This window comes from Mesoplodon bidens (genome assembly GCF_964165515.1).
Source record: "Mesoplodon bidens genome assembly, contig: HAP1_SCAFFOLD_342, whole genome shotgun sequence".
NCBI classification, from domain to species: domain Eukaryota; kingdom Metazoa; phylum Chordata; class Mammalia; order Artiodactyla; family Ziphiidae; genus Mesoplodon; species Mesoplodon bidens.
Window position 1 is genome coordinate 375,541 of NW_027672367.1, and position 72,089 is coordinate 447,629.

Below are 72,089 nucleotides of genomic sequence, written 5' to 3' on the forward strand. Positions count from 1 at the left end.
ATAGAAATATTGCTTTATTTCTCTTTGAATAGAATTAAGTTATGAATATTTGAGGGTATTCCTTCCAGATCCATACAATTCCCTTGGTTGGGAGAATGTGGAGTGAGAGTCTATTACCAACTCATGGAGCCTGATTCCACAGGACATTACAATTGACAGCATCCATTACAGACTGTAGAGTACGGAGCTCTCTCTCCTGCAGCGATTTTTCCTCCAGGCAAAGAATTCTGTAATTTCCAACCTAAATAGACTCGGAAGTTCCATCCTCCCAGCAATGTTCTTGCCTTTCAGTCTGAGTAGCTTTGCTCTGATAACCCTTGCTGGGTTCCCTGGACCACTGTTTCTTATGAGGTTTTCTACTGTCAGCAAATGAACAAAAGGCTTGAGCATCACTGTGATCTTATCCTCATAGTGTTTTCTCTTCTGTAATTGCAGGTGGCCTTCCCAGAACGTGAAAACGGTATGTATTGTGGAATCAGTCACTTGGGGAGGAAGAACTTTGAAGATAAGAAAGTGGGACATTCTTGCTGGTTTTAGTGTAGAGGGCAGACTGATTCCAAATTTGTGCTGGGAATGAGAGTAGGTGTCCTGGTGATAGAAAGTGATTTACAAGTAATGTGACCAATTACTATAGTCCCAGGAAGAAGCTGTATTACGGTTAGGTGGTGTAGGTTTGTGTGCATGAGACTGGGGGTGTCTGTATGTGAAATGAGTGGGATGATTCTGTGTGTGTAAGTGAACTTTTTGTGTTGTGTTTGCCTTGATTTATGTTCCCCTAAACATCACTGTTACTGGTGGCAACTTTCTAAAAATTATTCCCATCACCACTGCATCATGAATGGGTATGGATATAAAAGTAAATAAACTGTATACTTTCAGTGTGTGCATTGATTTTATACCAAGTGAGCCTCATTTAACCTGGAAAACAAATCCTATCACCACCCAGGCAAATGTTTACTGGATTATCATTATTATTATTCTTTTGGCTGTGTTGTGTCTTCGTTGCAGTGTGCGGGCTTCTCATTTCAGTGGCTTCTGTTGTTCCAGAGCACGGGCTCTAGGTGCATGGGCTTCAATAGTTGTGGCACGTGGGCTCAGTAGTTGTGACTTGCAGGCTCTACGGCACAGGCTTAGTAGTTGTGGTGCACGGACTTAGTTGCTCCATGTCTGGATTCCTAATGAACAAAGCTGGGTTTCAGCATCCCTACTACTGGGTCAATTACAACTTCATTTAATAAGAAATCTCATCTCTTAGTAGGTCTCATAGCATTCTGAATGGTTATGATACATCTCTCTGCCACTTCCCTCATTCTAACTGTTTCCTATTAGAGCCTTGGGATGAGTCCTCCCCCCTTACCTGAAGCACCTAGTGCTAGGCAGGCCTCCTTCCTTTTGCAGGGAGCCCATGCTTGTACCCACATGCCACACCCAGTTCTGGAGGAGTCCGAGAAAGAAGGAGCCTCCAGGAGTAGATGGAGGAAATTCACTCCACCTTTCTCCTTTGAGGCTAATATTCACTATCGGATTCTGTGCTAAGGAAACGAAATGTCCTTCTCCTGTGGAAAGTCTGTCTTCCATCACTTGTGCCGGCCCTGTTTCTGTGTGCTGGGCAAGACACACTGCATACAATGAAGACAGAACCAAGAAATCTACCCCAGGGATTGAGCTCAGGGTGGGCACTGGCTCCCATCCCAGGAGGGCAGATAGGAGGTTGTGCTTTGCAAGGTAGGACAGAGAAACCAAGCAGTGTGACAAGAGCATCTCCACTCATTTTTCTGTGCAAACTGCCAGATGAAGTAGGTTCTTGGTATTTTCTGAAGGCTTTTGCAAGCAAACAAGTCTGGGAGTAAAGTTAATTAAAACATGGAAAGTTATAGTTAAAAATTTATTTTCGATAGTGAGTCCTTTGAGAAATACATACTTTAATAGAATATGATTGCCTTATATGTGTCAATATTTTCCCCACCAAAGAAAACACTGAAAATGCTTGACTGTAAAATGTCACTTGTTTACACAAGAGACTGTGTATGAGTAAAGTTGTTCTAGAAATCCTCAATCCCTAGGTGGTAGTTTGCTGATGGTGCTGAGGGGAACCCTGGTGTGCGATTCAGTGCCTGCTACTCACAGGGAGGCTCTTAAGAACTCAGAGACCCGCCCAGTGGACAACACGTGTGAGGACAGGATTGGCGCCTCGGGCTGCACTTGAAGAGGGAAATGCTTTAGTGAAGTGGAAGGAGATACAGGAAGGGCACCTGAGCCATGGGGAGTCAGGGGTGTTTGGTTTAGAGATCAAGGAAAAGTGTACACCTGAGCACAGCCTGGGCCACACTTAGGATGCTATTGGCACTTCTGCTTGAATGGGGAAGAGAAAGGACATCCCCCTCTTGCTGGAGTGAACTCTGGAGAGATGTCTTCTTTAAAGCCTGGGGAGAGGAGCTTCTCTCCCATTATCTCCTGATACCTGTGTACATTCGAGACCCTTCCTGCTTTCTTCTATCCCTCTGTTGACTCCCGTTCCTTATTTTTCTTCTTTTTTCCCCTTTTTCCACTTTGTATTTATTTTACATATGTGTATTTTATTGTTGTAAAAGTACACATACGATGAAATCCAACATCTTAACAAGTTTTGAAATGTCCAGGCAGTCCTGTTGACTACATGCACCTTGTTGTACAGCATGTGTCTAGAACTTTTCCATTTTGCAAATAACAAATGCTAACCATTGAACACAGACTTCCCATGTCAACCTCTTGCTAGCTCTTGGAAGCACCCTACTACTCTCTGCTTCTCGGAGTTTTCTTTCAGTTTTTCACCTTCTGTGACTGGCTTCTGTCACTCTTACAAATGTCCTCCAAGTTCTTTCGTGTTGCTGCAAATGGCAGGATTTCCTTCTTTTTCAACGACTGAATGCCATTCCACTGTATGTTTACAGCACATTTTCTTTATTAATTCATCTTCCCATGGACACTAGGCAGTTTTCCTATGTTGTGTATTGTGTATAATGCTGCAATGGACATGAGATTGTAGATATCTCTTGGACATTCTTGTTTTATCTCCTTTATATATAAACCTAAATGAGTGATTGTGGATTTTATGATAGTTCTCTTAATAATTTTTGGGGGACCTCCATTCTGTTTTCCATAATGCCTACACCATCTTACATTACAACAGGGTACAAAACAGGGTACAGGAGTTCGTATTCTTCACATCTTTGCCAGCATCCATTAATTTTCTTTCTTTTTCCTTTTTTCGTTTTTTTTTTTTTTCAGTACACGGGCCTCTCATTGTTGTGGGCTCTCCCGTTGCAGAGCACAGGCTCCAAACGCACAGGCTCAGCGGCCATGGCTCATGGGCCCAACCGCTCAGTGGCATGTGGGATCCTCCCAGACCAGTGCACGAACACTTGTTCCCTGCAATGGCAGGCAGACTCTCAACCACTGTGCCACCAGGGAAGCCCTAATTGTCTTTTTATAATACACATCCTAACAGGTGTGAGTGATATCTCCTTGTGGCTTGATTTCCATTTCCCTGATGCTTAGCGATGTTGAGCAAATTTTCATATGTAGATTGACCACTTGTATGTCTTTATGGAGAAATGTCTAATGAAGCTTTTTACCCATTTTTAAACTCAGTTATTTGCCCGCTCTTTTTCTGAAATTGACTTGTAGTAGTTTCTTATATATTCTGGATATTGGTTCCTTATTCAGATACAAGGTTTACACATATTTCCTCTCATCCTATAGGTTGCCTTTTCATGCTGTTGATTGTTGAACAGACTATCCTTTCTTCAGTTGGTAATCTTAGAACCTTGGCCAAGATCAGTTGGCCATATATATGTGCATTTATTTGGGGTCTCTCTATTATATTTCATTGGTCTATCTCACTGTCTTGATGCCACTAGCAGACTGTTTAGACTACTGTGGCATTGTTATGAGTTTTGAGTTCAGGAAGTGTTAATCTCCATCATTGCTCTTTGCTCTCAAGATTGTTTTATCTGCTTGTGGGGGGTTCCATAAGTATTTTAGAATTCAGTCCACTTCTATAATAATGACATGGAATTTTGTGGGTTGTTGCGATATATGTGTACATCACTTTATGTAGTATAGAAAATGCCAACAGTATTTAATAATCCAGTCTGTGAACATCTTATATCATTCCAATTATTTGTCTCTTCTTTAATTTCTTTCCGCAATGTCCTGTAGTTTTCAGTATACAAATTTTTCACCTCCTACGGGGCCTTTTCCACTGCCTTCCTCATGTCTTCTAGAGTCAGGGGTGAGAAGGATGGACTCATGGAGAGAGTGAAATCCCTCCCTCCCCTCTGCACCTACTCTCTGATTATGTCTAATACAGGTGTACTGGGCCATGCCCTTCACCTCTGTCTACAAGTGGGCCCCTTGCTGGGAATTCCTTTTGAATCTGAGTGTTGACTGTACTACTTCAGTGTCCACAAGGACTCTCCCAATGTGTGGCGTGGGTCCAAGAGCCCAAGATATACCTACATACGAATGATCAGATCAGGCCATCAAATTTTCTGCAGTAAAGAACAACCAGGGGAGGGGTGGCTGGTTGCCTCTTTCTCATCTTTGGATTTCTTACAGCTGAGCTTTCCAGTGTGGTAGCCACGAACCAAATGTGTCTATTTATAATTAATTTAGTTCAAACAATAATTAACTCATTCTATTAAAAAATGCAAAAACCACACAAGTGCTTGGTCACACTAGCCATGTTTCAAGTGTGTCTGTACCATCTGGAATTTCAGGTTGGTAAGGTTGACGGTGAAAGCTATAAATGGGTCTATAGAAGTGAGGGGTCGAAAGGTGATTTTCTCAGCATCTCTCCCTCATTTGCAATTTTCAACTGTGATCAAGATCTTATTGAAGGACTCTGTCTGCACAGAGCACAGGGGAGGTCTGAGAACCTGGAGGGAAGACCAGGGTGATGCTGTGTGAGCCAGCAAGTCGAGTAGGAGAAATGGGTGCGTCAACTTGTATAATAACTTTATGCTCATGGTTGTGTTTGTACAGAATGGATCTTGGAGAGCATACATAGCAGTGATGCTGAGGACGATTCACATAGGGAACAACTCTCAGGTAGGATCTAAAGCGAGACAATTCCTAGAACACTTGGGTTCCACCCGGTTCTTTAGAAACTAAGGAAGGTGAATATGAAATCAGGAAGAAGAAGGAAATATGTGTAGAATTCTGATTTGTTCTTTCCAAACTTTAATGACATAATAGAGTTATTGTGTCCATGTCCTTTGACTGTACTGTGCTTCTTTTCATGCTTTGCCATTCAGAAATTTTCTTTCTCACAAGACTACTCTTTCATTGCTTTGTCACTGCCAAAAATGAAAGGTTCGTTTCTGTTCGGTACCTGGAGGGTATTTTGCACCAAGGATTTTGGTTTCCTTTTTACATTCACGTATGATGGCCATGTCCTAGTGGGAACAAAACTCTCATAGTCACTTGACACTGGAGAACAAGTTCTTATACTTTGTGTCAGGTGGTGGATGAGAGTTGAACTCTCTCCCTCTACACTTTCAGGACTTGTAGCTTCATCTTACTTTTGTCCTCACTGTTTATTCCTCATGGAAAGCACGCTCCCAGGCGTGGAAGAGTCACAGAACACTTGATTTGGGATCACTGCACGTGCTCAGTCTCCTCATTTCAGCCTCAGCACCTCCCAAGGCTGATGTGCTGACATGCTTCCATTTGAGAGGGGTCCACGTCCAGCTGATCCTAAAGACCCTTCATGGCCGGCAGGAATTCTAGAGGACTGTGTGAAGGGGCTGCTGGGCTTCTTCACACACTGGCTCTCACAGCCCTGCTAACCTGGTCTCCTGGAATTGAAGAGGCCCAGGACAGAGACTCAGGGCAGCAGGACCCAGGGTCACTGCTCTTCTTACAACCCACTGCTCCGTCCAGACAACCCCGCCCCTGCTCCCCACTCCCCAGTCCTGCCTAACCTCTGACCTTTCCTCAGGCCTGCCTTGGTCTTATCCTTCCCAGTTCTTCCAAGGCTGGGGTAAACCATGGCAGGTGCTGTGTGTTTATGAGGCTTCCTCTGCTGTAGCTTTTTGTTTCAGTATTCCAGAATAAGGGAATTGGAACAAGTTTCTTTTAACTCTAATATTACTTTCATCGGCTCTAAGGGGCTAAGACACTTACGGAGTAGTTTTGAAGTACCTAAGGTTAGCTCAGGCACAGGACCCTAACTTGTTTTGTGAAGCTGTTTGCATGTTCTTCCCTCAACACAGCTGTTGCCCAGATTTGTTTAATATTCCTTTTCCTCAGAAGGAGATGCTGCAGAGATAAATGTTCTAAGCTCTTGACCTCCTAAGTGGAAAAGCCATACTGAGAACCCAGGGTTGGGTCCCAGTATGGATGCTCTGGATCCCTGAGCTGCACTTACCACTCAGCCAAGGGATCCGCAGTCATGGAGCAAGGGAGTGCCTGCATCCGTATCCTGGCTGGAAGTCCTAGCATCTCTAAAATTCCAGACCTTGCCCATCAGGTGGCCTTAGTGGTCACAGAATCCAGGGCAGCTATGGGTGGACTTATCAGTTGACTTTGGCACAGTCATTAATGTGAAATTCACCTCAGGACCTGCGTTCTCCTGGTCAGCTCCCAGATTCAGAGAGGTGTGAGACCCCATGTATACAGTACAGGTCATATCTGTCAGTGCTGGTGTCATTGCTTAAACAAGGCCAAAAGAAGATAAGAATCAGGGAGCTATTTTATTGTATTGGATAATGTTACCATAAGCCTTAGCATTGGTCAATTCCTGTAGCCCACACCCAAGGACTCAAAGTGGAACCTGACTGTTAGCCTGTACACTTCTCCTGCACAGCTGGGTTAGAGACAGGCTGTGCTCAGTCTGGGCTCCCTCTTCATAACGAAGTGTCCCACTTATGGAACAGCTCCCTAGAGTATGGACAACCCCTGACTCAGTGGGCATACATACATTGTATGGAAAACCAAGATTGGGAGAAAAATATGACACGATTGAGAGTGGCTGTATCTAAATGGTAGGATTTCAGTTTTGTCAAATCTTGTGTATTTGATTTTCCTTAAGACAAGTGATTAGTGAATAAATATAGCATATTTTGTCTAGGATTGAATTCAGTCCTTTAATAGAGGTTGTTGTGAATCAAGTATAAAATATTATACATTAGAAGACATGATAAATGCAGTAGCTGGCATTGTGGATGCTGGGGAAAGAGTGATCTGGGAAAAATCAAGAGACAGTGGCAATTTAGCAGAAGCTCAAAAGAGGCAGGGTGGGTCATGGGTCTGTGTCATTGAAACAGAGCATGCATTTTAGTGTTTACCATTTTTTAGATCGACCCTTCCCTTCTGATGAGGCTCCCCTTAGCTAGAAAGCCAAAGCTCTGTTTTCATTTCCTTCCTCTTGTCCTTTGCCTTCCTTCATCCCCCAAAGAGGATGGCCCAACACCAGCTCAGCCCACACTTACTAACCTCCCACATCCATACACACCACCCCATGTCCTCATCGAGAAGAAAGCCCCTGAGTGATTCCTGAGTCGCAGCACCAGTGTCCTGACAGTTACTCTGTGTCCCTCCAGCTCTCCCTGAGGATGTGGCGGATGACCTGCACCATGATAGGACAGGAGAAAAGCCTCCATGGATCCCCAAGGTAAGCTGGATTGTTTCTGGTCTGAGATAGAAATATTGCTTTATTTCTCTTTGAATAGAATTAAGTTATGAATATTTGAGGGTATTCCTTCCAGATCCATACAATTCCCTTGGTTGGGAGAATGTGGAGTGAGAGTCTATTACCAACTCATGGAGCCTGATTCCACAGGACATTACAATTGACAGCATCCATTACAGACTGTAGAGTACGGAGCTCTCTCTCCTGCAGCGATTTTTCCTCCAGGCAAAGAATTCTGTAATTTCCAACCTAAATAGACTCGGAAGTTCCATCCTCCCAGCAATGTTCTTGCCTTTCAGTCTGAGTAGCTTTGCTCTGATAACCCTTGCTGGGTTCCCTGGACCACTGTTTCTTATGAGGTTTTCTACTGTCAGCAAATGAACAAAAGGCTTGAGCATCACTGTGATCTTATCCTCATAGTGTTTTCTCTTCTGTAATTGCAGGTGGCCTTCCCAGAACGTGAAAACGGTATGTATTGTGGAATCAGTCACTTGGGGAGGAAGAACTTTGAAGATAAGAAAGTGGGACATTCTTGCTGGTTTTAGTGTAGAGGGCAGACTGATTCCAAATTTGTGCTGGGAATGAGAGTAGGTGTCCTGGTGATAGAAAGTGATTTACAAGTAATGTGACCAATTACTATAGTCCCAGGAAGAAGCTGTATTACGGTTAGGTGGTGTAGGTTTGTGTGCATGAGACTGGGGGTGTCTGTATGTGAAATGAGTGGGATGATTCTGTGTGTGTAAGTGAACTTTTTGTGTTGTGTTTGCCTTGATTTATGTTCCCCTAAACATCACTGTTACTGGTGGCAACTTTCTAAAAATTATTCCCATCACCACTGCATCATGAATGGGTATGGATATAAAAGTAAATAAACTGTATACTTTCAGTGTGTGCATTGATTTTATACCAAGTGAGCCTCATTTAACCTGGAAAACAAATCCTATCACCACCCAGGCAAATGTTTACTGGATTATCATTATTATTATTCTTTTGGCTGTGTTGTGTCTTCGTTGCAGTGTGCGGGCTTCTCATTTCAGTGGCTTCTGTTGTTCCAGAGCACGGGCTCTAGGTGCATGGGCTTCAATAGTTGTGGCACGTGGGCTCAGTAGTTGTGACTTGCAGGCTCTACGGCACAGGCTTAGTAGTTGTGGTGCACGGACTTAGTTGCTCCATGTCTGGATTCCTAATGAACAAAGCTGGGTTTCAGCATCCCTACTACTGGGTCAATTACAACTTCATTTAATAAGAAATCTCATCTCTTAGTAGGTCTCATAGCATTCTGAATGGTTATGATACATCTCTCTGCCACTTCCCTCATTCTAACTGTTTCCTATTAGAGCCTTGGGATGAGTCCTCCCCCCTTACCTGAAGCACCTAGTGCTAGGCAGGCCTCCTTCCTTTTGCAGGGAGCCCATGCTTGTACCCACATGCCACACCCAGTTCTGGAGGAGTCCGAGAAAGAAGGAGCCTCCAGGAGTAGATGGAGGAAATTCACTCCACCTTTCTCCTTTGAGGCTAATATTCACTATCGGATTCTGTGCTAAGGAAACGAAATGTCCTTCTCCTGTGGAAAGTCTGTCTTCCATCACTTGTGCCGGCCCTGTTTCTGTGTGCTGGGCAAGACACACTGCATACAATGAAGACAGAACCAAGAAATCTACCCCAGGGATTGAGCTCAGGGTGGGCACTGGCTCCCATCCCAGGAGGGCAGATAGGAGGTTGTGCTTTGCAAGGTAGGACAGAGAAACCAAGCAGTGTGACAAGAGCATCTCCACTCATTTTTCTGTGCAAACTGCCAGATGAAGTAGGTTCTTGGTATTTTCTGAAGGCTTTTGCAAGCAAACAAGTCTGGGAGTAAAGTTAATTAAAACATGGAAAGTTATAGTTAAAAATTTATTTTCGATAGTGAGTCCTTTGAGAAATACATACTTTAATAGAATATGATTGCCTTATATGTGTCAATATTTTCCCCACCAAAGAAAACACTGAAAATGCTTGACTGTAAAATGTCACTTGTTTACACAAGAGACTGTGTATGAGTAAAGTTGTTCTAGAAATCCTCAATCCCTAGGTGGTAGTTTGCTGATGGTGCTGAGGGGAACCCTGGTGTGCGATTCAGTGCCTGCTACTCACAGGGAGGCTCTTAAGAACTCAGAGACCCGCCCAGTGGACAACACGTGTGAGGACAGGATTGGCGCCTCGGGCTGCACTTGAAGAGGGAAATGCTTTAGTGAAGTGGAAGGAGATACAGGAAGGGCACCTGAGCCATGGGGAGTCAGGGGTGTTTGGTTTAGAGATCAAGGAAAAGTGTACACCTGAGCACAGCCTGGGCCACACTTAGGATGCTATTGGCACTTCTGCTTGAATGGGGAAGAGAAAGGACATCCCCCTCTTGCTGGAGTGAACTCTGGAGAGATGTCTTCTTTAAAGCCTGGGGAGAGGAGCTTCTCTCCCATTATCTCCTGATACCTGTGTACATTCGAGACCCTTCCTGCTTTCTTCTATCCCTCTGTTGACTCCCGTTCCTTATTTTTCTTCTTTTTTCCCCTTTTTCCACTTTGTATTTATTTTACATATGTGTATTTTATTGTTGTAAAAGTACACATACGATGAAATCCAACATCTTAACAAGTTTTGAAATGTCCAGGCAGTCCTGTTGACTACATGCACCTTGTTGTACAGCATGTGTCTAGAACTTTTCCATTTTGCAAATAACAAATGCTAACCATTGAACACAGACTTCCCATGTCAACCTCTTGCTAGCTCTTGGAAGCACCCTACTACTCTCTGCTTCTCGGAGTTTTCTTTCAGTTTTTCACCTTCTGTGACTGGCTTCTGTCACTCTTACAAATGTCCTCCAAGTTCTTTCGTGTTGCTGCAAATGGCAGGATTTCCTTCTTTTTCAACGACTGAATGCCATTCCACTGTATGTTTACAGCACATTTTCTTTATTAATTCATCTTCCCATGGACACTAGGCAGTTTTCCTATGTTGTGTATTGTGTATAATGCTGCAATGGACATGAGATTGTAGATATCTCTTGGACATTCTTGTTTTATCTCCTTTATATATAAACCTAAATGAGTGATTGTGGATTTTATGATAGTTCTCTTAATAATTTTTGGGGGACCTCCATTCTGTTTTCCATAATGCCTACACCATCTTACATTACAACAGGGTACAAAACAGGGTACAGGAGTTCGTATTCTTCACATCTTTGCCAGCATCCATTAATTTTCTTTCTTTTTCCTTTTTTCGTTTTTTTTTTTTTTCAGTACACGGGCCTCTCATTGTTGTGGGCTCTCCCGTTGCAGAGCACAGGCTCCAAACGCACAGGCTCAGCGGCCATGGCTCATGGGCCCAACCGCTCAGTGGCATGTGGGATCCTCCCAGACCAGTGCACGAACACTTGTTCCCTGCAATGGCAGGCAGACTCTCAACCACTGTGCCACCAGGGAAGCCCTAATTGTCTTTTTATAATACACATCCTAACAGGTGTGAGTGATATCTCCTTGTGGCTTGATTTCCATTTCCCTGATGCTTAGCGATGTTGAGCAAATTTTCATATGTAGATTGACCACTTGTATGTCTTTATGGAGAAATGTCTAATGAAGCTTTTTACCCATTTTTAAACTCAGTTATTTGCCCGCTCTTTTTCTGAAATTGACTTGTAGTAGTTTCTTATATATTCTGGATATTGGTCCCTTATTCAGATACAAGGTTTACACATATTTCCTCTCATCCTATAGGTTGCCTTTTCATGCTGTTGATTGTTGAACAGACTATCCTTTCTTCAGTTGGTAATCTTAGAACCTTGGCCAAGATCAGTTGGCCATATATATGTGCATTTATTTGGGGTCTCTCTATTATATTTCATTGGTCTATCTCACTGTCTTGATGCCACTAGCAGACTGTTTAGACTACTGTGGCATTGTTATGAGTTTTGAGTTCAGGAAGTGTTAATCTCCATCATTGCTCTTTGCTCTCAAGATTGTTTTATCTGCTTGTGGGGGGTTCCATAAGTATTTTAGAATTCTGTCCACTTCTATAATAATGACATGGAATTTTGTGGGTTGTTGCGATATATGTGTACATCACTTTATGTAGTATAGAAAATGCCAACAGTATTTAATAATCCAGTCTGTGAACATCTTATATCATTCCAATTATTTGTCTCTTCTTTAATTTCTTTCCGCAATGTCCTGTAGTTTTCAGTATACAAATTTTTCACCTCCTACGGGGCCTTTTCCACTGCCTTCCTCATGTCTTCTAGAGTCAGGGGTGAGAAGGATGGACTCATGGAGAGAGTGAAATCCCTCCCTCCCCTCTGCACCTACTCTCTGATTATGTCTAATACAGGTGTACTGGGCCATGCCCTTCACCTCTGTCTACAAGTGGGCCCCTTGCTGGGAATTCCTTTTGAATCTGAGTGTTGACTGTACTACTTCAGTGTCCACAAGGACTCTCCCAATGTGTGGCGTGGGTCCAAGAGCCCAAGATATACCTACATACGAATGATCAGATCAGGCCATCAAATTTTCTGCAGTAAAGAACAACCAGGGGAGGGGTGGCTGGTTGCCTCTTTCTCATCTTTGGATTTCTTACAGCTGAGCTTTCCAGTGTGGTAGCCACGAACCAAATGTGTCTATTTATAATTAATTTAGTTCAAACAATAATTAACTCATTCTATTAAAAAATGCAAAAACCACACAAGTGCTTGGTCACACTAGCCATGTTTCAAGTGTGTCTGTACCATCTGGAATTTCAGGTTGGTAAGGTTGACGGTGAAAGCTATAAATGGGTCTATAGAAGTGAGGGGTCGAAAGGTGATTTTCTCAGCATCTCTCCCTCATTTGCAATTTTCAACTGTGATCAAGATCTTATTGAAGGACTCTGTCTGCACAGAGCACAGGGGAGGTCTGAGAACCTGGAGGGAAGACCAGGGTGATGCTGTGTGAGCCAGCAAGTCGAGTAGGAGAAATGGGTGCGTCAACTTGTATAATAACTTTATGCTCATGGTTGTGTTTGTACAGAATGGATCTTGGAGAGCATACATAGCAGTGATGCTGAGGACGATTCACATAGGGAACAACTCTCAGGTAGGATCTAAAGCGAGACAATTCCTAGAACACTTGGGTTCCACCCGGTTCTTTAGAAACTAAGGAAGGTGAATATGAAATCAGGAAGAAGAAGGAAATATGTGTAGAATTCTGATTTGTTCTTTCCAAACTTTAATGACATAATAGAGTTATTGTGTCCATGTCCTTTGACTGTACTGTGCTTCTTTTCATGCTTTGCCATTCAGAAATTTTCTTTCTCACAAGACTACTCTTTCATTGCTTTGTCACTGCCAAAAATGAAAGGTTCGTTTCTGTTCGGTACCTGGAGGGTATTTTGCACCAAGGATTTTGGTTTCCTTTTTACATTCACGTATGATGGCCATGTCCTAGTGGGAACAAAACTCTCATAGTCACTTGACACTGGAGAACAAGTTCTTATACTTTGTGTCAGGTGGTGGATGAGAGTTGAACTCTCTCCCTCTACACTTTCAGGACTTGTAGCTTCATCTTACTTTTGTCCTCACTGTTTATTCCTCATGGAAAGCACGCTCCCAGGCGTGGAAGAGTCACAGAACACTTGATTTGGGATCACTGCACGTGCTCAGTCTCCTCATTTCAGCCTCAGCACCTCCCAAGGCTGATGTGCTGACATGCTTCCATTTGAGAGGGGTCCACGTCCAGCTGATCCTAAAGACCCTTCATGGCCGGCAGGAATTCTAGAGGACTGTGTGAAGGGGCTGCTGGGCTTCTTCACACACTGGCTCTCACAGCCCTGCTAACCTGGTCTCCTGGAATTGAAGAGGCCCAGGACAGAGACTCAGGGCAGCAGGACCCAGGGTCACTGCTCTTCTTACAACCCACTGCTCCGTCCAGACAACCCCGCCCCTGCTCCCCACTCCCCAGTCCTGCCTAACCTCTGACCTTTCCTCAGGCCTGCCTTGGTCTTATCCTTCCCAGTTCTTCCAAGGCTGGGGTAAACCATGGCAGGTGCTGTGTGTTTATGAGGCTTCCTCTGCTGTAGCTTTTTGTTTCAGTATTCCAGAATAAGGGAATTGGAACAAGTTTCTTTTAACTCTAATATTACTTTCATCGGCTCTAAGGGGCTAAGACACTTACGGAGTAGTTTTGAAGTACCTAAGGTTAGCTCAGGCACAGGACCCTAACTTGTTTTGTGAAGCTGTTTGCATGTTCTTCCCTCAACACAGCTGTTGCCCAGATTTGTTTAATATTCCTTTTCCTCAGAAGGAGATGCTGCAGAGATAAATGTTCTAAGCTCTTGACCTCCTAAGTGGAAAAGCCATACTGAGAACCCAGGGTTGGGTCCCAGTATGGATGCTCTGGATCCCTGACCTGCACTTACCACTCAGCCAAGGGATCCTCAGTCATGGAGCAATGGAGTCCCTGCATCCGTATAATTGGCTGGAAATACTAGCATCTCTAAAGGTCCAGACCTTGCCCATCAGGTGGCCTTAGTGGTCACAGAATCCAGGGCAGCTATGGGTGGACTTATCAGTTGACTTTGGCACAGTCATTCATGTGAAATTCACCTCAGGACCTGCATTCTCCTGGTCAGCTCCCAGATTCTGAGAGGTGTGAGACCCCATGTATACAGTACAGGTCATATCTGTCAGTGCTGGTGTCATTGCATAAACAAGGCGAAAAGCAGATAAGAATCAGGGAGCTATTTTATTGTATTGGATAATGTTACCATAAGCCTTAGCATTGGTCAATTCCTGTAGCCCACACCCAAGGACTCAAAGTGGAACCTGACTGTTAGCCTGTACACTTCTCCTGCACAGCTGGGTTAGAGACAGGCTGTGCTCAGTCTGGGCTCCCTCTTCATAACGAAGTGTCCCACTTATGGAACAGCTCCCTAGAGTATGGACAACCCCTGACTCAGTGGGCATACATACATTGTATGGAAAACCAAGATTGGGAGAAAAATATGACACGATTGAGAGTGGCTGTATCTAAAGGGTAGGATTTCAGTTTTGTCAAATCTTGTGTATTTGAATTTCCTTAAGACAAGTGATTAGTGAATAAATATAGCATATTTTGTCTAGGATTGAATTCAGTCCTTTAATAGAAGTTGTTGTTAATCAATTATAAAATATTATACATTAGAAGACATGATAAATGCAGTAGCTGGCATTGTGGATGCTGGGGAAAGAGTGATCTGGGAAAAATCAAGAGACAGTGGCAATTTAGCAGAAGCTCAAAAGAGGCAGGGTGGGTCATGGGTCTGTGTCATTGAAACAGAGCATGCATTTTAGTGTTTACCATTTTTTAGATCGACCCTTCCCTTCTGATGAGGCTCCCCTTAGCTAGAAAGCCAAAGCTCTGTTTTCAATTCCTTCCTCTTGTCCTTTGCCTTCCTTCATCCCCCAAAGAGGATAGCCCAACACCAGCTCAGCCCACACTAACTAACCTCCCACATCCATACACACCACCCCATGTCCTCATCGAGAAGAAAGCCCCTGAGTAATTCCTGAGTCGCAGCACCAGTGTCCTGACAGTTACTCTGTGTCCCTCCAGCTCTCCCTCACTATGTGGCGGATGACCTGAACCGTGATAGGAGAGAAGAAAAGCCTCCGTGGAAAATCAAGGTTAGCTGGATTTTTTCTGGTCTGAGATAGAAATATTGCTTTATTTCTCTTTCAATAGAATTCAGTTATGAATATTTGAGGGTACTCCTTCCAGATACATACAGTTTGCTTGGTTGGGAGAATGTGGAGTGAGAGTCTTTTACCAACTCATGGTGCCTGATTCCACAGGACATTAAAATTGACAGCATCCATTATAGCCTGTAGAGTACGGAGCTCTCTCTCCTGCAGCGATTTTTCCTCTAGACAAAGAATTCTGTAATTTCAAACCTAAATGGACTTGGAAGTTCCATCCTCCCAGCAAAGTTCTTGCCTTTCAGCCTGAGTAGGTTTTGCTCGGATAACCCTTGCTGGGTTCCCTGGACCACTGTTTCTTATGAGGTTTTCTACTGTCAGCAAATGAACAAAAGACCTGAGCATCACTGTGATCTTATCCTCATAGTGTTTTCTCTTCTGTAATTGCAGGTGGCCTTCCCAGAACGTGAAAACGGTATGTATTGTGGAATCAGTCACTTGGGGAGGAAGAACTTTGAAGATAAGAAAGTGGGACATTCTTGCTGGTTTTAGTGTAGAGGGCAGACTGATTCCAAATTTGTGCTGGGAATGAGAGTAGGTGTCCTGGTGATAGAAAGTGATCTACAAGTAATGTGACCAATTACTATAGTCCCAGGAAGAAGCTGTATTACGGTTAGGTGGTGTAGGTTTGTGTGCATGAGACTGGGTGTGTCTGTATGTGAAATGAGTGGGATGGTTCTGTGTGTGTAAGTGAACTTTTTGTGTTGTGTTTCCCTTGATTTATGTTCCCCTAAATATCACTGTTACTGGTGGCAACTTTCTAAAAAATATTCTCATCACCACTGCATCATGAATGGGTATGGATATAAAAGTAAATAAACCGTACACTTTCAGGGTGTGCATTGGATTTATACCAATTGAGCCTCATTTAACCTGGAAAACAAATCCTATCACCACCCAGGCAAATGTTTACTGGATTCTTTTTTTTTTTCTTTTGGCTGTGTTGGGTCTTCGTTGCAGTACGAGGGCTTCTCAGTTCGGTTGCTACTGTTGTTCCAGACCACGGGCTCTAGGTGCATGGGCTTCAGTAGTTGTGGCACGTGGGCTCAGCAGTTGTGACTTGCGGGCTCTAGAGCACAGGCTTAGTAGTTGTGGTGCACGGGCTTAGTTGCTCCATGGCTGGATTCTTAGTGAACAAAACTGGGTTTCAGCATCCCTACTACTGGGTCAATTACAACTTCATTTAATAAGAAATCTCATCTCTTAGTACGTGTCATAGCATTCTGAATGGTTATGATACATCTATCTGGACTTCCCTCATTCTAAATGTTTCCTATTAGAGCCTCGGGATGAGTCCTGCCCCTTACCTGAAGCACCTTGTGCTAGGCAGACCTCCTTCTTTTTGCAGGGAGCCCATGCTTGTACCCACATGCCACACCCAGTTCTGGAGGAGCCCGAGAAAGAAGGGGCCTCCAGGAGTAGATGGAGGAAATTCATTCCACCTTTCTCCTTTGAGGCTAATATTCACTATCGGATTCTGTGCTAAGGAAACGAAATGTCCTTCTCCTGTGGAAAGTCTGTCTTCCATCACTTGTGCCGGCCCTGTTTCTGTGTGCTGCGCAAGAAACACTGCATACAGTGAAGACGGAACCAAGAGATCTACCCCAGGGACTGAGCTCAGGGTGGGCACTGGCTCCCTTCCCAGGAGGTTGGAGAGGAGGTTGTGCTTTGCCAGGTGGGATAGAGAAACCAAGCATTGTGACAAGAGCATCTCCACTCATGTTGCTGTGCAAACTGCCAGGTGAAGTAGGTTCTTGGTATTTTCTGAAGGCTTTTGCAAGCAAATAAGACTGGGAGTAAAGTCAATTAAAACATGGAAAGTTATATATAAAAATTTTTTTCGATAGTGAGTCCTTTGAGAAATACATACTTTAATAGAATATGATTGCCATATATGTGTCAATATTTTCCCCACCAAAGAAAACACTGAAAATGCTTGATTGTAAAATGTCACTTGTTTACCCAAGAGACTGTGTATGAGTAAAGTTGTTCTAGAAATCCTCAATCCCTAGGTGGTAGTTTGCTGATGGTGCTGAGGGGAACCCTGGTGTGCGATTCAGTGCCTGCTACTCACAGGGAGGCTCTTAAGAACTCAGAGACCCACCCTGTGGACCCCACGTGTGAGGAAAGGATTGGAGCCTCGGGCTGGACTTGAAGAGGGAAATGCTTTAGTGAAGTGGAAGGAGATACAGGAAGGGCACCTGAGCCATGGGGTGTCAGGGGTGGTTGGTTTAGAGATCAAGGAAAAGTGTACATCTGAGCACAGCCTGGGCCACACTTAGGATGCTATTGGCCCTTCTGGTTGAATGGGGAAGGGAAAAGACATCCCCCTCCTGCTGGAGTGAACTCTGGAGAGATGTCTTCTTTAAAGCCTGGGGAGAGGAGCTTCTCTCCCATTATCTCCTGATACCTGTGTACATTCTAGACCCTTCCTGCTTTCTTCTTTCCCTCTGTTGACTCCCTTTCCTTATTTTTCTTCTTTTTTCCCCTTTTTCCACTTTGTATTTATTTTACATATGTATATTTTATTGTTGTAAAAGTACGCATACAATGAAATCCAACGTCTTAACAAGTTTTGAAATGTCCAGTCAGTCCTGTTGACTACATGCACCTTGTTGTACAGCATGTGTCTAGAACTGTTCCATTTTGCAAATAACACATGGTATCAATTGAACAGAGACTTCCCATGTCAACCTCCTGCCAGCTCTTGGAACCACCCTTCTACTCTCTGCTTCTCGGAGTTTTCTTTCAGTTTTTGACCTTCTGTGACTGGCTTATGTCACTCTTACAAATGTCCTCCAAGTTCTTTCGTGTTGCTGCAAATGGCAGGATTTCCTTCTTTTTCAAAGACTGAATGACATTCCATTCTATGTATACACCACATTTTCTTTATTAATTCATCTTCCCATGGACACTAGGCAGTTTTCCTATGTTGTGTATTGTGTATAATGCTGCAATGGACATGAGATTGTAGATATCTCTTGGACATTCTTGTTTTATCTCCTTTGTATATAAACCTAAATGAGTGATTGCTGGATCTTATGATACTTCTCTTAATAATTTTTGGGGGACCTCCATTCTGTTTTCCATAATGGCTACACTATTTTCCATTACTACAGGGTACAAAACAGGGTACAGAAGTTCCACTTCTTCACATCGTTGCCAGCATCCATTAATTTTCTTTCTTTTCTCTCTTTTTTTTTTTTTTTTTTAAATTACACGGGCCTCTCATTGTTGTGGGCTCTCCCGTTGCAGAGCACAGGCTCCAAACACAGAGGCTCAGCAGCCATGGCTCATGGGCCCAGCCGCACAGTGTCATGTGGGATCCTCCCAGACTGGGGCACGAACACATGTCCCCTGCATCAGCAGGCGGACTCTCAACCACTGTGCCACCAGGGAAGCCCTAATTGTCTTTTTATAATACACATCCTAACAGGTGTGAGTGATATCTCCTTGTGGCTTGATTTCCATTTCCCTGATGCTTAGCGATGTTGTGCAAATATTCATATGTAGATTGACCACTTGTATGTCTTTATGGAGGAATGTCTAGTGAAGCTTTTTACCCATTTTTAAACTCAGTTATTTGCCTGCTGTTTTTCTGAAATTCACTTCTGGTAGTTTCTTATATATTCTGGATATTGGTCCCTTATTCAGATACAAGGTTTACACATATTTCCTCTCATCCTATAGGTTGCCTTTTCATGCTGTTGATTGTTGAACAGACTATCCTTTCTTCACTTGGTAGTCTTAGAACCTTGGCCAAGATCAGTTGGCCATATATATGTGCGTTTACTTGAGGTCTCTCTATTATATTTCATTGGTCTATCTCACTGTCTTGATGCCACTAGCAGACTGTGTTGACTACTGTGGCATTGTTATGTGTTTTGAGTTCAGGAAGTGTTAATCTCCTTCACTGCTCTTTGCTCTCAAGATTGTTTTGTCTACTTGTGGGGGTTCCATATGTATTTTAGGATTCTGTCCACTTCTATAATAATGACATGGAATTTTGTGGGTTGTTGCGATATATGTGTACATCACTTTATGTAGTATAGAAATGCCAACAGTATTTAATAATCCAGTCTATGAACATCGTATGTCATTCTCTTTACTTGTCTCTTCTTTAATTTCTTTTCGCAATGTCCAGTAGTTTTCAGTATACAAATTTTTCACCTCCTACGGGGCCTTTTCCACTGCCTTCCTCAGGTCTTCTAGATTCAGGGGGGTGACGGATGGAGTCACGGAGAGAGTGAAATCCCTCCCTCCCCTCTGCACCTACTCTCTGATTATGTCTAATACAGGTGTACTTGGCCATGCCCTTCACCGCTGTCTACAAGTCTGCCCCTTGCTGGGAATACCTCTTGGAGCTGAGTGTTGGCTGTACTATTTCAGTGTCCACAAGGACTCTCCCAATGTGTGTCGTGGGTCCAAGAGCCCAAGATATACCTACATATGAATGATCAGATCAGGCCATGAAATTTTCTGCAGTAAAGAACAACTAGGGGAAGGGTGGCTGGTTGCCTCTTTCTCATCCTTGGATTTCTTACAGCTGAGCTTTCCAGTCTCGTAGTCACGAACCAAATGTGTCTATTTATAATTAATTTGGTTCAAACAATAATTAACTCATTCTATTAAAAAATGCACAAAACACACAATTGCTTGGTCATACTATCCATGTTTCAAGTGTGTCTGTAACATCTGGAATTTCAGGTTGGTAAGGTTGACGGTGAAAGCTATAAATGGGTCTATAGAAGTGAGGGGTCGAAAGGTGATTTTCTCAGCATCTCTCCCTCATTTGCAATTTTCAACTGTGATCAAGATCTTATTGAAGGACTCTGTCTGCACAGAGCACAGGGGAGGTCTGAGAACCTGGAGGGAAGACCAGGGTGATGCTGTGTGAGCCAGCAAGTCGAGTAGGAGAAATGGGTGCGTCAACTTGTATAATAACTTTATGCTCATGGTTGTGTTTGTACAGAATGGATCGTGGAGAGCATACATAGCAGTGATGCTGATGACGATTCACGTAGGGAACAACTCTCAGGTAGGATCTAAAGGGAGACAATTCCTAGAACACTTGGGTTCCACCCGGTTCTTTAGAAACTAAGGGAGGTGAATATGAAATCAGGAAGAAGAAGGAAATATGTGTAGAATTCTGATTTGTTCTTTCCAAATTAATGATATAGTTGAGTTATTGTGTCCATGTCCTTTGACTGTACTGTGCTTATAGTCATCTTTTCTTGCTTTGCCATTCAGAAATTTTCTTTCTCACAAGACTACTCTTTCATTGCTTTTTCACTGCCAAAGATGAATGGTTCGTTTCTGTTTGGTACCTGGAGGGTATTTTGCACCAGGGATTTTGGTTTCCTTTTTACATTCACGTATGATGGCCATATCCTAGTGGGAACAAAAGTCTCATAGTCAGTTGACACTGGAGAACAAGTCCTTATAGTTAGTGTCAGGTGGTGGATGAGAGTTGAACTCTCTCCCTCTACACTTTCAGGACTTGTAGCTTCATCTTACTTTTGTCCTCACTGTTTATTCCTCATGGAAAATGCGCTCCCTGAGGTGGATGAGTCACAGAACACATGCTTTGGGATCACTGCATGTGCTCAGTCTCCTCATTTCAGCCTCAGCACCTCCCAAGGCTGCTGTGCTGACATGCTTCCGTTTGAGAGGGCTCCACGTCCAGCTGCCCCTAAAGACCCTTCATGCCTGGCAGGAATTCTTAGAGGACTGTGTGAAGGGGCTGCTGGGCTTCTTCACACACTGGCTCTCACAGCCCTGCTAACCTGGTCTCCTGGAATTGAAGAGGCCCAGGACAGAGACTCAGGGCAGCAGGACCCAGGGTCACTGCTCTTCTTACAACCCACTGCTCCATCCGGCCAGCCCTGCCCCTGCTCCCCACACTCCAGTCCTGCCTACCCTCTGACTTTCCCTCAGGCCTGCCTTGGTCTTATCCTTCCCAGTTCTTCCAAGGCTGGGGTAAACCCTGTCAGGTGCTGTGTTTTTATAAGGCTTCCTCTGATGTAGAATTTTGTTTCAGTATTCCAGACTAAGGGAATTGGAACAAGTTACTTTTAACTCTAATATTGCTTTCATCCTCTCTAAGGGCCTAAGAGACTTACGGACTTGTTTTGAAGTACCTAAGGTTAGCTCAGGCACAGGACACTTACTGGTTTCGTGAAGTTGGTTGCATATCTAGGCCATTTTGGAGAATGCTGCAATGAACCTAAGTTCATCTCATTGTGATATTGATTTAATTTCCTTTGGATATATACCCAGAACTGTGATTGCTGAATCATATGATATTTCTGTTTATAATTTTATAAGGAACCCCCATACTCTTTTTCATAATAGCTGATCCATTTTACATTCCCACCAGCAGTGTACAATGTTTCCAATTTCCGACATCTTGGCCTTGACCTGCGGGGTCTAGAGCACAGGCTTAGTAGTTGTTGTGCACGGGCTTAGTTGCTCCATGGGTGGATTCTTAGTGAACAAAACTGGGTTTCAGTATGCCTACTACTGGGCCAATTACAACTTCATTTAATAAGAAATCTCATCTCTTAGTACGTCTCATAGCATTCTGAATGGTTATGATACATCTCTCTGCCACTTCACTCATTCTAACTATTTCCTATTAGAGCCTCGGGATGAGTCCTACCCTCTTACCTGAAGCAACTAGTGCTAGGCAGGCCTCCTTCATTTTTCAGGGAGCCCATGCTTGTACCCATATGCCACACCCAGTTCTGGAGGAGTCCGAGAAAGAAGGAGCCTCCAGGAGTAGATGGAGGAAATTCACTCCACCTTTCTCCTTTGAGGCTAATATTCACTATCGGATTCTGTGCTAAGGAAACGAAATGTCCTTCTCCTGTGGAAAGTTTGTTTTCCATCAGTTGTGCTGGCCCTGTTTCTGTGTGCTGTGCAAGAAACACTGCATACAGGGAAGACAGAACCAAGAGATCTACCCCAGGGATTGAGCTCAGGGTGGGCACTGGCTCCCTTCCCAGCAGAGCGGACAGGAGGTTGTGCTATACAAGCTGGGACCGAGAGACCAAGCAGTGTGACAAGAGCATCTCCACTCATGTTGCTGTGAAAACTGCTAGGTGAAGTAGGTTCTTGGTATTTTCTGAAGGCTTTTGCAAGCAAACAAGTCTGGGAGTAAAGTCAATTAAAACAAGGAAAGTTATACTTAAAATTTTTTTTTCGATAGGAGTCCTTTGAGAAATACATACTTTAATAGAATATGATTGCCTTATATGTGTCAATATCTTCCGCACCAAAGAAAAAACAGAAAATGCTTGATTGTAAAATGTCACTTGTTTACCCAAGAGACTGTGTATGAGTAAAGTTGTTCTAGAAATCCTCAATCCCTAGGTCATAGATTCCTGATGGTGCTGAGTGAAACCCTGGTGTGTGATTCAGTGCCTGCTACTCACAGGGAGGCTCTTAAGAACTTAGAGACGCGCCCAGTGGACCCCACATGTGAGGACAGGATTAGAGCCTCGGGCTGGACTTGAAGAGGGAAATGCTTTAGAGAAGTGGAAGGAGATACAGCAAGGGCACCTGAGCCATAGGGAGTCAGGGGTGTTTGGTTTAGAGATCAAGGAAAAGTGTACACCTGAGCACAGCCTGGGCCACACTTAGGATGCTATTGGCGCTTCTGGTTGAATGGGGAAGAGAAAGGACATCCCCCTCTTGCTGGAGTGAACTCTGGAGAGATGTCTTCTTTAAAGCCTGGGGAGAGGAGCTTCTCTCCCATTATCTCCTGATACCTGTGTACATTCGAGACCCTTCCTGCTTTCTTCTTTCCCTCTGTTGACTCCCTTTCCTTATTTTTCTTCTTTTTTCCCCATTTTCCACTTTGTATTTATTTTACATATGTATATTTTATTGTTGTAAAAGTACACATACAGTGAAATCCAACGTCTTAACAAGTTTTGAAATGTCCAGGCAGTCCTGTTGACTACATGCACCTTGTTGTACAACATGTGTCTAGAACTTTTCCATTTTGCAAATAACACAAGCTAACCATTGAACACAGACTTCCCATATCAACCTCTTGCCAGCTCTTGAAACCACCCTTCTACTCTCTGCTTCTCGGAGTTTTCTTTCAGTTTTTGACCTTCTGTGACTGGCTTATGTCACTCTTACAAATGTCCTCCAAGTTCTTTCGTGTTGCTGCAAAAGGCAGGATTTCCTTCTTTTTCAAAGACTGAATGACATTCCACTGTATGTATACACCACATTTTCTTTATTAATTCATCTTCCCATGGACACTAGGCAGTTTTCCTATGTTTTGTATTGTGTATATTGCTGCCATAGGCATGAAATTGTAGATATCTCTTGGACATTCTTGTTTCATCTCCTTTGTATATAAACCTAAATGAGTGATTCCTGGATTTTATAATAGTTCTCTTAATAATTTTGGGGGTCCAACATTGTGTTTTCCATAGTGGCTATACCATTTTACATTACTAAAGTGTACAAAACAGGGTACAGAAGTTTCACTTCTTCACATCTTTGCGAACATCCATGAATTTTATTTCTTTTTTTTTTTTTTGCAGTACATAGGCCTCTCATGGTTGTGGGCTCTACCGTTGTGGATCACAGGATCCAAATGCACAAGCTCAGCGGCCATGGCTCATGGGCCCAGCCGCTCAGCGGCCTGTGGGATCCTCCCAGACTGGGGCACAAACACGTATCCCCTGCCTCGGCAGGCAGAGTCTCAACCACTGTGCCACCACGGAAGCCCTAATAGTCTTTTTATACAGCACATCCTAACAGTTGTGAGTGATATCTCCTTGTGGCTTGACTTCCATTACCCTGATGCTTAGCAATGTTGAGCAAATTTTCATATGTAGATTGACCACTTGTATGTCTTTATGGAGAAATGTCTAGTGAAGCTTTTTACCCATTTTGAAACTCAGTTATTTGCCCGCTGTTTTTCTATAATTGACTTCTTGTAGTTTCTTATATATTCCGGATATTGGACCCTTAGTCAGATTCAAGGTTTACACATATTTCCTCTCATCCTATAGGTTGCCTTTTCATTCTGTTGATTGTTGAACAAACCATCCTTTCTTCACTTGGTAATCTTAGAACCTTGGCAAAGATCAGTTGGCCATATATATGTGCGTTTATTTGAGGTCTCTCTATTATATTTCGTTGGTCTATCTCACTGTCTTGATGCCAGTAGCAGACTGTTTTGACTACTGTGGCATTGTTATGTGTTTTGAGTTCAGGAAGTGTTAATCTCAAGATTGCTTTATCTACCTGTGGCGGTTCCATATGTATTTTAGGATTCTGTCCACTTCTATAATAATGTCATGGAATTATACGGGTTGTTGCGATATATGTGTACATCCCTTTATGTAGTATAGAAATGCCAACAGTATTTAATAATCCAGTCTATGAATATGGTATGTCATTCCAATACTTGTCTCTTCTTTAAATTCTTTCCACAATGTCCTGTACTTTTCAGTATACAAATTTTTCACCTCCGATGGGGCCTTTTCCACGGCCTTCCTCAGGTCTTCTAGAGTCAGGGATGTGAAGGTTGGACTCATGAAGAGAGTGAAATCCCTCCCTCCCCTCTGCACCTACTCTCTGATTATGTCTAATACAGGTGTACTGGGCCATGCCCTTCACCTCTGTCTACAAGTGGGCCCCTTGCTGGGAATTTCTCTTGCATCTGAGTGTTGACTATACTATTTCAGTGTCCACAAGGACTCTCCCAATGTCTGGCATGGGTTCAAGAGCCAAAGGTATACCTACATACGAATGATCAGATCAGGCCATCAAATTTTCTGCAGTAAAGAACAACCAGGGGAGGGTTGGCTGATTGCCTCTTTCTCATCTTTGGATTTCTTAGAGCCGAGCTTTCCAGTGTGGCAGCCACTAACCAAATGTGTCTATTTATAATTAATTTAGTTCAAACAATTAACTCATTCTATTAAAAAATGCGAAAAACACACAATTGCTCGGTCACACTAGCCATGTTTCAAGTGTGTGTGTAACATCTGGAATTTCAGGTTGGTAAGGTTGACGGTGAAAGCTATAAATGGGTCTACAGAAGTGAGGGGTCGAAAGGTGATTTTCTCAGCATCTCTCCCTCATTTGAAATTTTCAACTGTGATCAATATCTTATTGAAGGACTCTGTCTGCACAGAGCACAGGGGAGGTCTGAGAACCTGGAGGGAAGACCTGGGTGATGTTGTGTGAGCCAGCAAGTCGAGTAGGAGAAATCGGTGGGTCAACTTGTATAATAACCTTATGCTCATGGTTGTGTTTGTACAGAATGCATGGTGGAGAGCATACATAACAGTGATGCTGATGACGATTCACGTAGCGAACAACTCTCAGGTAGGATCTAAAGGGAGACAATTACTAGAACACTTGGGTTCCACCCGGTTCTTTAGAAACTAAGGAAGGTGAATATGAAATCAGGACGAAGAAGGAAATATGTGTAGAATTCTGATTTGTTCTTTCCAAATTTTAATGATACAATAGAGTTATTGTGTCCATGTCCTTTGACTGTACTGTGCTTATAGTCATCTTTTCTTGCTTTGCCATTCAGAAATTTTCTTTCTCACAAGACTACTGTTTCATTGCTTTTTCACTGCCAAAGATGAATAGTTCATTTCTACTTGGTACCTGGAGGGTATTTTGCACCAGGGATTTTGGTTTCCTTTTTACATTCACGTATGATGACCATATCCTAGTGGGAACAAAGCTCTCATAGTCACTTGACATTGGAGAACAAGTTCTTATAGTGAGTGTCAGGTGGTGGATGAGACTTGAACTATCTCCCTCTACACTTTCAGGACGTGTAGCTTCACCTTACTTTTGTCCTCACTGTTTATTCCTCAAGGAAACTGCACTCCCAGAGGTGGATGAGTCACAGAACACATGCTTTGGGATCACTGCATGTGCTCAGCCTCCTCATTTCAGCCTCAGCACCTCCCAAGGCTGATGTGCTGACATGCTTCCATTTGAGAGGGCTCCACGTCCAGCTGCCCCTACAGACGCTTCATGGCCAGCAGGAATTCTAGAGGACTGTGTGAAGGGGCTGCTGGGCTCGCTTCACACACTGGCTCTCATAGCCCTGCTAACCTGGTCTCCTGGAATTCACCAGGCACAGGACAGAGACTCAGGGCAGCAGGACCCAGGGTCACTGCACTTATTACAACGCACGGCTCTATCCGGACAGCCCTGTTCCTGCTCCCCACACTCCAGTCCTGCCTACCCTCTGACCTTTCCTCAGGCCTGCCTTGGTCTTATCCTTCCCAGTTCTTCCAAGGCTGGGGTAAACCCTGGCAGGTGCTGTGAGTTTATGAGGCTTACCCTGCTGTAGAACTTTTGTTTCAGTATTCCAGACTAAGGGAATTGGTACAAGTTAGTTTTAACTCTAATATTGCTCTCATCCTCTCTAAGGGGCTAAGAGACTTACGGAGTTGTTTTGAAGTACCTAAGGTTAGCTCAGGCACAGGACACTTACTTCTTTTGTGAAGTTGGTTGCATATCTAGGCTATTTTGGAGAATGCTGCAATGAACCTAAGTTCATCTCATTGTGATACTGATTTAATTTCCTTTGGCTATATACCCAGAACTGTGATTGCTGAATCATATGATATTTCTGTTTATAATTTTATAAGGAACCCCCATACTCTTTTTCATAATAGCGGCACCATTTTACATTCCCACCAGCAGTGTACAAAGTTTCCAATTCCCCACATCTTGGCCTTAAACTGTTAATTATTTTCTTTATAATACACAGCCTAACAGGTATGAGGTGTTGATTTGCATTGCCCTGATGATTAGTGAGGTTGAGAACCTTTTCCTATATTTGTTAGCCATTTGTATGTCTTTTTCAGGAAATGTCTTATTTAAGACTTTGCACATTTCTGAACCCAGTTATTTGCCCTTTTTAATTTTTTAACTTAGTTTACATTTGAGTTGAAGTGTTTTTCTTTGATGTTTTGTATATTAGCTCCTTTTCTGATATATGTTTGTAATCTTTCTGTAAGTTATATTTTCATCCTATTGACTGTTGAAAAAACTATACTTTCCCTATTTGTTGTCTTAGAAGCTTGGTGAATTTCATTTGGCAATGTATCTATGAGTTTTCTTGGGGGTTATTTATTCTCATCTTTAGGCCTATGTATCTGTTTCTATGTCAGTACCGTACAGTTTTGATTCCTGTGGCTTTGTAATGTGTTTTGAAGTCAGGAAGTGAGAAGCCTCCATCTATGTTCTTTGTTCTCAGGATTGTGTTGTCTGTTTGGAGTCCTTAGTGGTTCCATATGTATTTTAGGATCCTTTTTTTTTTCTATTTCTTTGAAAATGACATTGGGATTTTGATAGGTATTACAATGAATTTATATTTACCTTTGGGTAGTGTAGAAATGTCAACAATAATAAGTCTCCAGTCTATGAATATGATATGTCGTTTCAATGATTTGTTCCTTGTTTAATTCTTTCAGCAGTGGTTTGTAGTTTTCAGTGTACAGGCCATTTACCTTCTAAGGGCATTTTGTCCCTTCCTTCCCTGGATTTTTCAGAGGCAGTGGTGAGAAGGATGGCCTCATAAAGTGAGTGAATGTCCCTCCCTCCCTTCTGCACCTGCTCGCCGATTATGTCTAGCACAGGTGCACTGGGCCATGCTCATTACCTCTCCCCTCAAGTGGAACACCTGTCGGGAATTCCTCTAGGATCTGGGTGTTGACATTACTGTTTCAGTGTCCCCAACGTCTCATGAGTGCCTGGCAAGTGTGCATGAGCCTAGGAAACACCTACAAATGAATCATCAAATCTGGCCAGCAAACTGCCCTGCAGAAGGTGTTGGGCCGCACCTCTCACGCCTGCAAGCCCTGTACTTGCTCAGCCTCAGGGCTAAGGAAAGAGCCCGAAGTCAGGGACAGAGACATTCATGGTTTAATAGATGGGAGATCTTTCATGTCAGAAGCAAAGTGGTCCTGTAGAGACATCCCACTGTAGATAGCCGATGGCAGGCAGAACGCAGCAGCAGCAGTAGCAGCATGCTTCTCTCTGGGCGGAATAGGCAGGCGACCAGTTAAAGGGGGAATTGACAGCAGATGGGCTCATCGGTTACCAGGGAGACCAGCAGAGGGACGCATCCCTCTTACCCCTTGGGCTACGTACTTCACGGGGCAGAGGTTTTCCTTTGGTAAACCATCAGCAAACAGCCATCTTGAATGGGTAGACCATACAGAGGGGAATAACCAGGGGAGCGGTGGTAACATCCTCCATATACTTTATATATATATATACACATATATATGGAGAGAGAGAGAGAGAGGGTTGTTTATTACACTATGGTAGCCACTAGCTAGATGTGCCTGTTATAATTTATTTAATTCAATCAATGATTCACTAAGTGTATTGAAATAAAAGAAAATAAAATATCCCATTACTCAGTCACATTAGTCACATTTTAAATGTATCCATAAGACTGGTAAATTCATGTTCGTGTTTCTACAGAATTGACTTTGAATAGCATTTGTGGCCGTGATAAAGAAAAGGATACAGGTAGGAACAACACTTAGGTAGGATCTAATGGCAGAAGGTTCCTGGAACTTTAGGGTTATATCTCCTGCTTTGCAGACTGAGGAAGGTGGATATGAAATCAGAAAGACGAATGAAATATGTGTAGAGTTCTGACTTGTTTTTTTCACATTTTAATGATACAATAGAGAGAAATTGTGTCCTTAGACGTGACTGTGCTCTATAATCACCTTTTCTTGATTTGCTCATCTAAACTGATCTTTTGCACATGAGCTGCTCTTTCTTGTGCTTGTCACTGCCTAATATGGAAGTTTGTGCTCTGGTTAGCACATCTAGGGTATGGTGCACAGTAGAGTTTTTTTCTTTTGCATATTGACCTATGATGGACAGAACCTGTGGGTCAAAACTCTCATGGTCCATTGAAACTTGAGACCAAGTTCTTCTAGAAAGGGTGAGGTGGTGGATGAGAAGTGAACTGTCTCCCTCTGCACTTTCAGGACTTGTGGCTTCACCTCATATTTTGTGCTCACTGTTAGTTCCTCTTGTAAAGGACAGTCCCAGAGATGGATGAGTCACAGAACACGTGCTCTGGGATCACTGCATGTGGTCAGTCTCCTTGAGCTCATCCCAGCCTCTACACTTCCCCAAGGCTGAGGTGCTGACATGCTTCCATTTCAGAGGGGTCCACGTCCAGCTACCCTAGAGACCCTCCATGGGCGGCAGAAATTCTAGAGGGCTGTGTGAAGGGGCTGCTGGGCTTCTTTACACCCTTGCTTTCACAGCCCTGCTGACCTGGTCTCCTGGGGTTGACTAGCCCCAGGACAGAGACTCAGGGCAGCAGGACCCAGGTTCAGTGCTCTTCTTACAACCCACTGCTCCGTCCAGACAGCCCTGCCCCTGCTCCCCACTCCCCAGTCCTGCCTACCCTCTGACCTTTCCTCAGGCCTGCCTTGGTCTTATCCTTCCCAGTTCTTCCAAGGCTGGGGTAAACCCTGGCAGGTGCTGTGTGTTTATGAGACTTCCTCTTCTGTAGAATTTTGTTTCCGTGTTCCAGACTAAGGGAATTGGGACAAGTTACTTTTAACTCTAATATTGCTTTCATCCGCTCTAAGGGGCTAAGAGACTTACGGAGTTGATTTGAAGTACCTAAGGTTAGCTCAGGCACAGGACCCTTATTTGTTTGTGAAGTTGTTTGCATGTTCTTCCCTCAACACAGCTGTTGCCCAGATTTGGTTAATATTCCTTTTCCTCAGAAGGAGATGGTGCAGAGATAAATGTTCTAAGCTCTTGACCTCCTAAGTGGAAAAGCCATACTGAGGACCCAGGGGTGGGTCCCAATGTGGATGCACTTGATCACTGACCTGCACTTACCACTCAGCCAAGGGGTCCTCAGTCATGGAGCAAGGGAGTCCCTGCATCCGTATCCTTGGCTGGAAGTCCTAGAATCTCCAAAGGTCCAGACCTTGCCCATCAGGTGGCCTTAGTGGTCACAGAATCCAGGGCAGCTATGGGTGGACTTATCAGTTGACTTTGGCTCAGTCATTAAGGTGAAATTCACCTCAGGACCTGCATTCTCCTGGTCAGCTCCCAGATTCTGAGAGGTGTGAGACCCCATGTATACAGTAGAGGTCATATCTGGCAGTGCTGGTGTCACTGCTTAAACAACGCCAAAAGCAGATGAGAATCAGGGAGCTATTTTATTGTATTGGATAACATTACCATAAGCCTTAGCATTGGTCAATTCCTGTAGCCCACACCCAAGGACTCAAAGTGGAACCTGACTGTTAGCCTGTACACTTCTCCTGCGCAGCTGGGTTAGAGACAGGCTGTGCTCAGTCCGGGCTCCCTCTTCATAACGAAGTGTCCCACTTATGGAACAGCTCCCTAGAGTATGGACAACCCCTGACTCAGTGGGCATACGTACATTGTATAGAAAACAAAGACTGGGAGAAAAATATGATACGATTGATAGTGGCTGTATCTAAATGGTAGGATTTCAATTTTGTCAAATCTTGTGTATTTGATTTTCTTTAAGACAAGTGATTAGTGAATAAATATAGCATATTTTGTCTAGGATTGAATTCAGTCCTTTAATGGAGGTTGCTGTTAATCAAGTATAAAATATCATACAACAGAAGACATGATAAATGCCGTAGCTGGCATTGTGGATGCTGGGGAAAGAGTGATCTGGGAAAAATCAAGCGACAGTGGCAATTTAGCAGAAGCTCAAAAGAGGCAGGATGGGTCATGGGTCTGTGTCATTGAAACAGAGCATGCATTTTAGTTTTACCATTTTTTAGATCGACCCTTCCCTTCTGATTAGGCTCCCCTTAGCTAGAAAGCCAAAGCTCTGTTTTCATTTCCTTCCTCTTGTCCTTTGCCTTCCTTCATCCCCCAAAGAGGATGGCCCAACACCAGCTCAGCCCACACTTACTAACCTCCCACATCCATACACACCACCCCATGTCCTCATCGAGAAGAAAGCCCCTGAGTAATTCCTGAGCCGCAGCACCAGTGTCCTGACAGTTACTCTGTGTCCCTCCAGCTCTCCCTGAGGATGTGGCGGATGACCTGCACCATGATAGGACAGGAGAAAAGCCTCCGTGGATCCCCAAGGTAAGCTGGATTGTTTCTGGTCTGAGATAGAAATATTGCTTTATTTCTCTTTCAATAGAATTAAGTTATGAATATTTGAGGGTATTCCTTCCAGATACATACAATTCCCTTGGTTGGGAGAATGTGGAGTGAGAGTCTATTACCAGCTCATGGAGCCTGATTCCACAGGACATTACAATTGACAGCATCCATTATAGCCTGTAGAGTACGGAGCTCTCTCTCCTGCAGCGATTTTTCCTCTAGACAAAGAATTCTGTAATTTCCAACCTAAATGGACTTGGAAGTTCCATCCTCCCAGCAAAGTTCTTGCCTTTCAGCCTGAGTAGGTTTGCTCTGATAACCCTTGCTGGGTTCCCTGGACCACTGTTTCTTATGAGGTTTTCTACTGTCAGCAAATGAACAAAAGACCTGAGCATCACTGTGATCTTATCCTCATAGTGTTTTCTCTTCTGTAATTGCAGGTGGCCTTCCCAGAACGTGAAAACGGTATGTATTGTGGAATCAGTCACTTGGGGAGGAAGAACTTTGAAGATAAGAAAGTGGGACATTCTTGCTGGTTTTAGTGTAGAGGGCAGACTGATTCCAAATTTGTGCTGGGAATGAGAGTAGGTGTCCTGGTGATAGAAAGTGATCTACAAGTAATGAGACCAATTACTATAGTCCCAGGAAGAAGCTGTATTACGGTTAGGTGGTGTAGGTTTGTGTGCATGAGACTGGGTGTGTCTGTATGTGAAATGAGTGGGATGGTTCTGTGTGTGTAAGTGAACTTTTTGTGTTGTGTTTCCCTTGATTTATGTTCCCCTAAACATCACTGTTACTGGTGGCAACTTTCTAAAAATTATTCCCATCACCACTGCTTCATGAATGGGTATGGATATAAAAGTAAATAAACTGTATACTTTCAGTGTGTGCATTGATTTTATACCAAGTGAGCCTCATTTAACCTGGAAAACAAATCCTATCACCACCCAGGCAAATGTTTACTGGATTATCATTATTATTATTTTTTTGGCTGTGTTGTGTCTTCGTTGCAGTGTGCGGGCTTCTCATTTCAGTGGCTTCTGTTGTTCCAGAGCACGGGCTCTAGGTGCATGGGCTTCAATAGTTGTGGCACGTGGGCTCAGTAGTTGTGACTTGCAGGCTCTACGGCACAGGCTTAGTAGTTGTGGTGCACGGACTTAGTTGCCCAATGGCTGGTATCTTAATGAACCAAACTGGGTTTCAGCATCCCTACTACTGGGTCAATTACAACTTCATTTAATAAGAAATCTCATCTCTTAGTAGGTCTCATAGCATTCTGAATGGTTATGATACATCTCTCTGCCACTTCCCTCATTCTAACTGTTTCCTATTAGAGCCTCGGGATGAGTCCTCCCCCCTTACCTGAAGCACCTAGTGCTAGGCAGGCCTCCTTCCTTTTGCAGGGAGCCCATGCCACACCCAGTTCTGGAGGAGTCCGAGAAAGAAGGAGCCTCCAGGAGTAGATGGAGGAAATTCACTCCACCTTTCTCCTTTGAGGCTAATATTCACTATCGGATTCTGTGCTAAGGAAACGAAATGTCCTTCTCCTGTGGAAAGTCTGTCTTCCATCACTTGTGCCGGCCCTGTTTCTGTGTGCTGGGCAAGACACACTGCATACAGTGAAGACAGAACCAAGAAATCTACCCCAGGGATTGAGCTCAGGGTGGGCACTGGCTCCCATCCCAGGAGGGCAGATAGGAGGTTGTGCTTTGCAAGGTAGGACAGAGAAACCAAGCAATGTGACAAGAGCATCTCCACTCATGTTGCTGTGCAAACTGCCAGATGAAGTAGGTTCTTGGTATTTTCTGAAGGCTTTTGCAAGCAAACAAGTCTGGGAGTAAAGTCAATTAAAACATGGAAAGTTATAGTTAAAAATTTATTTTCGATAGTGAGTCCTTTGAGAAATACATACTTTAATAGAATATGATTGCCTTATATGTGTCAATATTTTCCCCACCAAAGAAAACACTGAAAATGCTTGATTGTAAAATGTCACTTGTTTACCCAAGAGACTGTGTATGAGTAAAGTTGTTCTAGAAATCCTCAATCCCTAGGTGGTAGTTTGCTGATGGTGCTGAGGGGAACCCTGGTGTGTGATTCAGTGCCTGCTACTCACAGGGAGGCTCTTAAGAACTCAGAGACCCGCCCAGTGGACCCCACGTGTGAGGACAGGTTTGGCGCCTCGGGCTGGACTTGAAGAGGGAAATGCTTTAGTGAAGTGGAAGGAGATACAGGAAGGGCACCTGAGCCATGGGGAGTCAGGGGTGTTAGGTTTAGAGATCAAGGAAAAGTGTACACCTGAGCACAGCCTGGGCCACACTTAGGATGCTATTGGCACTTCTGGTTGAATGGGGAAGAGAAAGGACATCCCCCTCTTGCTGGAGTGAACTCTGGAGAGATGTCTTCTTTAAAGCCTGGGGAGAGGAGCTTCTCTCCCATTATCTCCTGATACCTGTGTACATTCGAGACCCTTCCTGCTTTCTTCTTTCCCTCTGTTGACTCCCTTTCCTTATTTTTCTTCTTTTTTCCCCTTTTTCCACTTTGTATTTATTTTACATATGTGTATTTTATTGTTGTAAAAGTACACATACGATGAAATCCAACGTCTTAACAAGTTTTGAAATGTCCAGTCAGTCCTGTTGACTACATGCACCTTGTTGTACAGCATGTGTCTAGAACTTTTACATTTTGCAAATAACACATGCTAAACATTGAACACAGACTTCCCATGTCAACCTCTTGCCAGCTCTTGGAACCACCCTACTACTCTCTGCTTCTCGGAGTTTTCTTTCAGTTTTTGACCTTCTGTGACTGGCTTCTGTCACTCTTACAAATGTCCTCCAAGTTCTTTCGTGTTGCTGCAAATGGCAGGATTTCCTTCTTTTTCAACGACTGAATGCCATTCCACTGTATGTTTACAGCACATTTTCTTTATTAATTCATCTTCCCATGGACACTAGGCAGTTTTCCTATGTTGTGTATTGTGTATAATGCTGCCATGGACATGAGATTGTAGATATCTCTTGGACATTCTTGTTTTATCTCCTTTATATATAAACCTAAATGTGTGATTGTGGATTTTATGATAGTTCTCTTAATAATTTTGGGGGGACCTCCATTCTGTTTTCCATAATGGCTACACCATTTTACATTACGACAGGGTACAAAACAGGGTACAGGAGTTCCAATTCTTCACATCTTTGCCAGCATCCATTAATTTTCTTTCTTTTTTCTTTTTTCTTTTCTTTTCTTTTTTTTTTTTTTTTTCAGTACACGGGCCTCTCATTGTTGTGGGCTCTCCCGTTGCAGAGCACAGGCTCCAAACGCACAGGCTCATGGCTCATGGGCCCAACCGCACAGCGGCATGTGGGATCCTCCCAGACCAGTGCACGAACACTTGTCCCCTGCATTGGCAGGCAGACTCTCAAAAACTGTGCCACCAGGGAATCCCTAATTGTCTTTTTATAATACACATCCTAACAGGTGTGAGTGATATCTCCTTGTGGCTTGATTTCCATTTCCCTGATGCTTAGCGAGGTTGAGCAAATTTTCATATGTAGATTGACCACTTGTATGTCTTTATGGAGAAATGTCTAATGAAGCTTTTTACCCATTTTTAAACTCAGTTATTTGCCCCCTCTTTTTCTGAAATTGACTTGTATTAGTTTCTTATATATTCTGGATATTGGTCCCTTATTCAGATACAAGTTTTACACATATTTCCTCTCATCCTATAGGTTGCCTTTTCATTCTGTTGATTGTTGAACAGACTATCCTTTCTTCACTTGGTAATCTTAGAACCTTGGCCAAGATCAGTTGGCCATATATATGTGCATTTATTTGGGGTCTGTCTATTATATTTCATTGGTCTATCTCACTGTCTTGATGCCACTAGCAGACTGTGTTGACTACTGTGGCATTGTTATGTGTTTTGAGTTCAGGAAGTGTTAATCTCCATCATTGCTCTTTGCTCTCAAGATTGTTTTATCTACTTGTGGGGGGTTCCATATGTATTTTAGGATTCTGTCCACTTCTATAATAATGACATGGAATTTTGTGGGTTGTTGCGATATATGTGTACATCACTTTATGTAGTATAGAAATGCCAACAGTATTTAATAATCCAGTCTATGAACATCTTATATCATTCCAATTATTTGTCTCTTCTTTAATTTCTTTCCGCAATGTCCTGTAGTTTTCCGTATACAAATTTTTCACCTCCTACGGGGCCTTTTCCTCTGCCTTCCTCAGGTCTTCTAGAGTCAGGGGTGAGAAGGATGGACTCATGGAGAGAGTGAAATCCCTCCCTCCCCTCTGCACCTACTCTCTGATTATGTCTAATACAGGTGTACTGGGCCATGCCCTTCACCTCTGTCTACAAGTGGGCCCCTTGCTGGGAATTCCTTTTGAATCTGAGTGTTGACTGTACTACTTCAGTGTCCACAAGGAGTCTCCCAATGTGTGGCGTGGGTCCAAGAGCCCAAGATATACCTACATACAAATGATCAGATCAGGCCATCAAATTTTCTGCAGTAAAGAACAACCAGGAGAGGGGTGGCTGGTTGCCTCTTTCTCATCTTTGGATTTCTTACAGCTGAGCTTCCCAGTGTGGTAGCCACGAACCAAATGTGTCTATTTATAATTAATTTAGTTCAAACAATAATTAACTCATTCTATTAAAAAATGCAAAAACCACACAAGTGCTTGGTCACACTAGCCATGTTTCAAGTGTGTCTGTACCATCTGGAATTTCAGGTTGGTAAGGTTGACGGTGAAAGCTATAAATGGGTCTATAGAAGTGAGGGGTCGAAAGGTGATTTTCTCAGCATCTCTCCCTCATTTGCAATTTTCAACTGTGATCAAGATCTTATTGAAGGACTCTGTCTGCACAGAGCACAGGGGAGGTCTGAGAACCTGGAGGGAAGACCAGGGTGATGCTGTGTGAGCCAGCAAGTCGAGTAGGAGAAATGGGTGCGTCAACTTGTATAATAACTTTATGCTCATGGTTGTGTTTGTACAGAATGGATCTTGGAGAGCATACATAGCAGTGATGCTGAGGACGATTCACATAGGGAACAACTCTCAGGTAGGATCTAAAGCGAGACAATTCCTAGAACACTTGGGTTCCACCCGGTTCTTTAGAAACTAAGGAAGGTGAATATGAAATCAGGAAGAAGAAGGAAATATGTGTAGAATTCTGATTTGTTCTTTCCAAACTTTAATGATATAATAGAGTTATTGTGTCCATGTCCTTTGACTGTACTGTGCTTCTTTTCATGCTTTGCCATTCAGAAATTTTCTTTCTCACAAGACTACTCTTTCATTGCTTTGTCACTGCCAAAAATGAAAGGTTCGTTTCTGTTCGGTACCTGGAGGGTATTTTGCACCAAGGATTTTGGTTTCCTTTTTACATTCACGTATGATGGCCATGTCCTAGTGGGAACAAAACTCTCATAGTCACTTGACACTGGAGAACAAGTTCTTATACTTTGTGTCAGGTGGTGGATGAGAGTTGAACTCTCTCCCTCTACACTTTCAGGACTTGTAGCTTCATCTTACTTTTGTCCTCACTGTTTATTCCTCATGGAAAGCACGCTCCCAGGCGTGGAAGAGTCACAGAACACTTGATTTGGGATCACTGCACGTGCTCAGTCTCCTCATTTCAGCCTCAGCACCTCCCAAGGCTGATGTGCTGACATGCTTCCATTTGAGAGGGGTCCACGTCCAGCTGATCCTAAAGACCCTTCATGGCCGGCAGGAATTCTAGAGGACTGTGTGAAGGGGCTGCTGGGCTTCTTCACACACTGGCTCTCACAGCCCTGCTAACCTGGTCTCCTGGAATTGAAGAGGCCCAGGACAGAGACTCAGGGCAGCAGGACCCAGGGTCACTGCTCTTCTTACAACCCACTGCTCCGTCCAGACAGCCCTGCCCCTGCTCCCCACTCCCCAGTCCTGCCTACCCTCTGACCTTTCCTCAGGCCTGCCTTGGTCTTATCCTTCCCAGTTCTTCCAAGGCTGGGGTAAACCCTGGCAGGAGTTGTGTGTTTATGAGGCTTCCTCTGCTGTAGAACATTTGTTTCAGCATTCCAGACTAAGGGAATTGGTACAAGTTACTTTTAACTCTAATATTGCTTTCATCCTCTCTAAGGGGCTAAGAGACTTACAGAGTTGTTTTGAAGTACCTAAGGTTAGCTCAGGCACAGGACACTTACTTCTTTTGTGAAGTGGGTTGCATATCTAGGCTATTGTGTAGAATGCTACAATGAACCGATGTTCATCTCATTGTGATACTGATTTAATTTCCTTTGGATATATACCCAGAACTGTGATTGCTGAATCATATGATATTTCTGTTTATAATTTTATAAGGAACCCCCATACTCTTTTTCATAATAGCGGCACCATTTTACATTCCCACCAGCAGTGTACAAAGTTTCCAATTCCCCACATCTTGGCCTTAAACTGTTAATTATTTTCTTTATAATACACAGCCTAACAGGTGTGAGGTGTTCATTTGCATTGCCCTGATGATTAGTGAGGTTGAGAACCTTTTCCTATATTTGTTAGCCATTTGTATGTCTTTTTCAGGAAATGTCTTATTTAAGTCTTTGCACATTTCTGAACCCAGTTATTTGCCCTTTTTAATTTTTTAACTTAGTTTGCATTTGAGTTGTAGTGTTTTTCTTTGATGTTTTGTATATTAGCTCCTTTTCTGATATATGTTTGTAATCTTTCTGTAAGTTATATTTTCATCCTATTGACTGTTGAAAAAGCTATACTTTCCCTATTTGTTGTCTTAGAAGCTTGGTGAATTTCATTTGGCCATGTATCTATGAGTTTTCTTGGGTGTTATTTATTCTGGTCTTTAGGCCTATGTATCTGTTTCTATGTCAGTACCGTACAGTTTTGATTCCTGTGGCTTTGTAATGTGTTTTGAAGTCAGGAAGTGAGAAGCCTCCATCTATGTCCTTTGTTCTCAGGATTGTGATGTCTGTTTGGAGTCCTTATGGTTCCATATGTATTTTAGGATTTTTTTTTCTATTTCTTTGAAAATGACATTGGGATTTTGATAGGTATTACAATGAATTTATACTTACCTTTGGGTAGTGTAGAAATGTCAACAATAATAAGTCTCCAGTCTATGAATATGATATGTCATTTCAATGATTTGTTCCTTGTTTAATTCTTTCAGCAGTGGTTTGTAGTTTTCAGTGTACAGGCCATTTACCTTCTAAGGGCATTTTGTCCCTTCCTTCTCTGGATGTTTCAGAGGCAGTGGTGAGAAGGATGGCCTCATGAATTGAGTGAGTGTCCCTCCCTCTCTTCTGCACCTGCTCGCCGATTATGTCTAGCACAGGTGCACTGGGCCATGCTCATTACCTCTCCCCTCAAGTGGAACACCTGTCGGGAATTCCTCTAGGATCTGGGTGTTGACATTACTGTTTCAGTGTCCCCAAGGTCTCATGAGTGCCTGGCAAGTGTGCATGAGCCTAGGAAACAGCTACAAATGAATCATCAAATCTGGCCAGCAAACTGCCCTGCAGAAGGTGTTGGGCTGCACCTCTCACGCCTGCAAGCCCTGTACTTGCTCAGCCTCATGGCTAAAGAAAGAGCCCGGAGACAGGGACAGAGACATTCATGGTTTAATAAATGGGACATCTTTCACGTCAGAAGCAAAGTGGTCCTGGAGAGACATCCCACTGTAGATAGCCGATGGCAGGCAGAACGCAGCAGCAGCAGTAGCAGCATGCTTCTCTCTGGGCGGAATAGGCAGGCTACCAGTTAAAGGGGGAGTTGACAGCAGATGGGCTCATCGGTTACCAGGGAGACCAGCAGAGGGACGCATCCCTCTTACCCCTTGGGCTAAGTACCTTCACGGGGCAGAGGTTTTACCTTCGTTAAACCATCAGCAAACAGCCATCTTGAATGGGTAGACCATAAAGAGGGGAATAACCAGGGGAGCGGTGGTAACATCCTCCATATACTTTATATATATATATACACATATATATATATATATATATATGGAGAGAGAGAGAGAGAGAGGTTGTTTATTACACTGTGGTAGCCACTAGCTAGATGTGCCTGTTATAATTTATTTAATTCAATCAATGATTCACTAAGTGTATTAAAATAAAAGAAAATAAAATATCCCATTACTCAGTCACATTAGTCACATTTTAAATGTATCCATAAGACTTGTAAATTCATGTTCGTGTTTCTACAGAATTGACTTTGAATAGCATTTGTGGCCGTGATAAAGAAAAGGATACAGGTAGGAACAACACTTAGGTAGGATCTAATGGCAGAGGGTTCCTGGAACTTTAGGGTTATATCTCCTGCTTTGGAGACTGAGGAAGGTGGATATGAAATCAGAAAGAAGAATGAAATATGTGTAGAGTTCTGACTTGATTTTTTCACATTTTAATGATACAATAGAGAGAAATTGTGTCCTTAGACGTGACTGTGCTCTATAATCACCTTTTCTTGATTTGCTCATGAAAACTGATCTTTTGCACATGAGCTGCTCTTTCTTGTGCTTGTCACTGCCTAATATGGAAGTTTGTTTTCTGGTTAGCACATCTAGGATATTGTGCACAGGAGAGTTTGTTTTCTTTTGCATATTGACCTATGATGGACAGAACCTGTGCATCAAAACTCTTATGGGCCCTTGAAACTTGAGACCAAGTTCTTCTAGAAAGGGTGAGGTGGTGGATGAGAAGTGAACTGTCTCCCTCTGCACTTTCAGGGCTTGTGGCTTCACCTCATGTTTTGTGCTCACTGTTTGTTCCTCTTATTAAGGACAGACCCAGAGATGGATGAGTCACAGAACACGTGCTCTGGGATCATTGCATGTGCTCAGTCTCCTTGAGCTCATCTCAGCCTCTGCACTTCCCCAAGGCTGATATGCTGACATGCTTCCATTTCAGAGGGGTCCACGTCCAGCTGCCCTAGACACCCTCCATGGGCAGCAGAAATTCTAGAGGGCTGTGTGAAGGGGCTGCTGGGCTTCTTCACACACTTGCTTTCACAGCCCTGCTGACCTGGTCTCCTGGGGTTGACCAGGCCCAGGACAGAGACTCAGGGCAGCAGGACCCAGGGTCACTGCTCTTCTTACAACCCACTGCTCCGTCCAGACAGCCCTTCTCCTGCTCCACACACCCCAGTCCTGCCTAACCTCTGACCTTTCCTCAGGCCTGCCTTGTTCTTATCCTTCCCAGTTCTTCCAAGGCTGGGGTAAACCCAGGCAGGTGCTGTGTGTTTATGAGGCTTCCTCTGCTGTAGAATTTTTTTTCAGTATTCCAGATTCAGGGAATTCGGACAAGTTACTTTTAACTCTAATATTGCCTGCATCCGCTCTAAGGGGCTAAGAGACTTATGGAGTTGTTTTGAAGTAGCTAAGGTTAGCTCAGGCACAAGACCCTTACTTGTTCTGTGAAGTTGGTTGCATGTTCTTCCCTCAACACAGCTGTTGCCCAGATTTGGTTAATATTCCTTTTCCTCAGAAGGAGATGGTGCAGAGATAAATGTTCTAAGCTCTTGACCTCCTATGTGGAAAAGCCAAACTGAGAACCCAGGGGTGGGTCCCAATACGGATGCTCTGGATCCCTGACCTGCACTTACCACTCAGCCAAGGGATCCTCAGTCATGGAGCAAGGGAGTCCCTGCATCCGTATCCTTGGCTGGAAGTCCTAGCATCTCCAAAGGTCCAGACCTTGCCCATCAGGTGGCCTTAATGATCACAGAATCCTGGGCAGCTATGGGTGGACTTATCAGTTGACTTTGGCACAGTCATTAATGTGAAATTCACCTCAAAACCTGCATTCTCCTGGTCAGCTACAGATTATGAGATGTATGAGACCCCATGTATACAGTAGAGGTCATATCTGTCAGTGCTGGTGTCATTGCTTAAACAAGGCCAAAAGCAGATAAGAATCAGGGAGCTATTTTATTGTATTGGATAACATTACCATAAGCCTTAGCATTGGTCAATTCCTGTAGCCCACACCCAAGGACTCAAAGTGGAACCTGACTGTTAGCCTGTACACTTCTCCTGCACAGCTGGGTTAGAGACAGGCTGTGCTCAGTCCGGGCTCCCTCTTCATAACGAAGTGTCCCACTTATGGAACAGCTCCCTAGAATATTGACAGCCCCTGACTCAGGGGGCATACATACATTGTATAGAAAACAAAGACTGGGAAAAAAATATGATACGATTGAGAGTGGCTGTATCTAAATGGTAGGATTTCAGTTTTGTCAAATCTTGTGTATTTGATTTTCTTTAAGACAAGTGATTAGTGAATAAATATAGCATATTTTGTCTAGGATTGAATTCAGTCCTTTAATGGAGGTTGCTGTTAATCAAGTATAAAATATCATACAACAGAAGACATGATAAATTCAGTAGCTGGAATTGTGGATGCTGGGGAAAGACTGATCTGGGAAAAATCAAGAGACATTGGCAATTTAGCAGAAGCTCAAAGCATGGGTCATGGGTCTGTGTCATTGAAACAGAGCATGCCTTTTAGTGTTTTCCATTTTTTAGATCGACCCTTCCCTTCTGATTAGGCTCCCCTTTGCTAGAAAGCCAAAGCTCTATTTTAAGTTCCTTCCTCTTGTCCTTTGCCTTCCTTCATCCCCCAGAGAGGATGGCCCAACACCAGCTCAGCCCACACTTACTAACCTCCCACATCCATACACACCACCCCATGTCCTCATCGAGAAGAAAGCCCCTGAGTAATTGCTGAGCAGCATCACCAGTGTCCTGACAGTTACTCTGTGTCCCTCCAGCTCTCCCTGAGGATGTGGCGGTTGACCTGCCCCGTGATAGGAGAGGAGAAAAGCCTCCGTGGATCATCAAGGTAAGCTGGTTTTTTTCTGGTCTGAGATAGAAATATTGCTTTATTTCTCTTTCAATAGATTTAAGTTATGAATATTTGAGGGTATTCCTTCCAGATACATACAATTCCCTTGGTTGGGAGAATGTGGAGTGAGAGTCTATGACCAACTCATGGTGCCTGATTCCAAAGGACATTAAAATTGACAGCATCCATTACAGCCTGTAGAGTACGGAGCTCTCTCTCCTGCAGCGATTTTTCCTCTAGGAAAAGAGTTCTGTAATTTGCAACCTAAATGGACTTGGAAGTTCCATCCTCCCAGCAAAATTCTTGCCTTTCAGTCTGAGTAGGTTTGCTCTGATAACCCTTGCTGGGTTCCCTGGACCACTGTTTCTTATGAGGGTTTCTACTGTCAGCAAATGAACAAAAGACCTGAGCATCACTGTGATCTTATCCTCATAGTGTTTTCTCTTCTGTAATTGCAGGTGGCCTTCACAGAACATGAAAACGGTATGTATTCTGGAATCAGTCACTTGGGGAGGAAGATCTTTGAAGATGAGAAAGTGGGACATTCTTGCTGGTTTTAGTGTAGAGGGCAAACTGATTCCAAATTTGTGCTGGGAATGAGAGTAGGGCTCCTGGTGATAGAAAGTGATTTACAAGTAATGTGACCAATTACTATAGTCCCAGGAAGAAGCTGTATTACGGTTAGGTGGTGTATGTTTGTATGCATGAGACTGGGTGTGTCTGTATGTGAAATGAGTGGTATGATTCTGTGTGTGTATGTGAACATTTTGTGTTGTGTTTCCCTTGATTTATGTTCCCCTAAACATCACTGCTACTGGTGCCAACTTTCTAGAAAATATTCCCATCACCACTGCATCATGAATGGGTATGGATATAAAAGTAAATATACTGTACACTTTCAGTGTGTGCATTGATTTTATACCAACTGAGCCTCATTTAACCTGGAAAACAAATTCTATCAACACCCAGGCAAATGTTTACTGGATTCTTTTTGTTTTTCTTTTTTTTTGGCTGTGTTGGCTCTTCGTTGCAGTGTGCAGTCTTCTCATTTCGGTGGCTTCTCTTGCTCCAGACCACGGGCTCTAGGTGCATGGGCTTCAATAGTTGTGGCACGTGCACTCAGTAGTTGTGACTTTCAGGCTCTAGGGCACAGGCTTAGTACATTTGTTGCACGGACATAGTTGCTCCATAGCTGGATTCTTAATGAACAAAACTTCGTTTCAGCATCCCTACTACTGGGTTAATTACAACGTCATTTAATAAGAAATCTCATCTCTTAGTTGGTCTCATAGTATTCTGAATGGTTATGATACATCTCTCTGCCACTTCCCTCACTCTAACTGTTTCCTATTAGAGCCTCGGGATGAGTCCTCCGCCCTTACCCGAAGCACCTAGCGATAGGCAGGCCTCCTTCCTTTTGCAGGGAGCCCATGCTTGTACCCACATGCCACACCCAGTTCTGGAGAAGTCCGAGAAAGAGGGAGCATCCAAGAGTAGATGGAGGAAATTTACTACAACTTTCTCCTTTGAGGCTAATATTCACTATCAGATTCTGTGCTTAGGAAACGAAATGTCCTTCTCCTGGGGAAAGTTTGTCTTCCATCACTTGTGCCAGCCCTGTTTCTGTGTGCTGGGCAAGAAACACTGCATACAGTGAAGACGGAACCAAGAGATCTACCCCAGGGATTGAGCTCAGGGTGGGCACTGGCTCCCTCTCCAGGACGGCGGACAAGAGGTTGTGCTTTGCATGGTGGGACAGAGAAACCAAGCAGTGTGACAAGAGCATCTCCACTCATGTTGCTGGTCAAACTGCCAGATGAAGTATGTTCTTGGTATTTTCTGAAGGCTTTTGCAAGCAAACAAGTCTGGGAGTAAAGTCAATTAAAACATGGAAAGTTATACGTAAAAATTCTTTTTCGATAGTGATTCCTTTTAGAAATACATACTTTAATAGAATATGATTGCCTTTTATGTGTCAATATTTTCCCCACCAAAGAAAAAATTGAAAATGCTTGATTGTAAAATGTCACTTGTTTACCCAAGAGACTGTATGAGTAAAGTTGTTCTAGAAATCCTCAATCCCTAAGTCGTAGTTCGCTGATAGTGCTGAGGGGAACCCTGGTGTGTGATTCAGTGCCTGCTACTCACAGGGAGGCTCTTAAGAACTCAGAGACCCGCCCAGTGGACCCCACGTGTGAGGACAGGATTGGCGCCTCTGGCTGCACTTCAAGAGGGAAATGCTTTAGAGAAGTGGAAGGAGATACAGGAAGGGCACCTGAGCCATGGGGAGTCAGGGGTGGTTGGTTTAGAGATCAAGGAAAAGTGTACACCTGAGCACAGCCTGAGCCACACTTAGGGTGCTATTGGCGCTTCTGGTTGAATGGGGAAGAGGAAGGACATGCCCCTCTTGCTGGAGTGAACTCTGGAGAGATGTCTTCTTTAAAGCCTGGGGAGAGGAGCTTCTCTCCCATTATCTCCTGATACCTGTGTATATTCGAGACCCTTCCTGCTTTCTTCTTTCCCTCTGTTGACTCCCTTTCCTTATTTTTCTTCTTTTTCCCCCTTTTTCCACTTTGTATTTATTTTACATATGTGTATTTTATTGTTGTAAAACTACACATAAGATGAAATCCGACTTCTTAACAAGTTTTGAAATGTCCAGGCAGTCCTGTTGACTACATGCACCTTGTTGTACAGCATGTGTCTAGAACTTTTCCATTTTGAAATAACACATTCTAACCATTGAACAGAGACTTCCCATGTCAACCTCCTGCCAGCTCTTGGAACCCCCCTTCTACTCTCTGTTTCACGGAGTTTTCTTTCAGTTTTTGATCTTCTGTGACTGGCTTATTTCACTCTTACAAATGTCCTCCAAGATCTTTCGTGTTGCTGCAAATGGCAGGATTTCCTTCTTTTCAAAGACTGAATGACATTCCACTGTATGTATACACCACATTTTCTTTATTAATTCATCTTCCCATGGACACTAGGCAGTTTTCCTATGTTGTGTATTGTGTATAATGCTGCAATGGACATGAGATTGTAGATATCTCTTGGACATTCTTGTTTTATCTCCTTTGTATATAAACCTAAATGAGTGACTGCTGGATTTTATGAGAGTTCTCTTAATAATTTTTAGGGGACCTCCATTCTGTTTTCCATAATGGCTACACCATTTTACATTACGACAGGGTACAAAGCAGGGTACAGAAGTTCCACTTCTTCACATCTTGGCCAGCATCCATTAATTTTCTTTTTTTCTTTTCTTTTTTTTTTTTTGCAGTACTTGGGCCTCTCTTTGTTGTGGGCTCTCCCGTTGCGGAGCACAGGCTCCAAACGCACATGCTCAACAGCCATGGCTCATGGGCCCAGTTGCTAAGCGGCATGTGGGATCCTCCCAGACCTGGGCACGAACATGAGTCCCCTGCATCTGCAGGCGGAATCTCAACCACTGTGCCACCAGGGAAGCCCTAATTGTCTTTTTATAATACACATCCTAACAGGTGTGAGTGATATCTCCTTGTGGCTTGATTTCCATTTCCCTGATGCTTAGCGATGTTGAGCAAATTTTCATATATAGATTGACCACTTGTATGTCTTTATGGAGAAATGTCTAGTGAAGATTTTTACCCATTTTTAAACTCAGTTATTTGCCTGCTGTTTTTCTGAAATTCACTTGTAGTAGTTTCTTATATATTCTGGATATTGGTCCCTTATTCAGAACAAGGTTTACACATATTTGCTCCCATCCTATAGGTTGCCTTTTCATTCTGTTTATTGTTGAAGAGACTATCTTTCTTCACTTGGTAATCTTAGAACCTTGGCACAAATCAGTTGGCCATATATATGTGCGTTTATTTGGGGTCTCTCTATTATATTTCATTGGTCTATCTCACTGTCTTGATGCCAGTAGCAGACTGTTTTCACTACTGTGGCATTGTTATGAGTTTTGAGGTCAGGAAGTCTTAATCTCCATCATTGCTCTTTGCTCTCAAGATTGTTTTATCTACTGGGGTGTGGTTCCGTATGTATTTTAGAATTGTGTCCACCTCTATAATAATGACATGGAATTTTATGGGTTGTTGCGATATATGTGTACATCACTTTATGTAGTATAGAAATGCCAACAGTATTTAATACTCCAATCTATGAACATGGTATATCATTCCAATTCCTTGTCTCTTCTTTAATTTCTTTCCCAATATCCTGTAGTTTTCAGTATACAAATTTTCACCTCCTACGGGGCCTTTTCCACTGCCTTCCTCAGGTCTTCTAGAGTCAGGGGTGAGAAGGATGGACTCATGGAGAGAGTGAAATCCCTCCCTCCCCTCTGCACCTACTCTCTGATTATGTCTAATACAGGTGTTCTTGGCCACGCCCTTCACCTCTGTCTACAAGTGGGCCCCTTGCTGGGAATTCCTCTTGGATCTGAGTGTTGACTGTACTATTTCAGTGTCCACAAGGACTCTCCCAATGCCTGGCATGGCTCCAAAAGCCCAAGATATACCTACATACGAATGATTAGATCAGGCCATCAAATTTTCTACAGTAAAGAACAACCAGGAGAGGGGTGGCTGGTTGCCTCTTTCTCATCTTTGGATTTCTTACAGCTGAGCTTCCCAGTGTGGTAGCCACTAACCAAATGTGTCTATTTATAATTAATTTAGTTCAAACAATAATTAACTCATTCTATTAAAAAATGCAAAAAACACACAATTGCTTGGTCACACTAGCCATGTTTCAAGTGTGTCTGTAACATCTGGAATTTCAGGTTGGTAAAGTTGACGGTGAAAGTTATAAATGGGTCAATAGAAGTGAGGGGTCAAAAGGTGATTTTCTCAGCATCTCTCCCTCATTTGAAATTTTCATCTGTGATCAATATCATATTGAAGGACTCTGTCTGCACAGAGCACAGGGGAGGTCTGAGAACCCGGAGGGAAGACCAGGGTGATGCTGTGTGAGCCAGCATGTCGAGTAGGAGAAATGGGTGGGTCAACTTGTATAATAACTTTATGCTCATGCTTGTGTTTGTACAGAATGCATCGTGGAGAGCATACATACCTGTGATGCTGATGATGATTCACGAAGGGAACAACTCTCAGGTAGGATCTAAAGCGAGACAATTCCTAGAACACTTTGGTGCCACGCGGTTTTTTAGAAACTAAGGAAGGTGAATATGAAATCAGGAAGAAGATGAAAATATGTGTAGATTTCTGATTCTTCTTTCCAAATTTTAATGATATAATAGAGTTATTGTCTCCATGTCCTTTGACTGTACTGTGCTTATAGTCATCTTTCCTTGCTTTGCCATTCAGAAATTTTCTTTCTCACAAGACTACTCATTCGTTGCTTTTTCACTGCCAAAGATGAAAGGTTCGTTTCTGTTTGGTACCTGGAGGTTATTTTGCACCAGGGATTTTGGTTTCCTTTTTACATTCACGTATGATGGCCATATCCTAGTGGGAACAAAGCTCTCATAGTCACTTGACACTGGAGAACAAGTTCTTACAGTGAGTGTCAGGTGGTGGATGAGACTTGAACTCTCTCACTCTACACTTTCAGGACTTGTAGCTTCATGTTACTTTTGTCCTCACTGTTTATTCCTCATGGAAAGCGCGCTCCCAGAGGTGGATGAGTCACAGAACACGTGCTTTGGGATCACTGCATGTGCTCAGTCTCCTCATTTCAGCCTCAGCACCTCCCAAGGCTGATGTGGTGACATGCTTCCATTTGAGAGGGGTCCACGTCCAGGTGATCCTAAAGACCCTTCATGGCCGGCAGGAATTCTAGAGGACTGTGTGAAGGGGCTGCTGGGCTTCTTCACACACTGGCTCTCACAGCCCTGCTAACCTGGTCTCCTGGAATTGAAGAGGCCCAGGACAGAGACTCAGGGCCGCAGGACCCAGGGTCACTGCTCTTCTTACAACCCACTGCTCCTTCCAGTCAGCCCTGCCCTTGCTCCCCACACCCCAGTCCTGCCTACCCTCTGACCTATACTCAGGCCTGCCTTGGTCTTATCCTTCCCAGTTCTCCCAAGGCTCGGGTAAACCCTGGCAGGTGCTGTGTGTTTATGCGGCTTTCTCTGCTGTATAATTTTATTTCAGTATTCCAGACTAAGGGAATTGGGACGAGTTACGTTTAACTCTAATATTGCTTTCATCCTCTCTAAGGGGCTAAGAGACTTATGGAGTTCTTTTGAAGTACCTAAGGTTAGCTCAGGCACAGGACCCTTAATTGTTTTGTGAAGTTGGTTGCATGTTCTTCCCTCAACACAGTTGTTGCCCAGATTTGGTTAATATTCCTTTTCCTCAGAAAGAGATGGTGCAGAGATAAATGTTCTAAGCTCTTGACCTCCTGTGTGGAAAAGCCAAACTGAGAACCCAGGGGTGGGTCCCAATGTGGGTGGTCTGGATCCCTGACCTACACTTACCACTCAGCCAATCGATCCTCAGTCATGGAGCAAGGGAGTTCCTGCCTCCTTATCCTTAGCAGGAAGTCCTAGCATCTCCAAAGGTCCAGACCTTGCCCATCAGGTGGCCTTAGTGGTCACAGAATCCAGGGCAGCTATGGGTGGACTTATCCGTTGACTTCGGCACAGTCATTAATGTGAAATTCACCTCAAGACCTGAATTCTGGTAAGCTCCCAGATTCTGAGAGGTGTGAGACCCCATGTATACAGTACAGGTCATATCTGTCAGTGCTGGTGTCATTGCTTAAACAAGGCCAAAAGCAGATAAGAATCAGGGAGCTATTTTATTGTATTGGATAACATTACCATAAGCCTTAGCATTGGTCAATTCCTGTAGCCCACACCCAAGGACTCAAAGTGGAACCTGACTGTTAGCCTGTACACTTCTCCTGCACAGCTGGGTTAGAGACAGGCTGTGCTCAGTCCGGGCTCCCTCTTCATAACGAAGTGTCCCCCTTATGGAACCACTCCTTTGAATATGGACAGCCCCTGACTCAGTGGGCATACATACATTTTATAGAAAACAAAGACTGGGAGAAAAATATGATATGATTGATAGTGGCTGTATCTAAATGGTAGGATTTCAGTTTTGTCAAATCTTGTGTATTTGATTTTCTTTAAGACAAGTGATTAGTGAATAAATATAGCATATTTTGTCTAGGATTGAATTCAGTCCTTTAAGGAGGTTGCTGTTAATCAAGTATAAAATATCATACAACAGAAGACATGATAAATGCAGTAGCTAGCATTATGGATGCAGGGGAAAGAGTGATCTGGGAAAAATCAAGAGACATTGGCAATTTAGCAGAAGCTCAAAGCATGGGTCATGGGTCTGTGTCATTGAAACAGAGCATGCATTTTAGTGTTTACCATTTTTTAGATCAACCCTTCCCTTCTGATTAGACTCCCCTTACTTAGAAAGCCAAAGCTCTGTTTTCATTTCCTTCCTCTTGTCCTTTGCCTTCCTTCATCCCCCAAAGAGGATGGCCCAACACCGGCTCAGCCCACACTTACTAACCTCCCACATCCATACACACCACCCCATGTCCTCATCGAGAAGAAAGCCCCTGAGTAATTGCTGAGCAGCCTCACCAGTGTCCTAACAGTTACTCTGTGTCCCTCCAGCTCTCCCTGAGGATGTGGCGGTTGACCTGCACCGTGATAGGACAGAAGAAAAGCCTCCGTGGATCATTAAGGTAAGCTGGATTTTTTCTGGTCTGAGATAGAAATATTGCTTTATTTCTCTTTCAATAGATTTAAGTTATGAATATTTGAGGGTATTCCTTCCAGATACATACAATTCCCTTGGTTGGGAGAATGTGGAGTGAGAGTCTATAACCAACCCATGGTGCCTGATTCCACAGGACATTACAATTGACAGCATCCATTACAGCCTGTAGAGTACAGAGCTCTCTCTCCTGCAGCGATTTTTCCTAGGAAAAGAATTCTGTAATTTGCAACCTAAATGGACTTGGAAGTTCCATCCTCCCAGCACAGTTCTTGGCTTTCAGCCTGAGTAGGTTTGCTCTGATAACCCTTGCTGGGTTCCCTGGGCCACTGTTTCTTATGAGGTTTTCTACTGTCAGCAAATGAACAAAAGACCTGAGCATCACTGTGATCTTATCCTCATAGTCTTTTCTCTTCTGTAATTGCAGGTGGCCTTCACAGAACGTGAAAACAGTATGTATTCTGGAATCTGTCACTTGGGGAGGAAGAACTTTGAAGATGAGAAATTGGGACATTCTTGCTGGTTTTAGTGTAGAGGGCAAACTGATTCCAAATTTGTGCTGGGAATGAGAGTAGGGGCCCTGGTGATAGAAAGTGATTTACAAGTAATGTGACCAATTACTATAGTCCCAGGAAGAAGCTGTATTATGGTTAGGTTGTGTAGGTTTGTGTGCATGAGACTGGGTGTGTCTGTATGTGAAATAAGTGGTATGATTCTGTGTGTGTTTGTGAACATTTTGTGTTGTGTTTCAATTGATTTATGATCCCGTAAACATCACTGTTACTGGTGCCAACTTTCTAAAAAATATTCCCATCAACACTGCATCATGAATGGGTATGGATATAAATGTAAATAAACTGTACACTTTCAGGGTGTGCATTGATTTTATACCAATTGAGCCTCATTTAACCTGGAAAACAAATCCTATCACCACCCAGGCAAATGTTTACTGGATTCTTTTTTTTTTTCTTTTGGCTGTGTTGGGTCTTCGTTGCACTACGTGGGCTTCTCATTTCGGTGGCTACTGTTATTCCAGAGCACGGGCTCTAATTGCATGGGCTTCAATAGTTGTGGCACGTGGGCTCAGTAGTTGTGACTTGCGGGCTCTAGAGCACAGGCTTAGTAGTTGTGGTGCACGGGCTTAGTTGCTCCATGGCTGGATTCTTAGTGAACAAAACTGGGTTTCAGCATCCCTACTACTGGGTCAATTACAACTTCATTTAATAAGAAATCTCATCTCTTAGTAGGTCTCATAGCATTCTGAATGGTTATGATGCATCTCTCGGCCACTTCCCTCTTTCTAACTGTTTCCTATTAGAGCCTCGGGATGAGTCCTCCCCCCTTAACTGAAGCACATAGTGCTAGGCAGGCCTCCTTCTTTTTGCAGGGAGCCCATGCTTGTACCCACATGCCACACCCAGTTCTGGAGGAGTCCGAGAAAGAAGTAGCCTCCAGAACTAGATGGAGGAAATTCACTCCACCTTTCTCCTTTGAGGCTAATATTCACTATCGGATTCTGTGCTAAAGAAAGAGAATGTCCTTTGCCTGTAGAAAGTCTATCTTCCATCACTTGTGCCGACCCTGTTTCTGTGTGCTGGGCAAGAAACACTGCATACAGTGAAGACAGAACCAAGAGATCTACCCCAGGGCTTGAGCTCAGGGTGGGCACTGGCTCCCTTCCCAGGAGGGTGGACAGGAGGTTGTGCTCTACAAGGTGGGACAGAGAAACCAAGCAGTGTGACAAGAGCATCTCCACTCATGTTGCTGTGCAAACTGCCAGATGACGTAGATAGATTTTTGATATTTTCTGAAGGCTTTTGCAAGCAAACAAGTCTGGGAGTAAAGTCAATTAAAACATGGAAAGTTATACTTAAAAAATTTTTTTCGATAGTGAGTCCTTTGAGAAATACATACTTTAATAGAATATGATTGCCGTATATGTGTGAATATTTTCCCAACCAAAGAAAAAACTGAAAATGCTTGATTGTAAAATATCACTTGTTTACCCAAGAGACTGTGTATGAGTAAAGTTGTTCTAGAAATCCTCAATCCCTAGATCGTAGTTTGCTGATGGTGCTGAGGGGAACCCTGGTGTGCGATTCAGTGCCTGCTACTCACAGGGAGGCTCTTAAGAACTCAGAGACCCGCCCAGTGGACAACACGTGTGAGGACAGGATTGCCGCCTCGGGCTGGATGTGAAGAGGGAAATGCTTTAGAGAAGTGGAAGGAGATTCATTAAGGACACCTGAGCCATGGGGAGTCAGGTGTGGTTGGTTTAGAGATCAAGGAAAAGTATCCAGCTGAGCACAGCCTGAGCCACACTTAGGATGCTATTGGCACTTCTGGTTGAATGGGGAAGAGAAAGGGCATCCCCCTCTTGCTGGAGTGAACTCTGGAGAGATGTCTTCTTTAAAGCCTGGGGAGAGGAGCTTCTCTCCCATTATCTCCTGATACCTGTGTACATTCGAGACCCTTCCTGATTTCTTCTTTCCATCTGTTGACTCCCTTTCCTTATTTTTCTTCTTTTTCCCCCTTTTTCCACTTTGTATTTATTTTACACCTGTGTATTTTATTGTTGTAAAAGTACACATACGATGAAATCCAACGTCTTAACAAGTTTTGAAATGTCCAGGCAGTCCTGTTGACTACATGAACCTTGCTGTACAGCATGTGTCTAGATCTTTTCCATTTTGAAATAACACATTCTAACCATTGAACAGAGACTTCCCATGTCAACCTCCTGCCAGCTCTTGGAACCACCCTTCTACTCTCTGCTTCTTGGAGTTTTCTTTCAGTTTTGGACCTTCTGTGACTGGCTTATTTCACTCTTACAAATGTCCTCCAAGTTCTTTCGTGTTGCTGCAAATGGCAGGATTTCCTTCTTTTTCACAGACTGAATGACATTCCACTCTATGTTCACACCACATTTTCTTTATTAATTCATATTCCCATGGACACTAGGCACTTTTCCTATGTTGTGTATTGTGTATAATGCTGCAATGGACATGAGATTGTAGATATCTCTTGGACATTCTTGTTTTATCTCCTTTGTATATAAACCTAAATGAGTGATTGCTGGATTTTATGAGAGTTCTCTTAATAATTTTTAGGGGACCTCCATTCTGTTTTCCATAATGGCTACACCATTTTACATTACTACAGTGTACATAACAGTGTACAAAAGTTCCACTTTTCACATCTTTGCCAGCATCCATTAATTTTCTTTCTTTTTTATTTTATTTTTATTTTTTTATTTTTTGCAGTACATGGGTCTGTCATTGTTGTGGGCTATCCCATTGCGGAGCACAGGCTCCAAATACACAGGATCTGCGTCCATGGCTCATGGGCCCAGCTGCTTAGTGGCATGTGGGATCCGCCTAGACCAGGGCACAAACACGTGTCCCCTGCCTCGGCAGGAGAACTCTTAACCACTGTGCCACCAGGGAAGACCTATTTGTCTTTTTATAATACACATCGTAACAGGTGTGAGTGATATCTCCCTGTGGCTTGATTTCCATTTCCCTGGTGCTTAGCAATGTTGAGCAAATTTTCATATGTAGATTGACCACTTGTATGTCTTTATGGAGAAGTGTCTAGTGAAGCTTTTTACCCATTTTGAAACTCAGTTATTTGCCCGCTGTTTTTCTGAAATTCACTTGTAGTAGTTTCTTATATATTCTGGATATTGGTCCCTTATTCAGATACAAGGTTTACACATATTTCCTCCCATCTTATAGGTTGCCTTTTCATTCTCTTGATTGTTGAAAAGACTATCCTCTCTTCACTTGTTAATCTTAGAACCTTGGCACAGATCAGTTGGCCATATATATGTGCATTTATTTGGGGTCTCTCTATTATATTTCATTGATCTATCTCACTGTCTTGATGCCAGTAGCAGACTCTTTTGACTACTGTGGCATTTTTATGTGTTTTGAGTTCAGGAACTGTTCATCTCCATCATTGCTCTTTGCTCTCAAGATTATTTTATCTATTTGGGGTGGGTTATATATGTATTTTAGAATTCTGTACACTTCTATAATAATGACATGGAATTTTGTGGGTTGTTGCGATATATGTGTACATCCCTTTATGTGGTATAGAAATGCCAAGAGTATTTAATAATCCAGTCTATGAACATGGTGTGTCATTCCAATTACTTGTCTCTTCTTAGTTTCTTTCCGCCATGTCCTGTAGTTTTCAGTATACAAATTTTTCACCTCCTACGGGGCCTTTTCCACTGCCTTCCTCAGGTCTTCTAGAGTCAGGGGTGAGAAGGATGGACTCATGGAGAGAGTGAAATCCCTCCCTCCCCTCTGCACCTACTCTCTGATTATGTCTAATACAGGTGTACTGGGCCATGCCCTTCACTTCTGTCTACAATTGGGCCCTTTGCTGGGAATTCCTCTTGGATCTGAGTGTTGACTGTACTATTTTAGTGTCCACAAGGACTCTCCCAATGCCTGGCGTGGGACCAAGAGCCCAAGATATACCTACATACAAATGATCAGATCAGGCCTTCAAATTTTCTGCAGTAAGGAACAGCCAGGGGAGGGGTGGCTGGTTGCCTCTTTCTCATCTTTGGATTTCTTACAGCTGAGCTTTCCAGTGTGGTAGCCACTAACCAAATGTGTCTCTTTATAATTAATTTAGTTCAAACAGTAATTAAATCTTTCTATTAAAAAGCGCAAAAAACTCACAATTGCTTGGTCACACTAGCCATGTTTCAACTGTGTCTGTACCATCTGGAATTTCAGGTTGGTAAGGTTGACGGTGAAAGCTATAAATGGGTCTATAGAAGTGAGGGGTCGAAAGGTGATTTTCTCAGCATCTCTCCCTCATTTGAAATTTTCAACTGTGATCAATATCTTATTGAAGGACTCTGTCTGCACAGAGCACAGGGGAGGTCTGAGAACCTGGAGGGAAGACCAGGGTGATGCTGTGTGAGCCAGCAAGTCGAGTAGTAGAAATGGGTGGGTCAACTTGTATAATAACTTTATGCTCATGGTTGTGTTTGTACAAAATGCATGGTGGAGAGCATACATAGCAGTGATGCTGATGACGATTCACATAGGGAACAACTCTCAGGTAGGATCTAAAGGGAGACAATTCCTAGAACACTTTGGTTCCACCCGGTTCTTTAGAAACGAATGAAGGTGAATATGAAATCAGGAAGAAGAAGGAAAAATTGTAGAATTCTGGGTTTTTCTTTCCAAATTTTAATGATATAATCGAGTTATTGTGTCCATGTCCTTTGACTGTACTGTGCTTATAGTCATCTTTTCTTGCTTTGGCATTCAGAAATTTTCTTTCTCACAAGACTACTCTTTCATTGCTTTTTCACTGCCAAAAATGAAATGTTCGTTTCTGTTTGGTACCTAGAGGGTATTTTGCACCAGGATTTTGGTTTCAGTTTTACATTCACGTATGATGGCCATATCCTAGTGGGAACAAAACTGTCATAGTCACTTGACACTGGAGAACAAGTTCTTATAGTGAGTGTCAGGTGGTGGATGAGACTTGAACTCTCTCCCTCTACACTTTCAGGACTTGTAGCTTCACCTTACTTTTGTGCTCACTGTTTATTCTTCATGGAAAGCGCGTTCCCAGAAGTGGATGAGTCACAGAACACATGCTTTGGGGTCACTGCATGTGCTCAGTCTCCTCATTTCAGCCTCAGCACCTCCCAAGGCTGATGTGCTGAGTTGCTTCCAATTGAGTGGGCTCCACGTCCAACTGCCCCTAAAGACCCTTCATGGCCGGCAGGAATTGTAGAGGACTGTGTCAAGGGGCTGCTGGGCTTCTTCACACACTGGCTCTCACAGCCCTGCTAACCTGGTCTCCTGGAATTCACAAGGCCCAGGAAAGAGACTCAGGGCAGCAGGACCCAGGGTCACTGCTCTTCTTACAACCCACTGCTCCATCCGGACAGCCCTGCCCCTGCTCCCCACACTCCAGTCCTGCCTACCCTCTGACCTTTCCTCAGGCCTGCCTTGGTCTTATCCTTCCCAGTTCTTCCAAGGCTGGGGTAAACCCTGGCAGGTGCTGTGTGTTTAGGAGGCTTCCCCTGCTGTAGAACTTTTGTTTCAGTATTCCAGACTAAGGGAATTGGTTCAAGTTACTTTTAACTCTAATATTGCTTTCATCCTCTCTAAGGGGCTAAGAGACTTATGGAGTTGTTTTGAAGTACCTAAGGTTAGCTGAGGCACAGGACACTTGCTTCTTTTGTGAAGTTCGTTGCATATCTAGGCTATTGTGGAGAATGCTACAATGAACCTAAGTTCATCTCATTGTGATACTGATTTAATTTCCTTTGGATATATACCCAGAACTGTGATTGCTGTATCATATGATATTTCTGTTTATAATTTTATAAGGAACTCCCATACTCTTTTTCATAATAGCGGCACCATTTTACATTCCCACCAGCAGTGTACAAAGTTTCCAATTCCCCATATCTTGGCCTTAAACTGTTAATTTTTTTCTTTATAATACACAGCCTAACAGGTGTGAGGTGTTCATTTGCATTGCCCTGATGATTAGTGAGGTTGAGAACCTTTTCCTATATTTGTTACTCATTTGTATGTCTTTTTCAGGAAATATCATATTTAAGTCATTGCACATTTCTTAACCCGTTTATTTACCCTTTTTAATTTTTTAACTTAGTTTGCATTTGAGTTGTAGTATTTTTCTTTGATGTTTTGTATATTAGCTCCTTTTCTGATATATGTTTGTAATCTTTCTGTAAGTTATATTTTCATCCTATTGACTGTTGAAAAAACTATACTTTCCCTATTTGATGTCTTAGAAGCTTGGTGAATTTCATTTGTCCATGTATCTATGAGTTTTCTTGGGGGTTATTTATTCTGGTCTTTAGGCCTATGTATCTGTTTCTATGTCAGTACCATACAGTTTTGATTCCTGTGGCTTTGTAATCTGTTTTGAAGATAGGAAGTGAGAAGCCTCCATCCATGTTCTTTGTTCTCAGGATTGTTTTGTCTGTTTGGAGTCCTTAGTGTTTCCATATATATTTTAGGATCTTTTTTTTTATCTATTTCTTTGAAATTGACATTGGGATTTTGATAGGTATTACAATGAATTTATACATACCTTTGGGTAGTGTGGAAATGTCAACAATAATAAGTTTCCAGTCTATGAATATGATATGTCATTTCAATTATTTATTCCTTGTGAAATTCTTTCAGCAGTGGTTTGTAGTTTTCAGTGTACAGACCATTTACCGTCTAAGGGCATTTTGTGCCTTCCTTCCCTGGATTTTTCAGAGGCAGTGGTGAGAAGGATGGCCTCATGAAGTGAGTGAATGTCCCTCCCTCCCTTCTGCACCTGCTCGCTGATTATGTCTAGCACAGGTGCACTGGGCCATGCTCATTACCTCTCCCCTCAAGTGGAACACCTGTCGGGAATTCCTCTAGGATCTGGGTGTTGACACTAATGTTTCAGTGTCCCCAAGGTCTCATGAGTGCCAGGCAAGTGTGCATAAGCCTAGGAAACACCTTCAAATGAATCATCAAATCTGGCCAGCAAACTGCCCTGCAGAAGGTGTTGGGCTGCACCTCTCACGCCTGCAAGCCCTGTACTTGCTCAGCCTCAGGGCTAAGGAAAGAGCCCGAAGTCAGGAACGAGACATTCATGGTTTAATAGATGGGAGATCTTTCACGTCAGAAGCAAAGTGGTCCTGGAGAGACATCCCACTGTAGATAGCCGATGGCAGGCAGAACGCAGCAGCAGCAGTAGCAGCATGCTTCTCTCTGGGCGGAATAGGCAGGCTACCAGTTAAAGGGGGAGTTGACAGCAGATGGGCTCATCGGTTACCAGGGAAACCAGCAGAGGGACGCATCCCTCTTACCCCTTGGGCTAAGTACCTTCACGGGGCAGAGGTTTTACCTTCGTTAAACCATCAGCAAATAGTCATCTTGTATCGGTAGATATATATACATATACATGTATGGAGAGAGAGAGGGAGAGGGATGTGTATTACAATGTTGTAGCCACTAGCTAGATGTGCCTGTTATAATTTATTTAATTCAATTGATTATCTTAGTGTATTAAAATAAAACAAAATAAAGTATCCAATTACTCAGTCACATTAGTCACATTTTAAATGTATCCATAAGACTTGTAAATTCATATTCGTGTTTCTACAGAATCGACTCTGGATAGCACTTGTGGCCGTGATAAGGAAAAGGATACAGGTAGGAACAACACTTAGGTAGGATCTAATGGCAGAGGGTTCCTGGAACTTTAGGGTTATATCTCCTGCTTTGGAGACTGAGGAAGGTGGATATGAAATCAGAAAGAAGAATGAAATATGTGTAGAGTTCTGACTTGTTTTTTTCATATTTTAATGACACAATAGAGAGAAATTGTGTCCTTAGACATGACTGTGCTCTATAATCACCTTTTCTTGATTTGCTCATCAAAACTGATCTTTTGCACATGAGCTGCTCTTTCATGTGCTTGTCACTGCCTAATATGGACGTTTGTTTTCTGGTTAGCACATCTAGGGTATTGTGCACAGGAGAGTTTGTTGTATTTTGCATATTGACCTGTGATGGAAAGAACCTGTGCATCAAAACTCTCATGGGCCCTTGAAACTTGAGATCAAGTTCTTCTAGAAAGGGTGAGGTGGTGGATGAGAAGTGAACTGTCTCCCTCTGCACTTTCAGGACTTGTGGCTTCACCTCATGTTTTGTCCTCACTGTTTATTCCTCTTGTAAAGACAGTCCCAGAGATAGATGAGTCACAGAACACGTGCTCTGGGATCACTGCATGAGCTCCTTGAGCTCATCTTAGCCTCTGCACTTCCCCAAGGCTGATGTGCTCACACGCTTCCATTTGAGAGGGGTCCACATCCAGCTGCCCCTAAAGAACCTTCATGGCTGGCAGGAATTCTAGGGGGCTGTGTGAAGGGGCTGCTGGTCTATTTCACACACTTGCTTTCACAGCCCTGCTGACCTGGTCTCCTGGGTTTGACCAGGCCCAGGACAGAGACTCTGGGCAGCAGGACCCAGGGTCACTGCTCTTCTTACAACCCACTGCTTCTTCCAGACAGCCCTTCCCTTGCTCCCCACACCCCAGTTCTGCCTACCCTCTGACCTTTCCTCAGGCCTGCCTTGGTCTTATCCTTCCCAGTTCTCCCAAGGCTCGGGTAAACCCTGGCAGACGCTGTGTGTTTATGAGGCTTCCTCTGCTGTAGAATTATGTTTCAGTATTCCAGACTAAGGGAATTGGGACTAGTTATTTTTAACACCAATATTCCTTTCATCCTCTCTAAGGGGCTAAGAGACTTATGGAGTTGTTTTGAAGTACCTAAGGTTAGCTCAGGCACAGGATCCTTACTTGTTTTGTGAATTTGGTTGCATGTTCTTCCCTCAACACAGCTGTTGCCCAGATTTGGTTAATATTCCTTTTCCTCAGAGATATGGTGCAGAGATAAATGTTCTAAGCTCTTGACCTCCTATGTGGAAAAGCCAAACTGAGAACCCAGGGGTGCGTCCCAATATGGATGCTCTGGATCCCTGACCTGCACTTACCACTCAGCCAAGGGATCCTCAGTCATGGAGCAAGGGAGTCCCTGCATCCGTATCCTTGGCTGGAAGTCCTAGCATCTCCAAAGGTCCAGACCTTGCCCATCAGGTGGCCTTAATGATCACAGAATCCAGGGCAGCTATGGGTGGACTTATCAGTTGACTTTGGCACAGTCATTAATGTGAAATTCACCTCAAGAACTGAATTCTGGTAAGCTCCCAGATTCTGAGAGGTGTGAGACCCCATGTATACAGTACAGGTCATATCTGTCAGTGCTGGTGTCATTGTTTAAACAAGGCCAAAAGCAGATAAGAATCAGGGAGCTATTTTATTGTATTGGATAACATTACCATAAGCCTTAGCATTGGTCAATTCCTGTAGCCCACACCCAAGGACTCAAAGTGGAACCTGACTGTTAGCCTGTACACTTCTCCTGCACAGCAGGGTTAGAGACAGGCTTTGCTCAGTCCGGGCTCCCTCTTCATAACGAAGTGTCCCACTTATGGAACAGCTCCCTAGAGTATGGACAGCCCCTGACTCAGTGGTCATACATACATTGTATAGAAAACAAAGACTGGGAGAAAAATATGATACGATTGATAGTGGCTGTATCTAAATGGTAGGATTTCAGTTTTGTCAAATCTTGTGTATTTGATTTTCTTTAAGACAAGTGATTAGTGAATAAATATAGCATATTTTGTCTAGGATTGAATTCAGTCCTTTAATGGAGGTTGCTGTTAACCAAGCTTAGAATATCATACAACAGAAGACACGATAAATGCAGTAGCTGGCATTGTGGATGCTGGGAAAAGAGTGATCTGGGAAAAATCAAGAGACAGTGGCAATTTAGCAGAAGCTCAAAGTATTGGTCATGGGTCTGTGTCATTGAAACAGAGCATGCATTTTAGTGTTTACCATTGTTTAGATCGACCCTTCCCTTCTGATGAGGCTCCCCTTAGCTAGAAAGCCAATGCTCTGTTTTCATTTCCTTCCTCTTGTCCTTTGCCTTCCTTCATCCCCCAAAGAGGATGGCCCAACACCAGCTCAGCCCACACTAACTAACCTCCCACATCCATACACACCACCCCATGTCCTCATCGAGAAGAAAGCCCCTGAGTAATTGCTGAGCAGCATCACCAGTGTCCTGACAGTTACTCTGTGTCCCTCCAGCTCTCCCTGAGTATGTGGCGGATGACCTGCACCGTGATAGGACAGAAGAAAAGCCTCAGTGGTTCATCAAGGTAAGCTGGATTTTTTCTGGTCTGAGATAGAAATATTGCTTTATTTCTCTTTCAATAGATTTAAGTTATGAATATTTGAGGGTATTCCTTCCAGATACATACAATTCCCTTGGTTGGGAGAATGTGGAGTGAGAGTCTATGACCAACTCTTGGTGCCTGATTCCACAGGACATTAAAATTGACAGCATCCATTGCAGCCTGTAGAGCATGGAGCTCTCTCTCCTGCAGCGATTTTTCCTCTAGGCAAAGAATTCTGTAATTTCCAATGTAAATGGACTTGGAAGTTCCATCCTCCCAGCAAAGTTCTTGCCTTTCAGCCTGAGTAGGTTTGCTCTGATAACCCTTGCTGGGTTCCCTGGACCACTGTTTCTTATGAGGTTTTCTGCTGTCAGCAAATGAACAAAAGACCTGAGCATCACTGTGATCTTATCCTCATGGTGTTTTCTCTTCTGTAATTACAGGTGGCCTTCACAGAACGTGTAAACAGTATGTATTCTGGAATCAGTCACTTGGGGAGGAAGAACTTTGAAGATGAGAAAGTGGGACATTCTTGCTGGTTTTAGTGTAGAGGGCAAACTGATTGCAAATTTGTGCTGGGAATGAGAGTAGGGGCCCTGGTGATAGAAAGTGATTTACAAGTAATGTGGCCAATTACTATAGTCCCAGGAAGTAGCTGTATTACGGTTAGGTGGTGTAGGTTTGTGTGCACGAGACTGGGTGTGTCTGTATGTGAAATGAGTGGTATGATTCTAAGTCTGTATGTGAACATTTTGTGTTGTGTTTCCCTTGATTTATGTTCCCCTAAACATCACTGTGACTGGTGCCAACTTTCTAAAAAATATTCCCATCAACACTGCATCATGAATGGGTATGGATATAAATGTAAATAAACTGTACACTTTCAGGGTGTGCATTGATTTTATACCAAGTGAGCCTCATTTAACCTGGAAAACAAATCCTATCACCACCCAGGCAAAAGTTTACTGGATTCTTTTTTTTTTCTTTTGGCTGTGTTGAGTCTTCGTTGCACTGCGTGGGCTTCTCATATCGGTGGCTAATGTTGTTCCCGACCACGGGCTCTAGGTGCATGGGCTTCAATAGTTGTGGCACGTGGGCTCAGTAGTTGTGACTTTCAGGCTCTAGAGCACAGGCTTAGTACTTGTGGTGCACGGGTTTAGTTGCTCCATGGTTGGATTCTTAGTGAACAAAACTGGGTTTCGGAATCCCTACTACTGGGTCAAACACAACTTCATTTAATAAGAAATCTCATCTCTTAGCAGGTCTCATAGCATTCTGAATGGTTATGATACATCTCTCTGCCACTTCCCTCACTCTAACTGTTTCCTATTAGAGCCTCGGGATGATTCCTCCCCCCTTACATGAAGCACATAGTGCTAGGCATGCCTCCTTCTTTTTGCAGGGAGCCCATGCTTGTACCCACATGCCACACCCAGTTCTGGAGGAGTCCGAGAAACAAGGAGCATCCAGGAGTAGATGGAGGAAATTCACTCCACCTTTCTCCTTTGTGGCTAACATTCACTATCAGATTCTGTGCTAAGGAAACGCAATGTCCTTCTCCTGTGGAAAGTCTGTCTTCCATCACTTGTGCCGGCCCTGTTTCTGTGTGCTGGGCAAGAAACACTGCATACAGTGAAGACAGAACCAAGAGATCTAACCCAGGGCTTCAGCTCAGGGTGGGCACTGGCTCCCTTCCCAGGAGGGCGGACAGGAGATTTTGCTTTACAGGGTGGGACAGAGAAACCAAGCATGTGAAAAGAGCATCTCCACTCATGTTGCTGGGCAAACTGCCAGATGATATAGGTTGTGGTATTTTCTGATGGCCTTTGCAAGCAAACAAGTCTGGGAGTAAAGTCAATTAAAACATGGAAAGTTATACTTAAAATTTTTTTTTCGATAGTGAGTCATTTGAGAAATACATACTTTAATAGAATATGATTGCCGTATATGTGTCAATATTTTCCCCACCAAAGAAAATACTGAAAATGCTTGATTGTAAAATGTCACTTGTTTACCCAAGAGACTGTGTATGAGTAAAGTTGTTCTAGAAATCCTCAATCCCTAGGTCGTAGTTTCCTGATGGTGCTGAGGGGAACCCTGGTGTGTGATTCAGTGCCTGCTACTCACAGGGAGGCTGTTAAGAACTCAGAGACCCGCCCAGTGGACCCCACGTGTTAGGATAGGATTGGTGCCTCTGGCTGGACTTGAAGAGGGAAATGCTTTAGAGAAGTGGAAGGAGATACATTAAGGACACCTGAGCCATGGGGAGTCTGGTGTGGTTGGTTTAGACATCAAGGAAAAGTGTACACCTGATCACAGCCTGGGCCACACTTAGGATGCTATTGGCACTTCTGGTTGAATGGAGAAGAGAAAGGACATCCCTCTCTTGCTGGAGTGAACTCTGGAGAGATGTCTTCATTAAAGCCTGGGGACAGGAGCTTCTCTCCCATTATCTCCTGATACCTGTGTACATTCCAGACCCTTCCTGCTTTCTTCTTTCCCTGTGTTGACTCCCTTTCCTTATTATTCTTCTTTTTCCCCCCTTTTCCACTTTGTAATTATTTTACATATGTATATTTTATTGTTGTAAAACTACATATATGATGAAATCCAACTTCTTAACAAGTTTTGAAATGTCCAGGCAGTCCTGTTGACTACATGCACCTTGTTGTACAGCATGTGTCTAGAACTTTTCCATTTTGCAAATAACACATGCTAACTATTAAAGACAGATTTCCCATGTCAACTTCCTGCCAGCTCTTGGAACCACCCTTCTACTCTCTGCTTCTCGGAGTTTTCTTTCAGTTTTTGACCTTCTGTGACTGGCTTATTTCACTCTTACAAATGTCCTCCAAGATCTTTCGTGTTGCTGCAAATGGCAGGATTTCCTTCTTTTTCAAAGACTGAATGACATTCCACTGTATGTATACACCACATTTTCTTTATTAATTCATCTTCCCATGGACACTAGGCAGTTTTCCTATGTTGTGTATTGTGTATAATGCTGCAATGGACATGAGATTGTAGATATCTCTTGGACATTCTTGTTTTATCTCCTTTGTATATAAACCTAAATGAGTGATTGCTGGATTTTATGATAGTTCTCTTAATAATTTTTAGGGGACCTCCATTCTGTTTTCCATAATGGCTACACCATTTTACATTACTAAAGGGTACAAAACAGGGTACAGGAGTTCCAATTCTTCACATCTTTGCCAGCATCCATTAATTTTCTTTCTTTTTTCTTTTCTTTTTCTTTTTTTTTTTGCAGTACACGGGCCTCTCATTGTTGTGGGCTCTCCCATTGTGGAGCACAGGCTCCGAACGCACAGGCTCAGCGGCCATGGCTCATGGGCCCAACCGCTCAGCAGCATGTGGGATCCTCCCACACCAGTGCACGAACACTTGTACTCTACATCGGCAGGCAGACTCTCAACCACTGTGCCACCAGGGAAGCCCTATTTGTCTTTTTATAATACGCATCCTAACAGGTGTGAGTGATATCTCCTTGTGGCTTGATTTCCATTTCCCTGATGCTTAGCGATGTTGAGCAAATTTTCATATGTAGATTGACCACTTGTATGTCTTTATGGAGAAATGTCTAATGAAGCTTTTTACCCATTTTTAAACTCCGTTATTTGCCCGTGTTTTTCTGAAATTGACTTGTAGTAGTTTCTTATATATTCTGGATATTGGTCCCTTATTCAGATTCAAGGTTTACACATATTTCCTCCCATCCTATAGGTTGCCTTTTCATTCTCTTGATTGTTGAAGAGACTATCCTCTCTTCACTTGGTAATCTTAGAACCTTGGCACAGATCAGTTGGCCATATATATGTGCGTTTATTTGGGGTCTCTCTATTATATTTCATTGGTCTATCTCACTGTCTTGATGCCAGTAACAGACTGTTTTGACTACTGTGGCATTGTTATGTGTGTTGAGTTCAGGAAGTGTTAATCTCCATCATTGCTCTTTGCTCTCAAGATAGTTTTATCTACTTGGGGGTGTTCCATATGTATTTTAGAATTCTGTCCACTTCTATAATAATGACATGGAATTTTGTGGGTTGTTGCGATATATGTGTACATCCCTTTATGTAGTATAGAAATGCCAACAGTATTTAATAATCCAGTCTATGTGCATGGTATGTCATTCCAATTACTTGTCTCTTCTTTAATTTCTTTCCGCCATGTCCTGTAGTTTTCAGTATACAAATTTTTCACCTCCTACGGGGCCTTTTCCACTGCCTTCCTCAGGTCTTCTAGAGTCAGGGGTGAGAAGGATGGACTCGTGGAGAGAGTGTAATCCCTCCCTCCCCTCTGCACCTACTCTCTGATTATGTCTAATACAGGTGTACTGGGCCATGCCCTTCACCTCTGTCTACAAGTGGGCCCCTTGCTGGGAATTCCTCTTGGATCTGAGTGTTGACTGTACTATTTCAGAGTCCACAAGGACTCTCCCAATGCCTGGCATGGGTCCAAGAGCCCAAGATATACCTACATACGAATGATCAGATCAGGCCATCAAATTTTCTGCAGTAAAGAACAGCCAGGGGAGGGGTGGCTGGTTGCCTCTTTCTCATCTTTGGATTTCTTACAGCTGAGCTTTCCAGTGTGGTAGCCACTAACCAAATGTGTCTATTTATAATTAATTTGGTTCAAACAATATTTAAATCATTCTATTAAAAAGCGCAAAAAACACACAATTGCTTGGTCACACTGGCCATGTTTCAAGTGTGTCTGTAACATCTGGAATTTCAGGTTGGTAAAGGTGATGGTGAAAGCTATAAATTGGTGTATAGAAGTGAGGGGTTGGAAGGTGATTTTCTCAGCATCTCTCCCTCATTTGAAATTTTCAACTGTGATCAATGTCTTATTGAAGGACTCTGTCTGCACAGAGCACAGGGGAGGTCTGAGAACCTGGAGGGAAGACCAGGGGGATGCTGTGTGAGCCAGCAAGTCGAGTAGGAGAAATGGGTGGGTCAACTTGTATAATAACTTTATGCTCATGGTTGTGTTTGTACAAAATGCATGGTGGAGAGCATACATAGCAGTGATGCCGATGACGATTCACGTAGGGAACAACTCTCAGGTAGGATCTAAAGCGAGACAATTCCTAGAACACTTTGGTTCCACCCGGTTCTTTAGAAACGAAGGAAGGTGAATATGAAATCAGGAAGAAGGAAATATGCGTAGAATTCTGATTTGTTCTTTCCAAATTTTAATGATATAATCGAGTTATTGTGTCCATGTCCTTTGACTGTACTGTGCTTATAGTCATCTTTTCTTGCTTTGCCATTCAGAAATTTTCTTTCTCACAAGACTACTCTTTCATTGCTTTTTCACTGCCAAAAATGAAAGGTTCGTTCCTGTTAGGTACCTGGAGGTTATTTTGCACCAGGATTTTGGTTTCAGTTTTACATTCACGTATGATGGCCATATCCTAGTGGGAACAAAACTGTCATAGTCACTTGACACTGGAGAACAAGTTCTTATAGTGAGTGTCAGGTGGTGGATGAGACTTGAACTCTCTCCCTCTACACTTTCAGAACTTGTAGCTTCACCTTACTTTTGTCCTCACTGTTTATTCCTCATGGAAAGCGCGTTCCCAGAGGTGGATGAGTCACAGAACACATGCTTTGGGGTCACTGCATGTGCTCAGTCTCCTCATTTCAGCCTCAGCACCTCCCAAGGCTGATGTGCTGAGTTGCTTCCAATTGAGTGGGCTCCACGTCCAACTGCCCCTAAAGACCCTTCATGGCCGGCAGGAATTGTAGAGGACTGTGTCAAGGGGCTGCTGGGCTCACTTTACACACTGGCTCTCACAGCCCTGCTAACCTGGTCTCCTGGAATTCACAAGGCCCAGGAAAGAGACTCAGGGCAGCAGGACCCAGGGTCACTGCTCTTCTTACAACCCACTGCTCCATCCGGACAGCCCTGCCCCTGCTCCCCACACTCCAGTCCTGCCTACCCTCGGACCTTTCCTTAGGCCTGCCTTGGGCTTATCCTTCCCAGTTCTTCCAAGGCTGGGGCAAACCCTGGCAGGTGCTGTGTGTTTTGCAGGCTTCCCCTGCTGTAAAACTTTTGTTTCAGTATTCCAGACTAAGGGAATTGGTTCAAGTTACTTTTAACTCTAATATTGCTTTCATCCTCTCTAAGGGGCTAAGACACTTAACGGAGTTATTTTGAAGTACCTAAGGTTAGCTGAGGCACAGGACACTTGCTTCTTTTGTGAAGTTGGTTGCATATCTAGGCTATTGTGGAGAATGCTGCAATGCACCTAAGTTCATCTCATTGTGATACTGATTTAATTTCCTTTGGATATATACCCAGAACTGTGATTGCTGAATCATATGATATTTCTGTTTATAATTTTATAAGGAACCCCCATATTCTTTTTCATAAGAGCTGCACCATTTTCCATTACCACCAGCTGTGTACAAAGTTTCCAATTCCCCACATCTTGGCTTTAACCTGTTAATTTTTTTCATTATAATACACAGCCTAACAGGTGTGAGGTGTTCATTTGCATTGCCCTTATGATTAGTGAGGTTGAGAACCTTTTCCTATATTTGTTACTCATTTGTATGTCTTTTTCAGGAAATGTCTTATTTAAGTCTTTGCACATTTCTTAACCCATTTATTTACCCTTCTTAATTTTTTAACTTAGTTTGCATTTGAGTTGTAATGTTTTTCTTATATGTTTTGGACATTAGCTCCTTTTCTGATATATGTTTGTAATCTTTCTGTAAGTTATATTTTCATCCTATTGACTGTTGAAAAAACTATACTTTCCCTATTTGTTGTCTTAGAAGCTTGGTGAATTTCATTTGGCCATGTATCTATGAGTTTTCTTGGGGTTGATTTATTCTGGTCTTTAGGCCTATGTATCTGTTTCTATGTCAGTACCATACAGTTTTGATTCCTGTGGCTTTGTAATGTGTTTTGAAGTCAGGAAGTGAGAAGCCTCCATCTATGTTCTTTGTTCTCAGGATTGTGTTGTCTGTTTGGAGTCCTTAGTGGTTCCATATATATTTTAGGACCTTTTTTTTTCTATTTCTTTGAAAATGACATTGGGATTTTGATAGGTATTACAATGAATTTATACTTACCTTTGGGTAGTGTAGAAATGTCAACAATAATAAGTCTCCAGTCTATTAATATGATATGTCATTTCAATGATTTGTTCCTTGTTTAATTCTTTCAGCAGTGGTTTGTACTTTTCAGTGTACAGGCCATTTACCTTCTAAGGGCATTTTGTCCCTTCCTTCTCTGGATGTTTCAGAGGCAGTGGTGAGAAGGATGGCCTCATGAAGTGAGTGAATGTCCCTCCCTCCCTTCTGCACCTGCTCGCTGATTATGTCTAGCACAGGTGCACTGGGCCATGCTCATTACCTCTCCCCTCAAGTGGAACACCTGTCGGGAATTCCTCTAGGATCTGGGTGTTGACATTACTGTTTCAGTGTCCCCAAGGTCTCATGAGTGCCTGGCAAGTGTGCATGAGCCTAGGAAACACCTACAAATGAATCATCAAGTCTGCCAGCAAACTGCCCTGCAGAAGGTGTTGGGCTGCACCTCTCACGCCTGCAAGCCCTGTACTTGCTCAGCTTCAGGGCTAAGGAAAGAGCCCGGAGTCAGGGACAGAGACATTCATGGTTTAATAGATGGGAGATCTTTCACGTCAGAAGCAAAGTGGTCCTGGAGAGACATCCCACTGTAGATAGCCGATGGCAGGCAGAACGCAGCAGCAGCAGTAGCAGCATGCTTCTCTCTGGGCGGAATAGGCAGGCTACCAGTTAAAGGGGGAGTTGACAGCAGATGGGCTCATCGGTTACCAGGGAGACCAGCAGAGGGACGCATCCCTCTTACCCCTTGGGCTAAGTACCTTCACGGGGCAGAGGTTTTCCCTTTGGTAAACCATCAGCAAACAGCCATCTTGAATGGGTATATATATATATATATATATATGGAGAGAGAGAGAGAGAGGAATGTGTATTATAGTGTGGTAGCCACTAGCTAGATGTGCCTGTTATAATTTATTTAATTCAATCAATGATTAACTCAGTGTATTAAAACAAAACAAATAAAATATCCAATTACTCAGTCACATTAGTCACATTTTAAATGTATCCATAAGACTTGTAAATTCATGTTCGTGTTTCTACAGAATCGACTCTGGATAGCACTTGTGGCCGTGATAAGGAAAAGGATACAGGTAGGAACAACACTTAGGTAGGATCTAATGGCAGAGGGTTCCTGGAACTTTAGGGTTATATCTCCTGCTTTGGAGACTGAGGAAGGTGGATATGAAATCAGAAAGACGAATAAAATATGTGTAGAGTTCTGACTTGTTTTTTTCATATTTTAATGAAACAATAGAAAGCAATTGTGTCCTTAGATGTGACTGTGTTCTATAATCACCTTTTATTGATTTGCTCATCAAAAATGATCTTTTGCGCGTGAGCTGCTCTTTCTTGAGCTTGTCACTGCCTAATATGGAAGTTTGTTTCCTGGTTAGCACATCTAGGGTATTGTGCACAGGAGAGTTTGTTGTATTTTGCATATTGACCTGTGATGGAAAGAACCTGTGGGTCAAAACACTCATGGGCCCTTGAAGCTTGAGACCAAGTTCTTCTAGAAAAGGTGAGGTGGTGGATGAGAAGTGAACTGTCTCCCTCTGCACTTTCAGGACTTGTGGCTCCACCTCATGTTTTGTCCTCACTGTTTGTTCCTCTTGTAAAGACAGTCCCAGAGATGGATGAGTCACAGAACACATGCTCTGGGATCACAGTATGTGCTCAGTCTCCTTGAGCTCATCTCAGCCTCTCCATTTCCCCAAGGCTGGTGTGCTGACATGCTTCCATTTGAGAGGGGTCCACGTCCAGCTGCCCCTAAAGACCCTTCATGGCCGGCAGGAATTCTACAGGGCTGTGTGAAGGTGCTGCTGGGCTATTTCACACACTTGCTTTCAAAGCCCTGCTGACCTGGTCTCCTGGGGTTGACCAGGCCCAGGACCGAGACTCAGGGCAGCAGGACCCAAGGACACTGATCTTCTTACAACCTACTGCTCCTTCCAGACAGCCCTGCCCTTGCTCCCCACACCCCAGTTCTGCCTACCCTCTGACCTTTCCTCAGGCCTGCCTTGGTCTTATCCTTCCCAGTTCTTCCAGGGGTAAACCCTGGCAGGTGCTGTGTGTTTATGCGGCTGCCTCTGCTATAGAATTTTGTTTCAGTATTCCAGATTAAGGGAATTGGGACAAGTTAGTTTTAACTCTAATATTGCTTTCATCCTCTCTAAGGGGCTAAGAGACATACGGAGTTGTTTTGAAGTACCTACGGTTATCTCAGGCACAGGACCCTTACTTGTTTTGTGAATTTGGTTGCATGTTCTTCCCTAAACACAGCTGTTGCCCAGATTTGGTTAATATTCCTTTTCCTCACAAGGAGATGGTGCAGAGATAAATGTTCTAAGCTCTTGATCTCCTAAGTGGAAAAGCCAAACTGAGAACCCAGGGGTGGGTCCCAATATGGATGCTCTGGATCCCTGACCTGCACTTACCACTCAGCCAACGGATCCTCAGTCATGGAGCAAGGGCGTCCCTGCATCCGTATCCTTGGCTGGAAGTCCTAGCATTTCCAAAGGTCCAGACCTTGCCCATCAGGTGGCCTTAGTGGTCACAGAATCAAGGGCAGCTATGGGTGGACTTATCAGTTGACTTTGGCACTGTCATTAAGGTGAAATTCACCTCAAGAGCTGCGTTCTCCTGGTAAGCTACAGATTCTGAGAGGTGTGAGACCCCATGTATACGGTACAGGTCATATCTGTCAGTGCTGGTGTCATTGCTTAAACAAGGCCAAAAGCAGATAAGAATCAGGGAGCTATTTATTGTATTGGATAACATTACCATAAGCCATAGCGTTGGTCAATTCCTGTAGCCCACACCCAAGGACTCAAAGTGGAACCTGACTGTTAGCCTGTACACTTCTCCTGCACAGCTGGGTTAGAGACAGGCTGTGCTCAGTCCGGGCTCCCTCTTCATAACGAAGTGTCCCACTTATGGAACAGCTCCCTAGAGTATGCACAGCCCCTGACTCAGTGGGCATACATATATTGTATAGAAAACAAAGACTGGTAGAAAAATATGATACGATTGATAGTGGCTGTATCTAAATGGTAGGATTTCAGTTTTGTCAAATCTTGTGTATTTGATTTTCTTTAAGACAAGTGATTAGTGAATAAATATAGCATATTTTGTCTAAGATTGAATTCAGTCCTTTAATAGAGGTTGCAGTTAATCAAGTATAAAATATTATACAACAGAAGACATGATAAATGCAGTACCTGGCATTGTGGATGCTGGGAAAAGAGTGATCTGGGAAGAATCAAGAGACAGTGGCAATTTAGCAGAAGCTCAAAAGAGGCAGGGTGGGTCATGGGTCTGTGTCATTGAAACAGAGCATGCATTTTAGTGTTTACCATTTTTTAGATCGACCCTTCCCTTATGATTAGGCTCCCCTTAGCTAGAAAGCCAAAGCTCTGTTTTCATTTCCTTCCTCTTGTCCTTTACCTTCCTTCATCCCCCAAAGAGGATGGCCCAACACCAGCTTAGCCCACATTTACTAACCTCCCACATCCATACACACCACCCCATGTCCTCATCGAGAAGAAAGCCCCTGAGTAATTTCTGAGCCGCATCACCAGTGTCCTGACAGTTACTCTGTGTCCCTCCAGCTCTCCCTGAGGATGTGGCGGTTGACCTGCACCGTGATAGGACAGAAGAAAAGCCTCCGTGGATCATAAAGTTAAGCTGGATTTTTTCTGGTCTGAGATAGAAATATTGCTTTATTTCTCTTTCAATAGATTTAAGTTATGAATATTTGAGGGTATTCCTTCCAGATACATACAATTCCCTTGGTTGGGAGAATGTGGAGTGAGAGTCTGTGACCAACTCTTGGTGCCTGATTCCACAGGACATTAAAATTGACAGCATCCATTACAGCCTGTAGAGTACAGAGCTCTCTCTCCTGCAGCGATTTTTCCTCTAGGCAAAGAATTCTGTAATTTCCAACCTAAATGGGCTTGGAAGTTCCATCCTCCCAGCAAAGTTCTTGCCTTTCAGCCTGAGTAGGTTTGCTCTGATAACCCTT

The 72,089-nt window shown here is 43.3% G+C and overlaps 1 long non-coding RNA gene across 1 annotated transcript; it reads left to right on the forward strand.

Annotated features, from left to right (window-relative positions):
- The first annotated feature begins 15,807 nt into the window (after positions 1 to 15,807).
- LOC308610312 lies at positions 15,808 to 50,094 on the forward strand. The gene is made up of 4 exons (XR_014014507.1): positions 15,808 to 15,828; positions 20,386 to 20,451; positions 25,710 to 25,775; positions 50,034 to 50,094. It is a non-coding gene; the product is annotated as an uncharacterized lncRNA (long non-coding RNA).
- The last annotated feature ends 21,995 nt before the right edge of the window (positions 50,095 to 72,089 follow it).